General features: G+C 40.2%; 2 protein-coding genes and 1 long non-coding RNA gene across 4 annotated transcripts; 2 read left to right on the top strand and 1 right to left on the bottom strand.

Annotated features, from left to right (window-relative positions):
* The first annotated feature begins 16578 nt into the window (after window positions 1–16578).
* Window positions 16579–45251, top strand: PCGF6 (polycomb group ring finger 6). Of its 2 annotated transcripts, XR_006886811.1 has the most exons (11): window positions 16579–16989; window positions 17747–17846; window positions 17933–18029; window positions 18816–18871; window positions 18966–19025; window positions 19950–20058; window positions 24628–24655; window positions 30679–30777; window positions 38377–38463; window positions 38828–38945; window positions 44044–45251. XR_006886811.1 is itself a non-coding variant. In XM_046649247.1 (10 exons), the coding sequence occupies exons 1-10, from the start codon at window positions 16630–16632 to the stop codon at window positions 44098–44100; spliced, it is 1053 nt and encodes a 350-aa protein (XP_046505203.1). In that variant the 5' UTR covers window positions 16579–16629; the 3' UTR covers window positions 44101–45251. The 2 variants fall into 2 exon arrangements, 1 of the variants encoding a protein (XP_046505203.1); XM_046649247.1 differs by lacking the exon at window positions 38828–38945.
* Window positions 45252–51397: 6146 nt separating this feature from the next.
* LOC124235869 (uncharacterized) lies at window positions 51398–54809 on the top strand. The gene is made up of 3 exons (XR_006887590.1): window positions 51398–52566; window positions 53307–53475; window positions 54093–54809. It is a non-coding gene; the product is annotated as an uncharacterized LOC124235869 (long non-coding RNA).
* A 6-nt stretch (window positions 54810–54815) lies between these two features.
* On the bottom strand, window positions 54816–65521 carry INA (internexin neuronal intermediate filament protein alpha). Its single transcript, XM_046654388.1, has 3 exons — window positions 64457–65521; window positions 56313–56437; window positions 54816–55125 (listed from the first exon to the last, which is right to left on the bottom strand). Exons 1-3 carry the CDS (start codon window positions 65519–65521, stop codon window positions 54816–54818), a joined length of 1500 nt encoding a protein of 499 aa, XP_046510344.1.
* Window positions 65522–71672: the final 6151 nt, after the last annotated feature.

Genomic DNA, 71672 nt, shown 5'->3' with positions numbered 1-71672 from the left:
CTGCGGAGTCTGTTGTTATTTCTCCTCTTTCATTTCTGATTTTGTTTATTTGAGCTTTCTCTCATTTTTTCTTTGTAAGTCTGTCGATTTTATTTATCTTCTCAAAGAACCAGCTCTTTGTTTCATTGATCCTTTCTACTGCCTTTTTTGTTTCAATAGCATTTATTTCTGCTCTGATTTTTATTATTTCTCTCCTTATGCTGACTTTGGGCTTTGTTTGTTCTTCTTTCTCCAGTCCAGTTAGGTGTAGTTTAAGATTGCTGATTTGGGATTTTTCTTGTTTGTTAAGATGTGCCTGAATTGCAATGAATTTTCCTCTTAATACAGCTTTTGCTGCATCCCGTATGAGTTGGTATGGCATGTGATCATTTTCATTTGCCTCCAGGTATTTTTTGATTTCTTCCTTAATTTCTTCAATGATCCATTGCTTGTTCAATAGCGTATTGTTTAGTCTCCACATCCTTGTGCCTTTCTCAGCTTTTTTCTTGTAATTAATTTCTAGCTTTACAGCATTATGATCGGAGAAGATGCTTATTATTATTTCAATTTTTTAAAATTTTTAGAGGCTTGCCTTGTTTCCCAACATATGGTCTATCCTTGAGAATGTTCCATGTGCTCAAGAGAAGAATGTGTATTCTGCTGTTTTTGGATGAAGTGTTCTATATATGTCTATTAAGTCCAACTGTTTTAGCTTTTCGTTTAGCTCCACTGTTTCTTTGTTGATTTTCTGTCTGGATGATCTGTCCATTGATGTGAGTGGGGTGTTGAGGTCCCCTACTATTATTATGTTATTTTTGATATCTTCTTTTAGGTTTGTTAATAGTTGCTTTATGAACTTTGGTGCTCCTGTGTTGGGTGCATAGATATTTATAAGCATTATTTCTTCTTGATGAAGTGTCCCTTTGATCATTATATATTGGCCCTCTATGTCTCTCTTTACCTGCCTTATCTTGAAGTCTCTTTTGTCTGATATAAGTATTGCGACACCTGCTTTCTTTTGTTTGCTATTAGCTTGGAGTGTCGTCTTCCACCCCTTCACTCTGAGCCTGTGTTTGTCCTTGGAGGTGAGGTGTGTTTCCTGGAGGCAACAAATTGTTGAATCTTGTTCTTTAATCCATTTTGCCACTCTGTGTCTTTTTATTGGAGAGTTCAATCCGTTTCCAATGAGGGTGAGTATTGATGCATGAGGGCTTAATGCTGTCATTCTGTTGCTCGTTTTCCTGTGTTTCCTTTGTTTCTCGTCCTGTGTGTTTTAGCCTACCCCTTGACTTTTGCAATTTCTTATGCTGGGTCTTAGACTTTTCCTTATTTATGTTTTGTGTCTCTGTTCTGTTTTTTAGTTTAGTGGCTACCCTGAAGTTTGTATTCAGAATCTCATGCATAAATAGTCCATTTTCTGGTGGTGTCTTACTTCCTTAGCCTAGATTGTTTCAGTCCCTTTCTTCCTCCCCTCCTAAATTATTATTTTCATCTCTTATTCCAACTTGTGTTGTGAGTTTGTGGTTAGAGTGATAAGATTGTCTCTGCTTTTGTGATTTCCTTCCCTTTATCCTAATGCTATAGTTGAATATCTGCTGTCCTATTCAGATTCTATCTATTTGTCTCCCTACTCTGTGTTTTGTGACCCCTTACTCCCTTTTTTTCGTTTTTCAGGTATGAGAGCCTTCTTGAGGATATCTTGTAGTGGAGGTTGTGTGACTACGAAGTCTCTCAGCTTTTGTTTGTCTGGAAAAGATTTAATTTTTCCCTCATATCAAAGGATATTTTTGCTGGATAGAGTATTCTTGGCTGAAGATTTTTATCTTTAAAGTTTTGAATATGTCACTCCAAACTCTCCTAGCTTGTAAGGTTTCTGTAGAGAAATCCACTGAAAGTCTGATGGGGGTTCCTTTGTAGGTTATTTTCTTCTGCCTTGCTGCCCTGAGTATTCTTTCTTTGTCCTTCATTTTTGCTATTTTTACTACTATGTGCCTTGCAGTAGGTCTTTTTACATTGACAAATCTAGGAGATCAGAAAGTTTCCTCCACACACATTTCTCTCTCAATCCCTAGATTTGGGAAGTTCTCTTCTATTATTTCGTTGATCACACTTTCTGCTCCATTTTCCTTTTCCATGCCCTCAGGAATTCCGATGATTCTTAAGTTGCATTTTCTCATTGAGTCAGCTATTTCTCTGAGATTTTCTTCAGTTTTTTTAACTCAGTTCTCTTTCTTCCTCTGTCTGGAGCCATTCAGCCTGTCTGTCTTCAATTATGCTAATTTTCTCCTCTATGGTGTCTACACGGGCAGTCAGGGAATCCGTATTCTGTTTTATCTGATCCATTGTATTTTTCATCTCTAGTATTTCTAATTGATTCTTCTTTATAATTTCAATCTCTTTTGTGAAGTAACTCCAGAACTCGTTGACTTGTTTCTCTATATTTCCCTTTACCTCATTGAATATTTTGAAAATAGCTATTTTGAATTCCTCTTCACTTAGTTTACCCATTTCCAAGTCCTCAGGACCTACTTCTGTATTTTTATTGTTTTCCTTTTGGATTGGAACTTTTATAAATTGCTGGATGGTAAAGGAGCGGTTTTTGTGCATGATGCTATTATTCGGCTGCACTTACAGCCTGTCACCACTAGATGGGGATCGAGAGGCTTGTTTTCTGAGCCCTGCGCCTTCAGCCAAGATGGTGTCACCCAGCGTGAGTTGGAGGAGGGGCACTTTCAGTCACGCCCACCTGTATTGGATCAGCTCTCACTCTCTTGTCTCCCAGGGCCCTGGCTTGCTGGGGCTCCCCCATGTGAAAGCTTTCCCCCGTTAGAGGGTTTCCACTGCAGGGGTGGTGGGAGTCCTGGACGATCCCTGGAGGCACGTCCCCCCCCCCCCCCCCGGGGGGGGGGGGGGGGGGGCCCCGCGGGGCCCCCGCCGCCCCCCCCCCCCCCCCCCGCCCCAGCGATCCCAGTCTCTTGGGGAGGGACTGAAGTTCTCTCCTACCCCATTCCAGCTCCTCCAAGGCCGGCTGCAGCCTCTCCGCCTTCCGTCGTTTTGCTGCTGTGGGTCTCTGATGATTTCTGTTATTAGGATTGTTTTTATTGGTTGGAAAGCTCTTTTTGGTTGTACTTTAGAGGCGAGAGAGTCCAGGGTGAGCTCCCGTGGGCATGTTGCTGACGTCACCTCTGGCTCCATTGTCTTTTGATATTGTTTATATTTTGGGGCCATACAGAATTTTTTATGAAGTCAAACTTATCAGTATTTGTTTTATTGCATATGGATTTTGAATCGTAGGTAGAAAGACCTTCCTTTCACTCTAGTTAAAGAAGAATTCACCCATGTTTTCCTCTAGAACCTGTGTAGTTTCCAATTAGCTCTCTCATCAGTTTAGGACTGAATCTTCTATATGGTATGAGGTATGAGGTTATGAATCTAACCTTATCCTTTTGAAGATTGGCCCTGAGCTAACATCTGTTGCCAATCTTCCTCTTTTTGCTTGAGGAAGATTGTCACTGAGCTAACATTTGTGCCAATAGTCCTCTATTTTATGTGGGATGCTGTCACAACGTTGCTTGATGAGTGGTGCTAGGTCCGCACCTGGGATCTGAGCCTGCAGACCTGGGCACCGAAGCAGAGTGGGTAAACTCAACTACTATGCCACTGAGCCAGCCCCTAACCTTATCTTTTTCAGAAGTGTTTCAGAAGTTCCATAACCTCCTCAAGTTTGGAAATTTACTAAAAGTATTCACAAGACTCAATTGCAGTTTGTACTCAAGGCTAGCTTTTTTACAGCAAAGGATACAGAGCAAAAGCAGCAGGAAAGGGGGCCGGCCCCGTGGCCGAGTGGTTAAGTTTGCGCGCTCCACTGTGGCAGCCCAGGGTTTGGATCCTGGGCGCGGACATGGCACTGCTTGTCAGGTCACGTTGAGGCAGCATCCCATATGCCACAACTAGAAGGACCCACAACTAAGATATACAACTATGTACAGGGGGTTTGGGGAGATAAAGCAGAAAAAAAAGATTGGTAACAGTTGTTAGCTCAGGTGCCAATCTTTAAAAAAAAAAAAAAAAGCAGCAGGAAAAAGACGTACATTGGCAGAGTCCAGAGAGGCCAAACATAGGCTTTTCATTTTTCCCATTCGGGACGACACAGGATATGCTTTCTCTCTAGCATCAAACTCCAGAGATATAAGTGGTATGTCTTTGCCCAAGGAATCTTGTTTGAGTTTTAGGATCTGAGTCTTTTATGGGGGGGCGGGGCGGGGCTGGTCATAAAGGAGGCATATCCTGCTACACAGTTAGCCATGGCAACCCAAACTCAGGACCCCAACAATGAAATGAGGTGCACGCAGATCATCAGTCTCAATGTTTGCACAAAGCAATCTGACAAACTGGGACAGCATGGTCCATTGCTCCAGGTGTACACAGCAAAATCATTAATCATTGACATTAAAAAGTGTTCTAAGGGCCATATTCCCAGGGGTTAACCAAGGGTCAATCATGGCTCTAGGTTCCCTTGAAGACAGAAAGGAATAAGCAACTCAACCTGCTATTTTAACTCTTTCCTCACAAAATGACTAACCAGTTTTCCTAAGCACCTTTATGAAAAAGTCTATCTTTGCCCCAGTGATTTGAGATGCTACTTTTATCATATGCTGAAGTTCTATAAGCACTTACAACTATTTCTGGATTTTCTATTCTATTTCTGGTTTGTTTGTTTGTTTATTCACGAAGTTGTACACACAACATTTTTGCTGGAAAGTCTTTATAGTGTGTTTAATGCTTCTAGAGCTTGTCCATCCCTGTAGCTTTTCTTTTCTAGTGTTTTCCTGGCTAATCTTGCATGTTTCTGTTTCCATACAAAGTTCAGCATCAATTTCTCTATTTCCATGAAGAAGCTTATTTCTACCTGGGTTTTTTTCCTTTGATAATTTCTCCTTTCCTATCTTTAAACAAATATTATTTTTTTAATGGAAATATGTCACATTACAGAAAGGATGACAAAGAAAAATCACAATAATCCCAATACTCTAACATAACCATTGATATCATTTTGTTACTGTTTCTTTTTACACAATTGTAATTATATATATTTCCATCATCTTATTACAGTCTTCATAACCATCCTTTTTAATGACAATATAGTATTCCAACGGAGAGATGGTCATAATTTTTTTCATGACCTATTTAATCATTTCCTTATTAAAGAGTATTTGTTATACCCAAATTTTGGCTATTATAAGCAATGCTAAATATTGCTTTTTCATTTATTTATTTCCTTGGGAAAGAGACTCCCAAAGTGGAATTGCTGTAATGTAAAAGGTGTACATTTTTAACTCTCTCGGTATATCTTAATAACTTACCTTCTTTAAGGTTGTACTAATTACATTGTCACCAGCAATAAAAAGGCCTATTTTCACTGCACCCTTACTTTTATTATATACCATGGCTTAAAATAAAATAATAACATGTCCATTTCAACGGGTGACCAAAATGTAAATGTTTACACCTTTGACCCACCAATTCCTCTGGTAGAATTACGGAAGTAATCATCTGGTGTGCATGTGCAAGGATGTTCACTGAAGAATATGACAGTGTGATGCCAGGTATCTTATAAACATAAGTGTGTTAAAGTCCATGCAGAGGATAATTATGGGGAAGGACGTCTATATATTATTTTACGTACTTCTGTGTTGTTTTAATTCTTCACAGTGAGCACGTATTACTTTTTTTATTGTGGTAATATATATAATGTGAAATTTACCATTTTAACCATTTTTAAGTGTATAGTCTAGTGGCATTTAGGACATTCACATTGTTGTGCAACTATCCCCAGGACTTTTTTCATCATCCTAAAATGAAACTCCATACCAATTAAATGACAACTCTGCATTCTTCCGTCCTCCCCAGCCCCCGGAAACCACCATTCTACTTTCTGTCTCTGGAAATTTGACTTCTCTAGGTACCTCATATTTGTGGAATCATACAGTATTTGTCCTTTAGTGTCTGGCTTATTTTACTTAGCATAATCTCCTCAAGGTTCATCCATGTTGTAGCATGTAGCATCGTGAAGCAATGTTTGAAAAACATTCCTTCCTTTTTGAGGCTGAATAACATTCCATTGTATGTATATGCCACATTTTCTTTCTTCATCATCCATCACTGGACATTTGGGTTACATTCATCTTTTAACTATTGTGAATAATGCTGCTATGAATATGGGTGTATGAACATCTCTTTGAGATCCTACTTTCAATTATTTGGGGTATATACCCACAAGTGGGATTGCTGGATCTATCTAGCTTTTAAACATCGGATTGGTTCTTCAGGGCTGGATCCAGGACCCTCTTCTTTCTCTGCATTTCTCCCCCTAGATTATCTTATTGATTTCCATGAGATTTAAATACCAAGGACTATCCAGTTTTTATCTCTAATAGTTTGTTCTGCATTTCCTCTTGATGATTCTCCAGCTTCTTAAACACAATATCCAAAACTGAACTCTTCACCTTCTCCTTCTCTGTCTCAGTAATTGGCGTTGCCATCATCCAGGTTTCTCAATCCAGAAATCCAGTACTCGCTAACCTATATCCAATCTGCTCCCGGTTGTAGTTTGAAATAGATCTCTATTCTGACAGTCTCTCTCCCTCTCCACTGCTGTCATCCTAGACCAGACCATTGGCATCCATCATCTGGATTATTGCAGTAGGCTCCTAAAGTTCTCATTCTTTTCTTACCCTCTGTATTTTTTCCTGAGGCTCCTGTAACAAATTATCACAAACTCTGTGGCTTTAAACAACAGAAATTTATTCTCCAACAGTTCTGGAGGCCGGAAATCTGAAATCAAGATGTTGACAGGGCCACGTTTCCTCTAGAGGCTCTGGGGGGTGAATTCAATCATTGCTTCTTCCAGCTTCTGGTGGTTACTGGCATTCCCTGGTGTTCCTTGGCTTATGACCACACCCGTCCAATCTCTACCTCTGTCTTCACATCACCTTCTCTATGTGTTTGTGTCTTTTCCTCTTCGATCTGTCTCAAATCTCCCTCCGTCTTTCTCTTGTAAGAACATTGTCATTGGATTTAGGGCCCCCTGGATAATCCTGGATTATCTCCTCATCTCAAGATCTTTATGTTAATTGCATCTGCAAAGATCCTTTTTCCAAATAAGGTAACATTCACAGGTTCCAGGGATTTAATGTGGATATTCTTTGGGGGACCTTTTTTCAGCCTTACCACATCCCTTCTGTTTCACCCAGTAGCCAGAATGAGCTTTTGAAATGTAAATTTATTTAAAATTTTACATGCCTATAATCCCTCAGTGCCTTCCCACCCCAGTTGTAGTAATACACAATTTTTTTCCCTTGGTCCGCAAGCTCCTGCCTCATCTGAAGCCAATCTCTCCAACCTCATTTCTCATTCATCTGCTACCCACTTTGCCTGGGCAGCTCTTCCCCTCCACCTCTATTTTCCTACAGTTAACTCCTATCAACCTTCTCTCTCCACAAGTTTGCCTATCAACTGGTGTGGGAGTCCACATCTAATGTTAGGATATTAGTTGTTCTACAGCAGGGGTCAGCAAACCATATTTGGCTCACTGCCTTTCTTTATAAATAAAGTTTTATTGGCACTCAGTCAGAGTTATTTGTTTATGTATTATCTATGGCTGCTTCTGTGCTATAGCAACCAAGTTGAGTGGCTGCAACAGACTATATGGCCCACAAAGCCAAACATATTTACTATATGGGCCTTTACAGAAAAAAATTTGCCAATCTCTGTTTAGGGTATTGGCTTCCTATTTAGTACTTTTAGATCTACTATTTGGTTTCCTCTTTTCTCCAAATATTTAACATCTTTCCAGGTGTTATTGCTGCCTCCTCTAGTAAATTCTCTAAATTTTCAATACTTTGTGGTTATTATTGCATTGCTTGGTCTATTAAATGCAATAGGATATGGTGTGACTTATGGAACAGACATCAGGCAGACACTGGCAGCCCCTGGTCTTCATCCATGCCAACTGAGCACATCCTAATGAAGAGAAGGGGTGATCTCACCCATTTTGAGGGAGTTTAAATGACTATCACATTTTTATTGTATGAATGAGTGACCATTTCCCCACTCCTCTAGCTCCTGTGCCTGGATCTGTGACAGGACGTGACATACAAACATGAATCTTCTTGTTTACTATACCAAGCAGGTGCCTATGCCCAGTGCCAATGCTATTGCCCTGCAGACAGGGTACTTGCATCAGACTTTCTCTCTCTTTGCATCCAAGTATGCTGTTCTTCATGGAGCAAGATGAGTGTGATCTACTTCTCCCATAATGCTAGAGACCTGACCTGGCTCTCCTGTGGGAGCCTGTGCTCACTGGAGTGTGAAGTTGACTGATGCTTTATCCCCTCTCGCCTGAATATCCTGCAGGACATGGACCACTACATTCCAAACTGGAAGTTCTTCTGCCACCTACAAGCATTGGTAGGACTTGGCAAAAGCTATGTCTGAAAGGAGGGTATCAGCTTTTCAAGTCTTTTCTGACTCCAACCTGGTATAAGTTTTGCTTCAAAATTCCAATATTTCCGGTGGAATACTATTATGTCTTCTTATAGGGGGAAATGAAGAAAATAACAAATTCCCAAACCTGAGATATTGCTGTTTGGATGACTTACAGAGGATATGCAAAAGTATTCATTTTTCAACTATTGGTTATAGAGTTCTCCAACTATCTGGACCCAAAGTGATCTTAAGGAGATTGTTGCTCTGTTTAAATATCTTCTAGTGGTTTGCCATAGGCTGGCTCCTTTTCTTTCCTCAGTGAGCCCTTCTGATAGTAGTCCCAACCAAGAAGCCATGGGTTGCCTTATTTTGCAGAATATCTGGTCTGACTTCAGCTAAACCAACATTTACTGATATAGCCATACCCCCACCCCAAATGACAAAACTTTGCCTTATATTCTTTAAAAGATTTGGATCTCAGAACTATCAATTGGAAACATGTCATTAGCACAAAAACACTCTCTAATTATTTTATTTATTTTTTAAGGACAGGAAGGGGCTATCTAATATTCCTAACACATAATAATGATGATGTGCACTAGACTTGTATCCGTGGGTTCATGAAAGCATATCAGAAAAACTGTGTTTAATCTTATTTAGTCTCTGTTTCTTTGGTCCAGTGTCATTTTACATGAAGGCTTTTTAAAAATTATTATTCAGGAATTATTCTATGACATAATTTTTGTGACCTCTTTTTTGTCTTCAAAGTCCTTGAAAATAATTTTGAAGAGTAAAATTAATCATTTTCCATAACCGTAACATACCATTTTTATACTTGCCAATGTACGCTCACTTTTTTATAACACCTTTATTGAGTGTATTTCACATACCATACAAGTCACCCATTTAAAATGTACAATCCAATGTTTTTTAGTATATTTACAGAATTTTGCAACCATCATCACATTAAATTTTAGTACATTTTATCACTCTCAAAAGAAATCTTGTACCCATTAAACATTCACTCCCCGTTTACACCCACCACCTCAGCCATGTGATCCTTTATGTCTGACTTCTTTCACTTAGCATAATGTTTTCAAAGTTCGTCCATGTTGTCGCATTTAACAGTTCTTCATTCCTTTTTTATGGCTAAATAATATCCCATTGAATGGATATAAGTTTTATTTATCCTTTTATCACTTGATGGATATCGGAGTTCTTCCTTGACATTACGAATTATGCTGTCCTAAACAGTCATGTAAGAAGTTTTGTGTAGACATATGTTTTCATTTCTCTTGAATATATACCTACGAGTGGAATCACTGGGTCATATGGTAACTCTTTGTTTAATCTTTTGAGAACTGTCAGACTGTTTCCCAAAGCTGATGCACCATTTGACATTCCTGTCAGCAATGTATATGGGTTCCAGTTCCTCCACATCCTCACCAATACTGGTACAGTTGTATACCATCCCAGTAGATTTGAAGTGGGTGAAGTGATGTTCCAATCTGGTTTTGATTTGCATTTCCTTGATGACTAATGATGGTGCCCATTTGCATATTTTCTTTAGAGAATTGTCTATTCTGATCCTTTGCCCATTTTTTAATTGGGTTATTTGTCTTTTTATTATTGAGTTGTAACAGTTCCGTTCTTATATAGGCTGTCTTTTCTCTTTCTTGATAGTGTCCTTTGAAGCATAAAAATTTTAAATTTTGACAATGTCCAGTTTATCTATTTTTTTTTCTTTTGTTTCTTGTTCTTTTGGTGTCGTATCTAAGAAACCATTGCTTAATCCAAGGTCATAAAGATTTACACCTATATTTTCTTCTAAGAGTGTTATACTTTGAGCTCTTACATGTAAGTCTATGACCCATTTTAAGTTAATTCTTGTATATGGTGAGAGGTAGGAGTTCAACTTCATTCTTTTGCATGTGGATATCCAGTTATCTCAGCACTGTTTGTTGAAAGACTATTCTTTCCTCTTTGAATGTCTTGGCACCTTTGTCAAAAACCAACTGAATGTGAATATGAGGGTTTATTTCTGGCATCTCCATTCTCTTCCATTTGATCTATATGTCTATCATTATGATAGCACCATACTATTATAAATACTGTAGTTTTGTAGTAAGTTTTGAAATTGGGATGTGTGTGTCCTTCAACTTTGTTCTCCTCTTTCAAGATTGTTTCACTTATCTTGGGTCACTTTTTTTTTGAGGTCATAATAGTTTATAACATTGTGAAATTTCAGTTGTACATTATTATTTGTCAGTCACCATATAAATGTGCCCCTTTACCCCTTATGCCCACCCCCTCAACCTTCTTCTCCTCTGGTAACCACTAATCTGTTCTCTTTGTCCATATATTTGTTTATCTTCCACATGGGAGTGAAATTATACGGTGTTTGTCTTTTTCTGTCTGGCTTCTTTCACTTAAAATAATACCCTCAAGGTCCATCTGTGTTGTTACAAATCGGACAATTTTGTCATTTTTTTATGGCTGAGTAGTATTCCACATGCACACCACATCTTCTTTATCCATTCATCCGTCAGAGGGCACTTGGGTTGCTTCCATGTCTTGGCTATTGTGAATAATACTGCAATGAACATAAGGGTGCATTAAGTCTCTTTGAATTGCTGATTTCAAATTCTTTGGATAAATACCCAGTAGTGGGATAGCTGGATCATACGGTATTTCGATCTTTAATTTTTTGAGAAATCTCCAGACTGTTTCCCATAGTGACTGCACCAGTTTGCATTCCCACCAGCAGTGTATGAGGGTTCCCTTTTCTCCATATCCTCTCCAGCATTTGTTTTTTTTTTTTGTCTTGGTAATTATAGCCATTCCAACAGGTATAAGGTGATATCTCATTGTAGTTTTGATTTGCATTTCCCGGATGATTAGTGATGTTGAACATCTTTTCATGTGCCTGTTGGCCATCTGTATATCTTCTTTGGAAAAATGTCTGTTCATAGCCTCTGCCCATTTTTTGACTGGGTTGTTTTGTTGTTGTTGTTGAGTTGTATGAGTTCTTTAGATATTTTGGAGATTAACCCCTTCTCGGATATATGATTTGCAAATGTTTTCTTCCAGTTGGTGGGTTGTCTTTTTGTTTTGTTCCTGGTTTCCTTTGCCTTGCATAAGATCTTTAATCTGATGAAGTCCCACCTGTTTATTTTTTCTTTTGTTTCCCTTCCCTGAGTAGACATGGTATTCAAAAAGATCCTTCTAAGACCAATGTCGAAGAGTGTACTGCCTATATTTTCTTCTAGGAGTTTTATGTTTTCACATCTTATCTTCAAGTTTTTAATCAATTTTGAGTTAATTTTTGTATATGGTGAAAGATAATGGTCTACTTTCATTCTTTTGCATGTGGCTGTCCAGTTTTCCCAATACCATTTATTGAAGAGATTTTCCTTTCTCCATTGTGTGTTCTTAGCTCCTTTGTCAAAGATTAGCTGTCCACGGATGTGTGGTTTTATTCCTGGGCTTTCCATTCTGTTCCGTTGATCTGTGCATCGGTTTTTGTACCAGTACCATGATGTTTTGATTAGTAGAGCTTTGTAGTATATTTTGAAGTCAGGGATTGTGATGCCTCCAGCTTTGTTCTTTTTTCTCAGGATTGCTTTAGCTATTTGGGGTCTTTTGTTGCCCCATATGAATTTTAGGATTCTTTGTTCTATGTCCTTGAACAATGTCATTGGGATTCTGATTGGGATGGCGTTAAATCTGTAGACTGATTTAGGTAGTATGGACATTTTAACTACGTTTATTCTTCCAATCCATGTGCATGAAATATCTTTCCATTTCTTTATGTCATCATTGATTTGTTTCAATAATGTCTTATAGTTTTCATTGTATAGGTCTTTAATTAAATTTATTCCTAGATATTTTATTCTTTTTGTTGCAATTATAAATGGGATTGTATTCTTGACTTCTCTATCTGTTAGTTCATTATTAGAGTATAGAAAAGCAACTGATTTTTGTAAGTTGATTTTGCACTCTACAACTTTGCTGTAGTTGTTGATTATTTCTAATAGTTTTCTGATGGATTCTTTAGAGTTTTCTATATATAAAATCATGTAATCTGAAAACAGCGAGAGTTTCACTTCTTCCTTGCCAATTCGGATAGCTTTTATTTCTTTTTCTTGCCTAATTTTTCTGGCCAAAACCTCCAGTTCTATGTTGGATAAGAGTGGTGAGAGTGGGCACCCTTGTCTTGCTCCTGTTCTCAGGGGGATGGCTTTCAGTTTTTCCCCATTGAGTATGATGTTGGCTGTGGGTTTGTCATATATGGCCTTTATTATGTTGAAGTTCTTTCCTTCTATACCCGTTTTATTCAGTTTTTATCATAAATGGATGTTGGATCTTGCAAATGCTTTCTCTTTGTCTATTGAAATGATCATGTGGTTTTTATTCCTCATTTTGTTAATATGGTGTATTGATTGATTTGTGGATGTTGAACCATCCCTGAGTCCCTGGTATAAATCCCACTTGATCATGGTATATGATCTTTTTAACGTATTGCTGTATTCTGTTTGCCAATATTTTGTTGAGGATTTTTGCATCTATGTTCATCAGCTATATTGGCCTGTAATTTTCCTTCTTTGTGTTGTCCTTGTCTGGCTTTGGGATCAGGGTGATGTTGGCCTCATAAAATGTGTTAGGAAGTGTTCCATCTTCTTCAATTTTTTGGAATAGTTTGAGAAGGACAGGTATTAAATCTTTGAATGTTCAGTAGAATTCCCCAGAGAAGCCATCTGGTCTTGGATTTTTATTTTTGGGGAGGTTTTGGTGACTGTTTCAATCTCTTTACCTGCGATGGGGCAATTCAGATTCTCTATTTCTTCTTGATTCACTTTTGGGAGGTTGTATGAGTCCAAGAATTTATCCATTTCTTCTAGATTATCCAGTTTGTTGGCATATAGTTTTCCCTAGTATTGTTATAATACTTTGTATTTCTGTGATATCTACTGTAATTTCTCCTCTTTCGTTTCTAATTTTATTTATTTAAACCTTCTCTCTTTTTTTCATAGTGAGTCTGGCTAAGAGTTTGTCAATTTTGTTAATCTTCTCAAAGAACCAGGTCTTAGTTTCATTGATCCTTTCTACTGACTTTTTTTTTTAACAAAAAAGAAATTAGTATATTTATCCACTGCCTTTAATCAGATTTAGTATGGTTTTTTTTTTTTTTGAGGAAGATTAGCCCTGAGCTAACATCTGCTGCCAATCCTCCTCTTTTTGCTGAGGAAGACTTGCCCTGAGCTAACATCTGTGCCCATCTTCCTCTACTTTATATGTGGGACGCCTACCACAACATGGCTTGCCAAGTGGTGCCATGTCCGCACCCAGGATCCGAACCAGAGAACCCCATGCTGCCGAAGCAGAACATGCACACTTAACCACGGTGCCACCTGGCCGGCCTAGTATGCTTCTTACAAACCTCTATAATGGAATTCTCAAAGGAAGCCATTCTTGGATGGGCTACTTGGGAAGACAAAGGAAAACACGTTTTAATTTGGGAAGGGTACCATGATGCTTAAATCCTTTGGAATCTCACTTGTTTCAGAGGAATCTAAAGTTTTATTTTCTTTCATAAATACAATTTGTTGTATAATGTCAGAAGACATGATGTGTAGGACTCAAGCAAGTAATACAGAATTTTAGATCAGCAGCCATGGTATCTTTGAAATCAAGACAAAGCTGTGAGTTTCAGGAGCCCTAATTATGTTAGCAAATCAGCACAGTGAATAGATGTAAATAATAGTATCTAGAAATCAAGCCTAAACCTTGATTGAAATCTGTATTTGAGGTCAGAGTTGTATTAGTAATTATTTACATAGCATATTCATTTGATGACAAAATTTTTCTCATAATATTTTTCGAAGTGAATATTGATACCATTAAGCCCTTTGGTTTTTATCTCCTTTTAAAAATTAAAGTCTTTGGTGAATTATTTATTCACAATCAAGAAGTACTGGGAAATCACTCCAAGTCCCAAGGAGCACTTACGGATTTCTTGATTCCCTAACCAGTCCCCCCGTATTGGTCATGGATCTGCTTTGAAAAATTGATGCCCAAAGACCCACTACTCTTCACAGTCAACCAGCCTTTACTATCTCCTTAAGGAGATAGTGAATTAGTGTGTGGACTGTACGGAACTCTGGTACTAGTGTTTTACCTTTCCTACAGCATCTCTCTCAGTCTAAATCCCAATATGTGGAGGACAATTACTGGTTGTACTAGATCCACTTGTGTTCTTTTATATTTACACCATTCTAACAAGTTAGCACCCAGAGTGAGAGTGAAGTTCTGACTCAGTCTAGGGTGTGACTCAATTCTGGTGCCTTATCGAACTGTAAAGATTTGGATAAGTGCCCAAGATATAACTTGGATGTGGTAACACACAAGAGTCACAGCGGAGATACAAGAAATTCTCATTTTATGAAAGAGATACATTCTGGAAGGTCTCACAAATTTTAAAAATCACATAATTAAGCCATTTACTATATGTATCCGTCAGGGTTCTACCAGAGAGACATAACCAGTAGGATATATATATAGTATTTCACATTTTCCACATAAAACAAAGCTTTCTTTTCTTTTCTTTTCTTTTTTTTTTTTTGAGGAAGATTAGCCCTGAGCTAACATCTGCTGCCAATCCTCCTCTTTTTGCTGAGTAGGACTGGCCCTGAGCTAACATCTGTGCCCATCTTCCTCTACTTTATATGTGGGACGCCTGCCACAGCATGGCTTGCTGAGCAGTGCCATGTCCACACTCAGGATCCAAACCGGTGAACCCCCGGCCCCCAAAGCAGAATGTGCGAACTTACCCACTGCGCCACCGGGCTGGCTCCAAAGCTTTCTTGATACTATTATTATTAATAAAATTTTCATAAACTACTTCAAAATTATATAATTAAAATGCATGGTACAAGAATTCTTTTGTCAGGTAACTCTTAAAATGCTGAGAGGATAGAAGCTATTACTTATATGACATAATCATGTGGAGGTTCTTCCACTTGGAGGCCTTTGTAAGGAGAGTATCTCAGGTGTATAGGTCTGTCTACTTCAATTTCTCTCTCTCTTCAACCATCCTCTTTCAAGATCCTCGTCGAGTTCCCATCCTCCTCCCTCCATTTGGAGGAGACATTTCCTTCCTTCCATTTCCTCTTGGATCCTGCAACCTTCAGTATCTCAGACTTGACCAGACTTTGGGGACTGCAGAGGGAGAAGTGGGGTCTAGTCCAGGAACAATGGGTGCACACCAAATCGGGTTCAGTATTCCCCAAAAGAGCTTAGTGACTTGACTGCCAGTTCCCTAAGAAGTATGTACACCACTCTCAAATTAGCATTAATTTTACTCAATGACAACACATTCTTTCTCAAATGTGATTTTCTCCCCAGCATTATTTCATTAAGGAGCATTTGGCTCCCTCCTGAATCTGGCTTGCAAGCATCATGACATTAGCGGGCACTATCTTAGCCAGCGAGCGCCAAGTATGCCAACTCCAAATCTCTCTCCTAATATAATTGGGGGTGGGTGCGCGCGGGTAGGTCTCAGTGCCTGCTATGGTAGACCCTTGGTAAGTATTTGTTGAATTAAATATAATCGACTTTCCTTTATGTGATGGGGAATCATGGATGGTCTTCGAATGGCAATTAAATTTCCATCTTGCGGCAATACAAGGTTTAATTCCTCCAAATAAATAAACTTATATATTTCAAAATAGGGACTTAATACTTCCTAAAGGAAAAAATCTTGGATGGAAGAAACTCATTATTGATACTTAAATGAAATCATTGTTATTCGTAATGCAACATCATTATACCACCTATTTCAGTGGTCTGCGCATCAATCTATGCAGACAGAATATTGTTGTCTGAAACGGTACCAATTTCGTGGTTTTTAAAAGGCAGCGAAGAGAGCATCAGCCTTTCAAAGGGAAAATTGGGCGAGCTTCCTCCAAGATGTGGCCCGCAAGCCCAGCCCTATGTACCTGAGCGGCTCAGCTCACGCCAGGCTTAGGTGAGGGGCAGTGAACCACGTTTCCCAGCGGGCCGTGCAGGTCTTCCGCGCCTGCGCACTGGCAGCGTCGGCAGGCGGGCGGAACTCCCGCGCTATCTAGCCGCCGGGTCTCACCTCGCCTGGTCTCTTCGGCCGGCATGGAGGGGGTCCCGGTCGTGATAACCTGTAACGCGGGCCCTGCCAAGGCCGAGGGAGCCGCAGCCATGCCGCCCCCGCCTCCCGCCTCCCCGCCTGCCCTCACTCCTGTGCCCGCAGCGGGTGAGGGGGGGCCCCCGCCTTTGCCCGAGGCGGGGGCTCCGGGCTGTTCGGGTTCTCGGCCCCCTGAGCTGGAGCCGGAGCGCAGCCTGGGCCGCTTGAGGGGCCCCTTCGAGGACGAGGACGAGGAGCTGGAGGAGGATGAGGAGCTGGAAGAGGACGAGGAGGAGGAGGAGGAGGAGATGAGCCACTTCTCGCTGAGGCTGGAGGGGGGCCGGCCGGACTCTGAGGACGAGGAGGAGGTATTTGTAGCCCCCCTGCCTGACCACGCAGGGCTGAGGGGCCTCCGGGGCGGAGCCGGCTCCTTAGCCCAGCTCGCCGCTGCAGCCCTGGCGCTGGCGTCGACCTCCACCCCTCCCTACCCTGCCTGCCTCGGCATGTGGCGCGGACCGGACTTCTGTCCCGGTTCCCTGCCGACTCATCTTGGGAGGTTCCTGCAGATCGCTTATGCTCTCCGGTCCGACCCACTCCTTCTGTAAATGATTGTTGAAGCTACTGCGTGCCCGGCGGGTACCGTGCTCTTGCCTTCCAGGAGCTTACAGTTGGACGGGGGAAACAGCCCATTTCTGCAGGGTGTTGAAAGGATAGTGGACCCTTCCCACCTAATCAATCTCTAATTTGGAAGAAAAAAAATTTTTTTAATGTGATAGCGCATACTTCATCAAGTTAGGAATACACTTAGCCAATCAGAATTAGTATAGTAAACTTAAACACCAATATCAGGAAAGTTTGCCCACCTTGTAAGTCAGTCATAAAGTAAGATGCCCCTCAGCAGGCAGTATACAGTATATCCAAAAGAATGAAATATTTTTGCAACATCCGTTTATATTGTGTTATTGTAACTTTGAGCAGTATTTTGACGCTTTGGAGGTACTGTAACATGCTTTCATTGTTGCAAAGTAAGTTACACATTGTTTATAATGAAATTTGGGGGTTATGGTTTAAGAATTTGAGAAGGCAAGGACTTGTATTTTAACACTATTTCTATTGCGTTTGCAGCGCCTGATTAATCTCTCTGAGCTGACCCCGTACATCTTGTGTTCCATTTGCAAAGGTTACTTAATAGATGCAACTACCATTACAGAATGTCTTCATACGTGTAAGCATGTAGTTCACATCTCCAAATAATATATTCAGTTTTTGAAATGTCTCGAAAGCATCCTAATTTAATTTTCTTTTCAACAGTTTGTAAAAGCTGCATTGTAAGACATTTTTACTATAGCAACAGATGTCCAAAATGCAACATAGTAGTACATCAGACACAACCTCTCTATAACATAAGGTAAGAAGAATATAAGTAAAATTTTTATTTTAAGTATCCTTTTTCTGAAAGCTTGAAGTTTTGTATTTGGGAATAAATTCTCGACCTATCTCAGAATTAAAGGGAACTACATATTCTTTAAAGGAATACGTATGGAGCACTTACTGTGTACCAGGCACTGTGATATCTCCTGGGGACTTAAAAAAAAAAAAAAGAGGCACAAGCCTCTTTTCTTGTTAATTCCATCATTCAAGTTAATGAGGCTAGTGTAGGTTTGTCATTTTCTGTATATTTAGAATTCTATTTTTTAAAAGTAATACCTGAAACAGCTGGCCTTTTTAGAAAAGCCTATCTGTCGTAGGTTGTTGTGGCTTATTAATCAAATTTTCAGTTCATGCTTAGTTTCCTAGGGGAAGAAAAATACTAAAAGTGGATTGCTTTCATTCGTTCAGCAAATACTATTACATTTTTACTACCTTCATAGAAGAGTTCCTTGCATATGATACACAGAAGTTCAAAATACAGTCTCTGCTCTCAAACTCACATTCTTATCAAGGGACTAAGACCAGTACACGTGGAACGATTTAGCAAACTGTTCAAGAGTCTACAATTACTTATAATTGTGATTACATATAATGACTTGAGGTTCTCTCAGTTGAGAACCATGAGTACTACCTAAAAGTAAACACCTCTGAGAAAGGAGATGTCCACTCCCAAGAGAAAACGGTTACTTACAAAGAGCATCACTCTGTACCAAAATGCGTTTTGCTGAATTCTGAGGTATTCTCCATCCTTTCCTTTTATTAGGTTGGACCGACAATTACAAGACATAGTGTACAAATTAGTGATCAATCTAGAGGAAAGTAAGTTTATTTTATTACATAGTTGTCAATCCCAGAATCTCTGCTGACTCTACTAGTTAAAGTGTAATTTAGTCTGTGTTTTATCATTTTTTAGGAGAAAAAAAGCAAATGCATGATTTCTATAAAGAAAGAGGTCTAGAAGTACCTAAACCTGGTAAGTTTGGGTGTATACCATGATGTATTTATAGATTGAAGAATACTAACTTAATGAACTTTACTCCCTTTGGGGTTCTTTTTGGTGATAGCTTTGACTACTTTATGATCAAAGAGAAGGATTTTGGAGGTAATGATGTATTGTAATTCAATTTAATTATTTATGAGAATTAAAGAGTACAGACTCTGGAGCTAGACTGTCTGAGTTTGGTCCTAGCTCTGCTGCTTTAGTAGCTGTATGACTTTGGCAAAGTATTTCACTGTCTCAGTTTCCTCATCTAGAAAGTAGGGGTAATGATAGCACTTCATAAAATTGTTGTAAGGATACTTTGTATACATTGATTAATACAAAGCACTTAAAACAGTGCCTGGAACATAGTAACTGCTCAAACAATCGTTTTTATGATGATGGTAATGTCATAGTATGGAAGTTAGAAAGATTTTGGTTTAAATCCTGGATCTTCCACTTACTACGTGGGTGACTTTAGGCAAATTGTCTACTCTCAGTAAACTGTAATTTCAGTCTCTTTATGGTTAAAAAAAAAAAAAGCAATAGTACCTGTGTCATGGGATTATAATAAGGATTAAATGAGATGGTGCATGTAAAGTGCTAAGCATAAACCCTGGCACGTAGGAGTGCTTGTTAAGGGTTATCTACAACTGTTGTTGCTGTTCTCATGAGCCCTCTCTGTGGGCCTGATAAACCAGCCACACATGTCTGCCTTTCCTTGTGGCGTGGTCCCCAAGCTTGCCTCTACTTTCACTGGCTTTGATAGATTTGCTGATGTTGTTAAAGGAAGGGAGATTGAGTGCTTTATGATCTTTTAAATAGTTGACATAGTTATAGCTGTGTAATTATTTTTCAAAGATCTCAATTTATGAAATCTTTATTCTAACTCAACTTTTTTGTTTGGCTGTCAAATAGCTGTTCCACAGCCAGTCTCTTCGAACAAAGGAAGATCTAAGAAAGCCTTAGAATCAGTGTTTCGTATTCCACCTGAGCTTGATACATCTTTATTACTAGAGTTCATTGGGTGAGTGCCCCCTTAACCTTAAAGTAAGTAACTTTTTAAGTCCCAACAGTTATGAAGTCATCCTGAGCTCAGGTAAAACCAAGTTTTTCTGATATCCTTTTAAAAGTTAATTATGAAATATTTAAGATTAGGAAAAGGTTAAAGGATAATAATCACTTGTATCTCCCTCATCTGGCTTAAATAAACAATACTAATATGGCAGAAGCCCCTTGGCTGCCTCTTCCTGTTCACTCCACCTTCTCTTAGAGATTAATAACCACTCTCCTGAAAACAATGATTGTCGTTCCCATGCATTTTTTATATGTTTACCACCTGTGTATCTATTACTAAGTAATATGTAGAATTGTTTTTGCCCATTTAAAAACTTTAAATGGCATCACACCAGTAGTGTTTTCCAGCTTGCTTTTGTCGCTCAGCGTTGTGTGATTCATCCATGTTGAAATGTGTAGCTCTAGTTCATTCATTTTCACCATTGCTTGGTATTCCCTTAAAATAAATATACCATAATTTATCTTTTCTTGTACTGTTGAAGGTCTAACTTATTTCCAGCTTTTTTACTATTATAAACAATGTTGCTTTAAATGTTTAGTATCCCTGATGACTATTTTTCTTCTCAGTCACTTCCTCCTTATAACTCTAGGTTGCATGTATCATTTTAGTATCTAGCTTTTTCTATGTTGTATGTAGCTCTTTGTGTATTTATCCTGTGTTCTCAACTGATATTAAGGACCCCTAAGAGGCAAGAAACCTTTCTTATGTCTCCACAAAGCCCACAGAGTAATGGTTGATGATAATGAAATAAAGATCTCTTTGGAGGAATGAGAAGAAACCATGTAATACCAAACTTTAAACCAGCAATTTCTGTTCCTAAAGAATGTATTCCAACCTAAATGTCCAAAAGAGAACTGGTTAAATAATGGTATATAGCACACAAATATGTGCCATTATGGAACAATCTCCAAAATGTCTTAAGTGAAAAAAGCAAGATGCAGAAGACAATATATAGCATGTGTCCATTTATGTTTTTTTAAAGACGGTGGTGGAAAATATGTGCATATACGTATGATTTTTACATGCACAGGCCATCACTGAAACGACATATAAGAAAAAGTTCATGGCAGTTGTCTCTAGAAAAGGGCCCTGGAGTCTATGAGTCTGGGATGGGTAGGCTTTTCATTGTATTTGAATTTTTACCATGTAACTTGATTTTTAATAAGTCTAGCTAATTAAAATTTGAAAATTGAAAGGAATTTCTATTTCTAAATTATTTTGAGGAAATGTAATCTTTTCCACTAATGCACAGTAGGAACTGACAATCAAATTTTTTTTATACCCTCTTTGAAAAGTAGCAGGGATGCACTTTTGAAAAGTGGCAATACTGCAAAGATGGCAAAGATGTGATGGGTGTGCCACCATTACCTCTTTCTTTGCCCACAGCAGAAATCAATAATTAATCATGGCGAGCTTTCCCAATGCTTGAGACTTGACTAGAGTGCTCAAGGCGGCCATTACCACTTACCAAAGTTGTTACATTGTTAACACATTTCCTGCTGTAGAAAAAAGAGCCTCACTTGGAATAAGAAGATCCAGATTTAAGTCCTAGCTTCTCTATCGAGCTTTGTAAACTTGAACGAATTATGTTTTGTTTATTCATAAGATGTTTATTAGGGTCTTGCTATATGCCAGCGCAGCACGCTGGCAGCTGCTGGGAATGTAGCTTGAATAAGTTAGCCATACGCCTTGCCCTAGTGGAAGTTTTAGTTTTAGCTTCTCACAGCATCAGCTTCTCTGTCTGTAAAATGAGAGAATTGAACCTCACATGTTGATGATTACGATGGGTAGTCTGTCTACCTTATAATATATTCCTTTATCTGTTTTCAAATGGTTAACGAGAAGAAAGCTTCCAGTGGCAAAGAATCCTTTTCAAGTCCCCAGTCCCCAGAGGTAAAGCCCCACATTTTCACTGCATGGAGAGGCTTTTGTGTTACCACAAAAGTCAAGCTACTGAGGGTAACTCCTAGGAAGTTCCTTCATGGTGGGACAAGTGGCAGATGAGTTTTAACCTGGTGCAAGTACGAGGACAAATTTGGTCCACTGGTGACCTTGCTTGAATTGGAGGAACAAAAAAAAACTGAGGTAGATTCAGCCTGTGGGCAGTGATTTTTCAACCACTGGAATATGAAATTAGATTTCCTCTCTAGATTGGGCATGCATCTTTTGTGATCTTAAGATAGTCTTGTACTTCATTTTGTTCTTTGGTTTCTATGTGTAAGGTAGAAGATTATGAAAAGAAAGAACCTCACACCGGCAGTATAGTGTGTATAGAAAGCATAGGCTTTGAAGAATCTAACTTAAAAGATATGTAACCATTGGGACGTAGCTTAGCTTCTCTGATTTTCACTTTCCATATTTCTAAATTGGGGGTTATAATAGCAACTCACAGGATTCTTGTAAGAATCAACATATGATATTCCTAGCATATCTAAACTATTATCAATATGTGAATATTGAAATAATGCAGGGTCGTTCAAAATTAAAGGTTAAAGTAGTTCGTGGTGTTGTAATATGTACAACGTCTGCCTAGTAAAGAAAATGGACTCGTGTGATGTATGATATGACAAAAGTTTAATTCAGTCTTAAGCTCAGCGACGTTTATAGTAAACCAGGGAGGCACTGTCCCACTGTATGCTGTTAGTCCAACTAGAGTATTATGTTCAGCTTTGAGTACTAGATTTTAAGGGAGATGTTGGTAAACTGAGGTGTAACCAGATAAGTAGGTTTGGAAACCATGTCATATATGGCAGCAGAAGGAACAAAAATATTTAGCCCAAAGAAGAGAAAGCAATCATAAACCCCTCAAGTTAATTTTAAATCTTTAGAGGGTTATCAGATAAAAGAAAGATTGGATCTGATTCACAAAAGTCCCAAAAGGCAAAACCAGGACCAGTCGGTATAAGTTACAGGGAGAAACATATTTGATTCAGTGCGAGCAGGCAATGTGTAACAAAATTGCCCACAAATAGAATGAACTAACTTGTCAGTTAAGAAGCTCTCTATCGCTTTAGGTATTCAGGTAGAATCCATACATCATGGATTCTGTAGAGATAATTCTTGTAATGCGTAGGATATTTTATTTTATAATGCTAAGATTATGTATAATCTTAGATTTATATTTTATATAAAATGTATATATAAATTTGTGTTTTGTGTTTATATAGTTTATATTTAATATAAGATTATATTTCTCTGTTATACTTGTATCTAAGAATACTCTGTAGGTGATGCAGTTGTGATCTTGTCTGTTCTTCAGCATGATAGGGAAGAATGAATGTGGGCTTTGGTGCTAGGCACGCCTGAGTTTGAATCCCAGCTTTATCACTTACTAGCTCTGTGACCTTAGGCAAGTTATTAAACCTCTCTGAGCTTAATTTTCCTCATCTGTAGAATGGGGATACTAATACTTGATTTGCAGTGCTTTGTGAAAGCTAAATGAAAAACATGCATAATATATGAAGACCTAGTATGCTTGGTACCTAGTAGATGCTCAACAAAGGAAGTGCTCCTTGCCTCCTCGTGATGTAAAAAGTAGTTGATTTAATCAAGAAAGCTACGCTTCTAGGTGAAAGGCAAACTGAGTAAATCATGCCCAGGTGATTATGCTACAAGTAAAACAACAGGAAATACAGCAACCTTCTTGTAAGAAATCTGTCTTGTAAAGGTTACTATAGAGAAAAAGAGACATTAATTATGATAGAGAAAGAAAGAAGTTTTACTTTAAGCTGTAAAATGTTAGAATCCTACATATGGGGGAAATCTAAATATTAAGAAAATAATTTTAGGGGTCGGCCCCGTGACTGAGTGGTTAAGTTCGCGCGCCCCCCTTCGGTGGCCCAGGGTTTTGCCAGTTCCAATCCTGGGTGTGGACATGGCACCGCTCATCAGGCCGTGCTGAGGTGGTGTCCCACATAGCACAACCAGAAGGACCTACAACTAGAGTATACAACAATGTACTGGGGGCTTTGGGGAAAGGAGAAGCGGGGTGGGGGAGATTTGCAACAGATGTTAACTCAGGTGCCAAGCTTTAAAAAAAAAAGAATATAGGGGCTGGCCCCGTGGTCGAGTGATTGGGTTCGCGTGCTCTGCTGCAGGTGGCCCAGTGTTTCATTGGTTCGAATCCTGGACGCAGACATGGCACTGCTCATCAGGCCATGCTGAGGCAGCGTCCCACATGCCACAGCTGGAAGGACCCACAACAAAGAATATACAATTATGTACCAGGGGGCTTCGGGGATAAAAAGGAAAAAAATAAAATCTTAAAAAAAAAAAAAAAAACGAATATAATTTTAACTCCTGGAAGTAAGTATACAAAGTAGTGTGAAATACTGGATAAAACTACCTTTGTCATACCACTAGGTGGCAGAGGTGACAATCAACTGCATTCGTTTAAACACAGGTGACGGTGTTTTAAAATTGATGTTCCTTAGATACTTAGAGTCATCTTATTTTTCTGTGTTATATGATTATATAGTTTAAAATATTTTATTAATTAAATTTGTTTTCGTTTTTCAGTGCTAATGAAGGCACGGGACATTTTAAGGTATTTTACTTTTGTTTTTCATTTACTTCACAAGAGGACCCTGTAGCATAGCAATCACATGGAGATTGTCTTCAATTACAACAAAGAGTGTTTTATAAATAAAAGTTGTTGAAATATGAAGTACATTTAATAATGCTCTCTTATAATAGGTTTATGAGAAAAGAGTTATTAAGTAGAGATTTGTTATTAATTCAGAAGTCTAAGGAAAAATAAGTGAGTAATTTTTAAAACTCTAAAACCAATTGCTATGTTAATTTGGTGATTAAAAAATGTTTCAAAGCATTTTTTGCATAGTTGGCGTTTAGAGTTAAAAATGAGCTTAAAATTTTATTTGCATGTAACTTTTTTGGCTCACGTTAACCTGCCCTGACTTGTTACTGCAAGTAACAAGTAAGAATTTCAGAGGTGAGACTGAACTTCTTTGTAACATAGTTTAGTTCAGAGTTGTCTTAAAGGCTCCGATATCACAGGTGTCATTGTACACAGTGTTGCTCCTATAATGTGAGTCCTTCAGGAAAAGGTGACTTTTTTAAAAAGGTGTAAATCAGGCCTTACATTTTCTTGGGATTGTAAATATATAAGGAAATAGGTGACTTTAATCTGTTTAGATTTTCAGTGACTTTGTCAAAGTCTGTACTAAAATTTGGGTGAATTATATGTGGTTGGATGTATTGTGAATACAGTGGCTTGGAGATGGGAATTAAAACAAGAATAAATGTGTACTTCTCTGGATAAAGTATGTTATAGATGTTTCCCTGAGACCAGTGTGATGGAGGGAATGTAGTTTAGAATTTGGTAACTTTGAAACTCTTCTAAGTAGTAAAATATGAAATTTATTGTGATTAACTCTAAGAAGTTCTTTCATAGTAGTGTGGTGGGTGAGAAAGTGGCGTATAAGTTTCTGTATGGGACAAGTACAGTGTCATATGCTCCTAGAGTTCACTGAAGACATCTGTCCTATGACCTGTAGTAGCCAGACAAGCCAGCTGCATATAAAAACCTCGTGCAGAAAGAACTAGAAATTAAATTGAAATATTAGCCTATTGCTTCCACAAAAGCACATATGTACCTAGAATATTTATGTAGTTCTGATCCTCACACATCAAGAAAATTTGATGACAGTACCACATATGAAGTGTTCTTGCCAAAACAAAGAAATGTGAGATTAATCACACCCCTAGATTTAATTACTAATGTATAGGAAATCCTGGGAACAAAGGAACATGTTAAGTGACACTGTAAGAATGTAATAAGCCAAATCTAGACAGTGGAAAACTACAGGACAAACAATTCTGATTCTTTAATAAATGGAAAGAGGTGAAGAGGGAACATATAAATAGAACAAATTGATTAAAAAAGATTCAAGGGACATCAACTAATTGCAATGTGTGGAGTTTATTTGGATTTGATTTGAAAAATAAACTAAGAAATTTGTGAGATAATAGCCCCAAATTGGAAACAACCTAAATATCCATCAACTGATGAATAGATAAACAAAATGTGGTATATCCATACAATGGAATATTATTTGGCAATAAAAAGGAAGGAAGTACTGATACATGCTCCAGCATGGGTGAACCTTGAAAATATGTGAAGTGAAAGAAGCCAGGCACAGAAGACCACACATTGTGTGATTCCATTTATATGAAATGGCCAGAACAGAGAAGTTCATAGATACAGAGAGTAGATTGGTCGTTGCCAGAGACTCAGGGAAGGGGAACTTGGAAGTGACTGCTAGTTGGTGTGAGGTTTCTTTTTAGATGATGAAAATGTTCTGAAATTACTGGTGATAGTTGCACAACTCTGTAAATATACTAAAAACCATTGAATTGTACACTTTAAAATGGTGAATTTAATGATACGTGAGTTATATCTCAATAAAGCTGTTAAATTTTTAAAACATAACTAAGCCAATATCTGATAGAAACTTTGAATAGAAGCATTGTTTGTAATATATTTAGTGTATACATTTTGAGAGTACAAAAATATGTCTGGTAAAAATAATATATGCATAAATTAGAATTTTGGTTTGAGTCCATCATTGGTTATTAGCTTTTTTTCATAAAATCTTTGTTTTATTTTTATTCTCTCTGTAATGACAGCCCTAAAAACAATAAAATCATTTTCTACTAGGTAAGAAAATTGAGACAGTTGGTGAAATTTGAACATTTACTAGATATTTTCTGATATCAAGGAATTTCAAAGTATGATAATGGTATGTTTTTTAAAAGAATTCTTATCATTTAGAGATAGATACTGAAGTATTTACAAATGATGATATGATTAAATGATACGGCTGGGTTTTGCTTCAAAACAAATGGGGAAATGTGGACCAGACAGTAGTTGGGGTGGGACATGGGTGGAGTCTACTTAAAATAAGATTGGCCTTGAGTTGATAAAGCTTGGTGATAGGTACATAGGCGTTTGTCATACTGTTCTCTCATAGTTTTGAGATGTTAAGCTTTCGGTTTTAACTGATGTAAATTTTCAGGCTTTATGTCTGTGAGAGGTGATGAATGTATTGTTTCAGAAACAAGTAGTTCTATTGATGCTGCATTTTGTGAGTATTTTTAGTTTGCTAAAACAGTCTTTTTATACTTTCTAAACCATTTGGCAATGTTATTGTTTTTCTTTTAATTCTGTATTTATAATGGAGTTCTAGTTAGAGCTTTTGATATTATAGCTCAGTATTCTCTACTAATTAGAAAGCTGTTTTTGTACCTTATATTTGAGTTCAAATAATAGGTGGTGGTGTTTTTGTCTATCTGGATGCACATGCGTGGTTGTCTGTGTCCCTTTGCAATGTTAGCAACCATTGGTGCTCAATGTCTAAGCCCATTAACAGGGTTTGGAAAATGATGCTATCCTTCCTTTGTCTTTTATTACTTGAAATACTTCTATAAAGAGAAACTTCCCTTCATCTTTTTGGTTAGCCAGTGGTACAGTTTATATAGGAAAGGAAGGATAAATACTTGATTCTTCCCTTTACTTACCAAGTTCAAAATAATGAGTTGGTTTGTTAGCATCCTCCAGTCATGACCAATTAGGTATTGTTTTTGTTATTCATTTAACAACAAAATTCATGGATTTGGACGTATTTGTGGTTTAAACCCACTTCAGTTATTACCCTTATTGATGTTCAAATTGTCCCATCACAGATATCACAGTCTGTGATAGCTTCCTTGCTATCTGATATGACGATATAGTCCATGCTCAACTTGTACATCTCTTGCCTTAGACACTGAATCAGTCATTTCTCCAAGGTATCCTAGTTCCTTTGGTGGTACCTTTTCAGAGTCAAAGTCTGGTTGCTAGGGGTTCACCCTGCTACTGGGTTGGTAGCTGTTTCTAAGCCTTTCAGTTGACAGAGGTAGGAATTTTTTTCACGGTAAAATATAATTATGAGTTGATACCATCTTTTTAAAAGACATTTTTAGTGGTATGCCTTATCTAAAGCCAGAAACTAACTGAATGTCTTGTAAATCTCCCTATAGGTCTTAAACTAGCTTATTTCAACTTTCTTATCAAGTTGACCTTTGTGTAATAGATGGCAGGGAAGATTGCTGTGCTTAATTTCAAAGAACATTAGTTCTTCTGTGGATTTTTTTTCCTTGTTTATTTGCAGATGGTAGGAGGCTATTGAGTGTAGCAGAAAAAAATGCAATGACCATTTAGGTGAGAACTGGTTTTGTGACCTTAAGCCAAAAAAAAAAGAAGAACAAATTGTCTTCTAAAAAAGCTGAATCTGAATTATATGGGGAAAAACTCCTGTTAACCCTGTGAGGATCCTAGCTTTGAAAGCCATGACTAGATTTTTCTTTCAGGTATTGACAGATCTCATAATCCACTTCTGGGGATCTAAAAAGTACAGTATTGATAACTGTAGCTAAGTTGGATTGATTTTTAACAAACACTAGGGGTGAGTGCTCACCAAGAAATTAAAAATGAGGGAAATCGGACTGTCTTCTTCTGGTGTACCTGAAGGCTGCTATTGAGATGGTAAGCCCAGGAGGCTGACCTTCAGAAATGCACTGGTTGCCAGGCAGCCACCCAGCTAGATGATCCGGAATATCAGCTTCTCAGTGCACCTGACGGGGCTCTCATGCTAGTCAGGTAGTGCTCCCTACAATGAGGTACCTTCCTGGGGTCTCCGCCTGGGGCTCTGCTGCATCTCCTCCTTAGTGAGACTGCCACCTTAGCTTTGTGAAATGATTCCTGTACCTGCATTAAAAGAACGTGAAAGTTTGCGATTTTGCCTAGATGATACCACTATCCCATGGTGACAACTGGGTCCTCTATAAGAGTTAAATTTCTTGGGGTCGGCCTTGTGGTGTAGTGGTTAGGTTCAGCATACTCCACTTCCGTGGCCTGGGTTCGCAGGTTCAGATCCTGGGCACAGACCTACACCGCTTGTCGGCCACACTGGGGCAGCATCCCACATACAAAGAAGAGGAAGATTGGCACAGATATTAGCTCAGGGATAATCTTCCTTGAGCGAAAAAAGAGGAAGATTGGCAACAGATGTTAGCTCCGGGCGAGTCTTCCTCACCAAAAAAGAAAAGAGTTAAATTTCTTCACATAAAGAGCAAAATGAGCACAAAACACCAATAACTCTAAGTGCTTTATTATGTGCCAGGATTTGTTAACCATTATTTACATATATTAACTCACTTTCCTCATGATGATTCTATGAGGGTGCTGTTATTATCTCTGTTTTACAAATGGGGACATGGAGACACAGAAAGGTTCAGCAACTTGCCCAAAGACATGCAGCGAGAAAATGGCAGAACCAGGATAAACCCAGGCAGCCTGTCTCTGGAATACCTGCCCTTAACACCTGTGTGATCTGCTACACTGTGGTAATGAGGGATGAGCTACTGTCAGGAGAGGTCGGAAGAAACCAAAACTGCAGATGAGAAAGCTGAGCATTGTTGCCTGGAACAAACATGTGCCTAATCCGCCTAACCCTCTTGGTAGCTGTTCTGGGCTCCTGCTCTGCTAGTGCTGGAAAAACACTGCTCAGGTTTTCCTAAAAGGCACCCTTTTAGTTCTGATTACCTCAGCTTTTCATTTGCATTAGATAGTAGTAGCCTTAACATTGCCTCAGAGAGAGACTGGCTGAGTAAGCAGTAGTTTCTACTTTAAAACCCTGTGGTCTCTCCACCTGTCGCCTCAGACCATCGGATCAGATTTCAGCTACTTCTGTCTAGATGTTAATCATTTTATTTTCCACTTAAAAAAGAAAACCCTTTATTGTGGGAAATTTCAAACTCATACAAAAGTAGACAGATGGTAAAATGAATTCCCATGTGCACATCACTCAACTTGAATAATTATAGACTCACGGCCACTCCTCATTTCACCTATACCATCACCACTTTTCCTTCGCATATAATTTTGAAGCAAATCCCAGACTGCATATCATTTTATCATTAAATAATCCAATTTGTTTCTAAAAGATAAGGACTTTTTACAAACATAATAATGGTACTACAGTTTTAAAAATTAACAGTAATTCCATCATCAAATAGCCGTCTACTATTTACATTTCCTAGATTGTCTCATGAAGATTGTTTTATAGGTTTGTGTAAATCGGGATCCAGATAAGATCCGTACATTGTAGTTGGTGTTTGTAACCCTTACGTCTTTTTTACTCTAGCCATCCCTCCTCCGTCTTGTTTTCTTTTTCTTGCAGTTTCTTTCTTGAAGAAACTAGGTTGTTTTAGATGCTTAATCTTGGATGTCCTCTCTCTGTCAATAAATTTTACTCTGTTTTGCTTTTGATAAGGTATTAAAATAAACCAGTAAACCCTTCTATTAAGAAAAATTGTTGACATACTTTTCAGAGAGGAACCTAGGCAGAAATTCTTTTTTCCTTCTTTCATAGGTAAATTAACTCAAATTTCATAGTAGTTTTTCTTTCATAAGTTTATCAAATCATATTTGCCATAAAATTTGCTTTAAGGTTTATGCATTTTGTGTGTATTTAATCTGAAGATAGTTTATTCATTTATTTTTTGTAGCCATTGGAAAAGAAGTTTGTCCGAGTGTCAGGAGAAGCAACTATTGGGCATGTAGAAAAATTCCTCAGAAGAAAGATGGATCTTGATCCCGCTTGTCAGGTAGAGTACATATGTGTAAAGGGACAGGTGAAGTTATCAGATTACCTTTAGCATATTGAAGAAAGAACTGTCTCTAGGATTTTATCAGTGGCTTTTGTCATGTGATATTGTGTATATTTTAAATACTAATTGAATATTGGTACACAGTGATACCCACCCCCAACTTTAATCACATTTGACTTACTGTCTGGTTTTTGCTGCCATTGATGACCGTCTATTGGTGTCAGAAAACAGCTGAGGATTTGAGAACTACTAAAGAGCTTCTAGAGCCTCAGTTCCAGCTCTTTCCTTTTTGGTAGGAGAACAAAACATTACTTATCATCCATCCACTTCTCTTCGGAGGACTTTCTTGCATTTCTCAGTTACTCAAGTATAACACCCTAGCTCAAGACACCTAGAACAGTGAAATATCTATCTAATAGAGACCTTTCAGTTTTTAGGGATTGAAAAAGATCTCCCGGGGCCGGCCCGGTGGCACAGCGGTTAAGTGCACACATTCCGCTTTGGCAGCCTGGGGTTTGCTGGTTCAGATCTCGGGTGCAGACATGGCACAGCGTGGCAAGCCACGCTGTGGCAGGTGTCCCACATATAAAGTAGAGGAAGATGGGCATGGATGTTAGCTCAGGGCCAGCCTTCCTCAGCAAAAAGAGGATTGGCAGCAGATGTTAGCTCAGGGCTAATCTTCCTCAAAAAAACAAAAAAGGAAAGGATCTCCCATTCTGCTATATAATATCTTTTTATGGTGAAATGGAAACTTCAAACCTCTTGTATTGTTGAACCTAAAGTATAAATATACTCATAGTTCTAGTGATGTGAGCCAGTGAAAATGTACATTTACATAGTTTTGCATTTTCATTAGACAAATTTAAAATGGCTTTTTGTTATCCTCCATCACGTGTAAAATTTCATAGACTAAGTCGTATATATATATTTTTTTCCATAGGAAGATTGGTCCTGAGAGAACATCTGTTGCCAATCTTCCTCTTTTTGCTTGAGGAAAATTAACCCTGAGCTAACATCTGTGCCAGTCTTTCTCCGCTTTGTATGTGGGTTGCTGCCACAGCATGACTGACAAGTGGTGGTGGTCTGTGCCCAAGATGCAAACCCACAAACCCAAGCTACTGAAGCAGAGTGACATAACCACTATTCCACAGGGCTGGCCCCTCATACACTAATTTTTATCTAAAATACCTGTTTGCTGTTAAGTTAAGTTAGTAGATATTTTAAATCTGGCTGAAATTTTGCTAGTGTTTCAGTACCAATATCTACTCGTACTAAATATATATTAAATCCAATGAAATGTGACTTCTCTTACTGAGATTGACATAATGCTGGCTGTATCTCACGGCAACTGAAAACTGGAAGTGACTTATCTGTTACCTTTTAGCCGTAGCATACTTGAGGCTATTCTCCGTCTTTTGGTTAGAAATAGAAAGCTGTTTAGAGACTCCTGGACAAAGAATTGTGAGTGATCCCGTATGTCTATTATTTTTAAAAGCAGAAGTCAGAAAACTTGCACCTGATTGTATGGAATAACTAAGAAGTGGAAGCCAAGAGAGCTTTCTCTAGGATATGGATTACTTCCTCTGTGGCTAGATATTGATTAGAGCACAATTACCATTTGTAAGTTTCACGGTTGGTGTTTTAAGAAACTCGGTTGCCAAAACTCTAAATTGGTTTTATGGTGTGAAAATGTGGGTTTATATTTTCCTCATATCATAGAATTTCAAGGCTTTTAGCATTTTGAAGTAAAATGATATAAAATTTGTTTCAACCTTTAATTGTCTCTGTCAGCTCTTGGCTCTTTAGGTAAATATTCCTTTCCTATTCAGATACTATATAGCTGATAACATTCATAAATTACTATTTCACCAAAATGTTAAAATAACGGAACAGAGAATTATCAAATATGGAGACCCATTAATTGCTGACTAAAATTGTTTAAGCCTTCTAAACCCAAGAGAGAGTAAACAAGAATTACTTCTAATATGAACAAAACATTGAGTTAGTTAACCGTTAATCAAAATAAAATTCTTTGTGAACCAAGTCACTTGAGCCTGCTGTGCCGAGCGTCTTTAAACCAGTTAGTCCCAGGTCAGAAATGTCTGCTTTGTTTACAGATATGTGACCTTCATGTATGGCTATTTGCTAACAGGAATGAATGATTACTAGGGGACTGTTAAGTGATAAACTACCTTTAAAGTTATTTGTGGCAGATCAAAATAAAAAAAGACAACAGTTCTAAAAGATAAAAAAATACAGATCATGTGTTCTTAAAAGAGATTTAAGTTAATTCAAAATCAGAAATCAATAGTTATTTGAATAGATTTCTTTCACATAGAGACCCCAGTGCCTCTGGATAACTGTGGTTGATTTAGCGGTATTTTGAACTCATTGATGTCTTACTATATTTTGTTTTGTAGTTACTTTTATGTTGTGTTCCTTTTTACATTGTTTGATGTTTAGACCTTATTTTGCTTTAATGAAACAAGGCTTAGAAAATACATCGCATTGACCACTAAAAATTCTTTATATAAAAGACGTGGTATTAGGTTTTGTTGTTAATCCTACCATAATTCCATCTTAAAAGATAGATTCTTTTCTTTTCTTATTGAAGTTAAGATAGTTTACAACATTGTGAAATTTCATTTGTACATTATCATTTGTCACTCATCTTATAGGTGCGCCCCTTCACCCTTTGTGCCCACCCCCCCACCCTCTTTCCCCCAGTAACCACTAAATAGTTCTTTCTGTCCATGTATTTGTTTATCTTCCACATATGAGTGAAATCACACAGTGTTTGTCTTTCTCTATCTGGCTCATTTCACTTAACATAATACCCTCAAGGTCCATCCATGTTGTTGTGAATGAGGCAATTTTTTCATTTTTTATGGCTGAGTAGTATTCCATTGTATATATATTCCATATATTCTTTATCCAATCATCAGTTGATGGGCACTTAGGTTGCTTCCATGTCTTGGCTATTGTGAATAATGCTCCAATGAACATAGGGGTGCACAAGTCTCTTTGAATTGCTGATGTCAAGTTCTTTGGATAGATAGCCAGTAGTGGGATGGCTGATGTTTCTATTTTTTTTTTTCCTACTTTTTCTCCCCAAATCCCCCAAGTACATAGTTGTATATTTTAGTTGTGGGTCCTTCTAGTTGTGATATGTGGGACGCTGCCTCAACGTAGCCTAATGAGCAATGCCATGTCCGCGCCCAGGATCTGAACCAGCAAAACCCTAGGCCGCTGAAGCAGAGCATGTGAACTTAACCACTTGGCCACCGGGCTGGCCCTGGTGTTTCTATTTTTAGCTTTTAGTTTTTTAAGAAATCTCCATACTGTTTTCCATAGTGGCTGAACCAGTTTGCATTCCTACCAGCAGTATATGAGGGTTCCCTTATCCCCACAACCTCTCCAACATTTGTTATTTTTTGTCTCAGTTATTATAGCCATTCTAACGGATGTAAGGTGATATCTTAATGTAGTTTTTTTTTAAAGATACTTTATTTTTTATTATCGTTATTTTTGTGTGTGTGAGGAAGATTGGCCCTGAGCTAACATCTGTTGCAAATCTTCCTCTATTTTGTGTAGGATGCCACCACAGCATGTCTTGATGAGCAGCGCTAGGTCTGTTCCCAGGATCCGAACCTGTGAACCCTGTGATTCAGAATATGTGAACTGAACCACTTAGTTAAGTGTAGTTTTAATTTGCATTTCCCTGGTGATCAATGATGTTGAGCATCTTTTTATGTGCCTATTGGCCATCTGTATATCTTCTTTGGAGAAATGTCTGTTCATAGCCTCTGCCCATTTTTTGATCGGGTTGTTTGATTTTTTTGTTGTTAAGTTGTGTGAGTTCTTTATATATTATGGAGATTAACCCTTTGTCGGATATATGATTTGCAAATATTTTTTCCCAGTTGGTGGGTTGTCTTTTTGTTTCAGTCCTGGTTTCCCTTGCCTTGTAGAAGCTCTTTAGTCTAATGAAGTCCCACTTGTTTATTTTTTCTTTTGTTTCCCTTGTCCACGAAGACATGGTATCTGAAAAGATCCTTTTAAGGCTGATGTCAAAGAGTGTACTGCCTATATTTTCTTCTAGATGTTTTATGGTTTCAGGTCAGACCTTCACGTCTTTGATCCATTTTGAGTTTATTTTTGTAAATGACATAAGAAAATGGTCTACTTTCTTTTACACCTGGCTGTCCAGTTTTCTCAACACCATTTATTGAGGAGACTTTCCTTTGTCCATTGTATGTTCTTAGCTCCTTTGTCAAAGATTAGCTTTCCATAGATGTGTGGTTTTTGTTTCTGGGCTTTCAATTTTGTTCCATTGATCTGTGTGCCTATTTTTGTACGAGTACCATGCTGTTCTGATTACTATAGCTTTGTAGTATATTTTGAAGTCAGGGATTGTGATGCCTCCAGCTTTGTTCTTTTTTCTCAGGATTTCTTTAGCAGATAGGTTCTTTTAAAATTATTATTTATTTAGTAAATGACCTTAACCCTACTATTAAATTGTTTCCAAATCATTTTTCAAAGAGACTCTAATGTAGCATATGGTGTGTCCCTACCATTCATTTATTATCTATTGATACTAAATTGAACATCTATGTACTTGGCTTTAGGAGTACAGGGATGAGACAGAAAATTCATGCTGTATGACGAGTGCAACAAGAGCGCAAGACTGAGCAGTTTAACTCTGGAGGGGTCAAAGGATGGATTTGAAGAATGGATAGGAATTTGTCAGAAAGACAAGGAAGATAGAACTTTCTATCAAAGAAAAGAGTATGGATGAACAAAGAGAAATGAGGCAGTGTAGCGCTGGCTCATTCAGTGAAAAATCCTGTCTTGGAAACTCTAGTGTGATCTTGCTTTTAAAAAGATAAGAGTTTTTCCTCTGTTCTTAAGACTACCTTCACATTCTGATTTCTCCTCTGAAATTCAGAAATATTACAGTTTTCCTTTCTAAGACTTGATGCTCCAGAGGGTAGAAAGATGATACAGAAGAGAGTTAGCAAAGCAGACCTGAGGCTGCTGTCTTTAGAAGGGCCTGCTTATAAGGTTGGCCCTTGCCTAGCCTCTAGGAACTTGGCTTGCAAAAAGTTCCCTACACTAATATGAACAGTGCCCTAACTGCTGAGGGTGTTTCACTCTGCCTAGACTGTATAAACAATAGATCTATGATGACTACCTGCTTTCCCTAAACTCTGCCTCAAATGGACTTCCCTGGGCAGGAGCAGTGCACAAGTTGGCAGTATTTCCACTGCTAGAGAAAGGAGGACCCTAGGTGTATCTCCTCCTGGACAGGGAGGGGGGAACATAAGAAGCCTGTGCGTGGATTTTTCCAGACTCCACCTACATCTTTTTCCCTTACTGATCCTGGCTGTGTGTCCTTGCTGTGTTTCTGTAAAAGTGATAAGTGATCATGCTGAGTCCTGTGAGTCCTCCTAGCGAATTACCAAATATGTCGGTCATGTTTGTGGAACCCTCAGAAATGTGACTCTGTTTGCATGAGGTAATTTATGAAATATTTACAGTAAAGTAACTTTTAAAACTCAGCAAGTAAAATTAGAAGCAATTTAAATGTTTTTCAGGGTAATGGATCTATAAAGTATGATGTATTCATACAATGGAACAGTGTACAGCTATGAAAGAGAGAGAGCTATGGTCCAGATGTCCATGGTATACTAAAGCTTTGTTTTTTTAAAAAAGAATTTGTAGAACAATATATGTAGCATAATCCCATTTTTATGAAAAGAAAAACAAAAAACCCACATGTATACATAGCATCTAGGACCATACACATCAAACTATTAGTAACTGGCCAACCTCTGGGTGTTAAGATTAAGTTGAAAAGAATAGTAACCAAACTAAAAATGTATACCATGTGGTGAAGCCCATTAAGAGTAATATCCCTGGGTTGCTGAATGATTAATGAAAACATAATGATAGTCTCCAAATTTTTTAGTTTTTCAATGAATCTAAGTTCTGTGTTCAAGATCTGCTATCACTGCTTTCAAGTCATTTTGCAAACAAGTATTGCTCTGCCAATTTTAGAAATGATAAGCATAAAACACAAAAGTTGTTACTAATCAGAGATTATGCATTACGAGATAGCACAGGGATTGACAAACTATGAGCCCTGGGCCGAATCTAGCCTGCCATCTGTTTTTATAAATAAATTTTTATTGGAACACAGCCATCCTATGGCTGCTGTCATGCTACCAATGGCAGAATTGAGTAGATGTGACAGAGATCCTGTGGCCCACAAAGGCTGAAATATTTACTATCTAGCCCTTTACAGAAAACGTTTGCCGACCCCTGACATGAATTTAGGCTTTGGAAAAAGATAGACCTGGGTTCCGATCTGGACTTTGCTACTTACTAGCTTTGTGACCTTAGGAAAGTTTAATGTCTTCACTTCCTAGTGTCCCTGTCTTTAAAATGGGAATTATAATGCCTAGCTCATAGGAACTTGAAGATTAGATGAGATAACGTATGTCACATACATAGTACAATGTATGGTATACGTAGCGGCTCCTCAGTTAGATGTAACTGCTTTTACTGTTCTTCCACAGACATGCTGAAGGTTTTAGGGAGATTGTGTTGGCAGTGTACAGGATCTTTAGAGTAAAAAGAATTTGAAGGTAGGAAGTCTGGTTAGGAGGTGCCTTCAGTGGTTTAAGCCTAGGGGCAGCAGCTGAAAGGACGATATGAACTGAAGAGGTGTTATGAAGAAAGAAGCAACAGGACTTGGTAACTGATTGCTTGTGAGAAGAAAGGAAAAGGAGAAATGAGAGTCAAAGTTGATATTGGGGTTTGGAGGACACGGAGAAATTTTGTGCCATAAACTAAATAGGGACATTAGGAGATGGAGCCATGTAAGTGATTAGATTACTAAGACGTTAAGGACTCGATCCCATTTTAAGCCAATGGGAAAGGAGTACTCAGTGAAAGACAGATTAAAGATCTGCGTTTCTATATTAGTAAGTATACTGGAATCTTATTACAGTATAGTGCGTAACCATACAATATTCTTTCTAGAGCAATCTACATAAAAGTAGGTTTGTCTTAGAGTTTTGACGTTACTAAAGGGCTGAAAAGACCTTATTAATTAAGATTGTTTCACCCATAAAACAGTTTCCTTTGTATATACTTTGTTAGTGTTAGACTTTCCATTGTTGGAAAATAAGATATTCCTTGCAAGAGAATTATTCAAATAACTAAAGATTGCTTTTTTAAGCATTGCCTACCCTTTTAGTAATTTTATCATAAAACTTTTTTTAAAATGTACTTTCTTGTGCCTTCTTATCCAGAATATATCAAATGTGATTTAACTTGTTCTCAGAGATTTAAGGAAATAATTTTTAATATCTGCTGTACTGTGCTGTTGTCCTCCTGTGTCCTCTAATGCTCTTGCCATTTTACTTTATTTACTTTTGTGAAAAGTTTCTAAAACCTTTCATGAGAGTGTTTTTATCAGTCTGCAATAAAATAACAAATTCTAGTCTGGAAATAATTACGTTGATTTTCTAAATTTTTTATACGGTTTTTGAAGCAGGAAAGCAGTCTCATGCTCTCATTTGCCCACAGGTAGATATCATCTGTGGCGACCACTTGTTGGAACGATATCAAACTCTGAGGGAAATTCGGCGTGCAATAGGTGATGCAGCGATGCAGGTGGGTCTTAGACTTTACCATGCTTGTGCCTAACAGGCACGTTATTTAATGAAAGAAAAAAGTTTCATATTATCAATAAAATTTTAATAAGTATTACATAATTTTCTTAAAATTACATATATAATAAAGCTTAATATTTGTTGAACACTTACTGTATGTCAGGTACCTTTCTAAATGGCTTATATGGATTAGCTCTCTTGTTGTTCATAATCATATGAGGCAGGTTTTTATCCCCCATTTTAAAGATAAGGAAACCAAGGTACAGAAAGGACACGTCACGTGCCCACAGTGCATTGGTGGGGAGCCAGGGCTCAAACTCCAGGCAGTTTGATTCTAGAGGTCTTGCTCTTTTTTCTCTCTCCAGTACTGCAGTAGAGCTTGAAGACTGCTGGGCAAGTATATCCGCAAGGACATTTCTTTAAGAAAAATTTGCAGATACTCATTAGGCTTTAGAGACTTACATACCATTTCTTGCTCAATAGGTAAGAAGCTATAGTAACTATTTTGATGTTTTAATTAGCCTGTAAAGGGAATAGGAATATAATGTGAAATCTTCTAGTTAGTATAAATGAAAAGCAAGATAGGATCTATAATTTTAAAGAAGAGACAGCAAGATCCACATATTCTAATGTATCACCGAACCTAGAGTGGTAAATTGTTTCAGGAGCTATATGGCTCTGAGAAGCTTGTAAAGTACTAATAAAGATTTGATGAGCAGCTCTCAGCTTAAACAAATTTTTGTCTGATTCGTTAGACATATACTTTGTTTTGGTATAATGGCCTATGTTCAGTGAACAACTACTTAAATAAGATGCAATGTGTTGTAAGAATCATCTTCTTAGTGTGGCTTATACAGTTCCTTGGAAGAAGCAGAATGAATACACACACACAAACCCTTATGTGTGTCCATACGTATATGTTCTAATTGACATTTAATTGAAATGCATGAGTTTTGACAAATGCATATAGCTGTTTAAGTCAAGCCCCTTCTTAAGATCTGGAGCGCTCCCCTAACCCCCAGAGACTACTCTCATGCCCCTTCCCAGTCAATCCGTCTCCCTAGCGCTGAGCCAACCACTGTTCTGATTTTTTCCTCATCATAGGTTAGTTTTTCTGGTTTTTTAAAATAACAGTTGTATTGAAATATAATTAATATACCATACAACTCACTAATTTAAAGTGTACAGTTCAGTGGTTTTTAGTATATTTACAGAGTTTTGAAACTCACCACAATCAATTTTAGAACGTTTTTATCACACCAAAGAGAAACTCCATCCCCATTAGTACTCACTTCCCATATACCCACCCGCCACTACTCTTTGTCAGTCACTGCTCTACTTGCTGTCACTGTGGATTGATTTATCTATTCAGGACATTTCATATAAGTGAAATCATACACTGTGTGGCCTTTTGTGACTGACTTCTTTTACTTAGCATAATGTTTTCAGGGTTCATCCATGTTGTAGTGTCTATCAGTACTTTGTTCCTTTCCATGGCTGAATAATATGCCATTATATGGATACACTACATGTTATTTAACCATTCATCAATTGATGGATATTTGAGTTGTTTCCATCTTTTGGCTAATATGAATGGTGCTGCCGTGAACATTGATCTACAAGTTTTTGTGTGGACGTGTTTTTATTTCTTTTTGGTATATACGTAGGGGTAGAATTGCTGGGTCAAACATAACTCGATGTTTAACCTTTCAAGAAACTGCTAGACTGTTTCCAAAGCAACTTTACCATTTTATATTCCCACCAGCAGTCTGTAAGGGTTCCAGTTTCTCTAATCCTTGCCAACACTTACTATCTTTTTTTTTTTTAAAGATTTTATTTTTCCTTTTTCTCCCAAAGTCCCCCCAGTACATAGTTGTATATTTTTAGTTGTGAGTCTTTCTAGTTGTGGTATGTGGGACGCCGCCTCAGCATGGCTTGATGAGCAGTGCCATGTCTGCGCCCAGGATTCAAACCGGCGAAACCCTGGGCTAGCAAAGCAGAGCGTGCGAACTTAACCACACATCCACGGGGCCGGCCCCACTGTCTATCTTTTTGATTATAGCCATCCTCTTGGATGTGCAGTAATATCTCATTGTGGTTTTGATTTCATTTCCCTGATGACTAATCATTTTGAGCATCTTTTTATGTGTTTATTCATTCTTTGGAGAAATTTCTATTCAGATCCTTTGCCCATTTTTAAAAATTGGGTTTTTTGTCTTTTTATTAACTGAGTTGTAAGAAGTCTTCATATATTCTAAATACTGGTCCTGTATCAGATATATGATTTGTAAAAATTTTCTCATCCAATGGGTTGTCTTTTCACTTTCTTCATGGTGGCCTTTGAAGCATGAAAGTTTTTAATTTAATGAAGTCTGATTTATCTATTTTTCCTTTTGTTTCTTGTGCTTTTTGTGTCACATCTAAAAGACCATTGCCTAATCCAAGGTCATAAATATTTACACCTATGTTTACCATAGATTAGTTTTGCTTATTCTAGAACATCATATAAATAGAATCATAGATCGTGTACTATTTTGTGCCTGGCATCTTTCCCTCAGCATGCATTTTGAAATTCATCCATGTGGTTGCATGTAGCAGTGGTTTGTTCCTTTTTATTTCTGCGTAGTATTTCATTGTATAATATGCCATATGTTTTCAATTCTCCTGTTCATGGACACTTGGGCTATTTCCAGTTTTTTGCTAATACAATAAAAGCAGCTATGAACATTTTTATACAAGTATTTTTTTCTCTCCTTGTCTTCTTTCTTAACCAGTTTTTTTGAGAACATATTTTTCAATTATTTTGAATAAATATCTAGGGATGGAATTGCTGAATCATAGGGAAGGTGTATGTTTAGTTTGATAGGAAACAAATAATTGCTGTATTTTGCTGTGATTTTTGTATCTGTCCTTTACTGCCAACTTGTAAAGAACTATGGCTGAAATTTGTGCAGCCTTAATGACTATGGTTTATTGTGGAGAATTTTATTTAGTTTTTTTGCTTGGTTTTCTTTTTGCTAATTTGCTACAGGTATCCTTGTCCCCACCACTCAGATTTAATGAGTGTCAACACTTTGCTCTTTTAGATAAGAAGATTGAAAATTTTCATCGTTTTAAAAAGAGATTTGAAACAAACAAGGCAAAGTGTTGACACTCATTGAATCTGAGTGCTGGTTACAAAGGTAATTGTTACATTAATCTGTATACTTTGAAAATTTTTAAACCTTCAGAAAAGTCATAGGAATAGTATAATGACCATCCATCTGCTGTTTCCCTGGATTCACCAATTTTAACAGGATTCTATCTGGGAAATAGAACCAATATGAATGTTATAGAATAAGGGATTACACCTTAAATATTGTACAAGCTGGTGAAGAAATGTATGGAAAGATATTGGCTGCCTTTCTGGTAGTGGACCAGTAGTCATTATAAATCAACAGGGCAGCAATTCAGAGAAAAGTTGGATATGAAGTAGGGAAGAGCAAGAATAAACTGGAACTTGTGAGGAGAAACTGAAATCTATGTCTCATCACCTCCATCCTCAATGATATGAGTGATCTGTAAACAAAACTGAGAGTCTTTGCCATGGAGATGGCCCAGAACTCAGAGAAGCTGAAGTTGGAGTTCTGATGGGTCAGGAGTTCAGGCATGGCTGCTGCTGTCTGCCAACATTGTGAGGCAGCGTATCAGCAACAATGTGCATAAGATGGAGGGGTACTTGGTGCCCTATACTGACCTTCTGAGCCCAATAGCTTCTGCTTCCTTCCACCTTCCAAATCTTGTGCAGCTCTCTATTGGCTAAGTAATTAACTAACCCAAAAAGGGAAGGGAATTCTGAGAAATGTAGTTCCAGTTTGGCTAAGTTGACCCAGCAAAATGCAAAAGAACTGGCTAAAATGAAAAAGGCTCGTGGGGCCGGCCCCGTGGACCTGTGGTTAAGTTCGCGCACTCTGCTTTGGTAGCCCAGGGTTTCACGGGTTCAGATCCTGGGTGCAGACATGGCACTGCTCATCAGGCCACGCTGAGGTGGTGTCCCACATGCCACAACTAGAAGGACCGACAACTAAAATATACAACTATGTACCGTGGGGGCTTTGGGGAGAAAAACAAAAAATAAAATCTTTAAAAAAAAAAAGTTGTTTTGAGATTTTTAAACAGCTTGTAAGCTATACTTTGTTTTATATATCAGCATATCATATATTGTTTTGTAAATGTTTTCAATTCTGAAACATAACTATATGCAAAATATTAACATTATGTAAAATGTAATGTCTTGTAAAAATGTTAATAGAATCTTTCTATTTGTGTTGTAATACAAATTAATTTCCTTTGATTAGGCTAATTAGGCTAGAACAGATCTGATGGTCCATGGGCCAAACATGGTATGGGATTATGCTTTATTTGGCTTATTCTGTTTTAAATATCTTGAGTTTAAATTCCTTTAGCTAGGCATCTGCTCTCTGGTTTACCACTGGTCCCAATATTCGCTATTGACTCGCATACCTGACTCACATATTCATTTATGTTACTTTCCTGGCCCTTGTGGGCATTTGAATTTGGAAACCCTTTTCTAGAATTCTGGTGAGTTTTCGCTAGAGTTGCCGGGAACAGGAGCCAGATCGCAATGAGTTGAGTAGTGAATGAGAAATGAGGAAGCACAGCCATGGAGAAGCTTAGAATGAAAAAAGAGAGAGAGCAATGGCTACATTCGGATTAGAAATGCAAGGCATGCATGCACTCCTTCTGTGTTGTTCAAAGTGGGTCCATTTCTCATTGCAGCTTCCCCAGTGAGTCTTCCTTTTTAGCTAGTTTTCCAGGTCACAGTGTATTAGAAATAGCACCTTAAAAAGGTGGATTGCTTGCTGGTTGCAGCCTTGGTGAGAGCACAAAGAATTAAGACATGATAGCAAGAGAGGAGACAGAAACCCCAAAAAGCAGATAAAAAGACTCGGAAACACAGTATCTGGAGTCATTTAGTATAGGGGTAAGTTGTCCAACAACCCCTGAGGACATCGCTGTGTTATAACACAGTTGTTACTATTCCTAATGATGCCTCTGGATATCAAAGAAAGGTGAAATTGTATTGAACAGTCTTTAAGGAGGAAGTAAAATGTATGATGTGTTAAATGGGTAAGAGTTCCAGTTTTCTCACTTATAATAGCAGCTGCATTTATGTGGAAATCAATGTTTCATTTCTTTGCAGATCCGTGATGCTTTGTAACTGAGTGTGTTTTTAGGGAAGCCCAGGGCTTGGGTGACGTATTAAGTAGTCTGTGCAAAAGGAAAGGTCTGTCTCTTTTGCTCCTTTTCGGAGAAGTATTTAGCCATGAACAATCCTGGATAACTATGGGTACCTGGTAGCTTCAGAATTATCTTCTGCGAGTCATTAAAAAGGCACATTGACAGGGAGTGTTTAGTGATGAGATGAGTGAGTTGGGTCCTTTATTTTCTTTAAATCAAAGAATTTCACATTATACTGCATTATGAAAAATAAATGGTCTTTGACTTGATCATTTACATAACTGATTTTTAACTACAAAACATTCCTTTTTTTTTTTTTTTTTTTTTTTTTCCTTTTTAGGATGGTCTTCTGGTCCTTCATTATGGTCTTGTGGTTTCTCCTCTGAAAATTACTTGAGGATTCCAGGAGTGTTAGGAGGGGGGAAACAAAATAAGGAGGCTTCTTCAGGATCGCGTCTCACCAAAGGTTTTCACCAAACATGTGATTGCTACCACTTTGTGCTGTTTGAGACATAGTTTATCTGTTTTCAGCACCAAGAATCATAGCATTTATAAGTACCACTTGGAATGATGGAATGCATTGTGTTTTCCTAGAGACTATATATAAAGCATCCATAGCTCAGGGGAAAATTTCAAAGCAGCGAATTGTTAAATTCCTTTGATTTCAAATACTTTGACATTGATTTTGCTTCCTAATCTTTGAGGTCAGCCGGTTACTCCTTTCTTTGTTGAGCCATAATCCTTTCGTGTTGGTGATTGGGATTTTGCTCTTTGGAATGGTGTCAGCTGGGCAGTCACCTTCTTGGGAAAGAAGTGTGCTTTTGAACTGAAGATTCAGAGCCAGTTTTTGTTAAATTAGAGTGTACCTCTCAGACAAAGACCAAAACTATTGGCCACTTTTATATGTTGCCATCATATTTTGAACTTGTATCCTTTTTTTTTTTTTTTTTACCAGCAGACACTACTAAAAAGATGTTATTCACTTCTAAAAGGGTTGAATTGTCATTGTTGTGTTTGAAGAGACTGTCTTCTGTAGCGTTTATGGCCCGTACCATAAGCCTTTAATAAAGACTCCTTTAACATATCTTACCACAAGGGGTGCCTCTTTGCAACAATATTTTTGTCCTTTGAATGTTAATTTGATTGACAGTCATTTTATTTGAGTATATAACATGATTGTCAATACCTTATAATGGCACTGCTTCTGAAAGTAATAAAAAAATTTGAATGTGAGACATTTACAGAATACTTATTCATTATTTCATAAGTGAGTTTAATTTTCATTTTCCCATTACTTTGTCACTGGGATAAAGAATATGGGTATTTGAGAGTTCATTCATTTGCATGCAAAGATTTTGGTTTTAAACTATTTTACCTAAAATTAGCATTGTGAGCTTTCCAAAAGAAATATTTTGTAGACCCTATTTCACTGCAAAATCTCCAAGTCTTCATAGGAACAATTACAGTTGGATAAGGATAGGCAGTTGTTTTATAAAGAATTTGTGAACTGTGTATAAATTTCTTCTAACATTTAATAAAAATTTTTAATAAAAGTTTATTTTAACCTATTTTGAAATGTTTTTGTTTATTGTGGATTTTTAAAAAATAACCAAAACTTTAAGAGACAAGGTATCTGAATCAAAGTTAAACTTTGCCATCAAATAGATATTTTATAAACATCTTTGCTTTCACTGATTATACTAAATGCTGTTATATGACAGTAGACAGAATAGCAGCTATGGAATTCATTGCCTCTTAAATGTTTCTTCCACAAATTACTTAATGTTTTTATTCTTGTCCCATGTTAACATATCTGTGTCAGGGATCCCCAACACCACCCTCAGTTTCAATGGTTACTGGAAGGACTCATGGAACCCATAAAAGCTGTTATACTCGTGATTATAGTATTACAGTGAAAGGATACAGATGAAAATCAGCAAAGGGAAAAGATGTACAGGACAGAGTCCAGGAGAAACCAGGCCCAAGCTTTTAGTTGTCCTCTCCCAGTGGAGACAAAGGGACAATGTTTAATTCTCCCAGCAATGATTTGTGACATGAGTAAAATGTTGCCAACCAGGGAAGCTCACCCGAACCTTAGTGTCCAGGGTTTTTACTGAGAGTCAGTCATGTAGGCATGTGGTGCCCAAGTGATTAACTCAGCCGCTGAGACCTCAGCACCCATCCAGTAGTCAAACTGATACAGCATGTCCCAGGGCCCCAGGTATACAAAAATAGGCATTTGCCGTAAGTCACATTGCTGGCATAAACTGGTGTGGGCCAAGGTCTTAGGCATACAAAGACAGGATATTCCAAGGGCTCGGAAGTTATCATGTATAGTAACATGGGAAAATACTTAAGTAGAATATTAAATATAGTGGATAAACACTTCTGCAATGAACAAGCCTAGAGAATTTATCACTTGTTAGACATTGTGCGGACAAGATTAAAATCAAAGAGGCATGGTCTACCTTCAAGGAACTCACAGCATATGGGTTACACAGATCTCTCAGAATCTTAATAAAAGGCAGATACTGGTAAATACTATAAGAATCACAAAGAGCTCTATGCTTTTTTCGCTCCCTCCTGGACTTAACCTCCAAGAATCCCAAAGAACTAAATTATATCTGATTATATCTATTCAGCCTATTGTTACTACCAGGCAGTAAACTAAATAACTAAGAATGCTGATTGATGGGTTCACAAATCTGTATCCCAAAAACCAGTGTGATCTTTCAACAGAAAAAACAGTTTCAGATCAAAGGAGTTAATGCTTTTAAACTCCAGTGCATCTTTTTTTTTTTTTTTTTTTGCTGAAGGAAGATTCCCCCTGAACTAACATCTATTGGCAATCTTCCTCTTTTTTTTTTTGCCTGAGGAAGATTAGCCCTGAGCGAACATCTGTGCCAATCTTCCTCTATTTTGTATGTGGGATGCTGCCACAGCATGGCTGACTAGTGGTGTAGGTCTGTGCCCAGGATCCAAACCTGGGCCACTGAAGCAGAGCGCATGGAACTTTACCCACTATGCCACAGGGTCGGCCCCTCCAATGCATCTTGTGTCCGGTTCTAGGTAGCATACCTCAAAGATACTTACAGATGGGAAGGCAATGGAATAGGGAACAGTCAGAGGGAGAGACCCAGAAACCAAAAAGAACTGAGCAAGTGTTGAGCAATTGCTTCTGGTTAACTTGGAGACGCGAAAAGTCAGGGATGAGGAGGCAATACGTGGTAGCTGTCTTCCCGTAACCAGAGGGTCGAACAGATGAGAGAAAAGCACAAGCAAGAACAAAAAAAATGTCCTGTCTCGCGGCCTTGGGTTAGCCTTGCTACCACCACCAGCAGCGTGCATTTAGTTTAGTTGAGATAAAATCAAAGTTTTTTAAAAGGAATTTTTACTAGGAACATAGGCGGAAACAACGCTACCCAAATCTGCACAAAGAAGAGTATATGAAGTGTGGGTTCCAGAGCCTAACTTCAAAGGCTAAAAAAAGATTTGTTTGACTTGCACTGTTCATAGTCCCTTTGTTTTTGCCTAAGCCCCCTTTGAGGGGATACTAGGCGAAGATGCCCAGAGGGATGGTTTGCGGTAGTCGTGGTTTGGCAGAATGTGTGCTTGGCAGGTTCCTCAGTTCCTTCCTTAAATGCCATCCCATTCTGTTCTCTCCAGTGTAGGCCCAAGTCATTTCCTCTGACCTTGGGCTTGGCTGAGCTTCCCCCGTCTCCACTGCATTGTCCTTCCCTCCTGACTGAGTCAGACACGTTCTTCTCTAGTCTCTGATGATTCCTCCTCTGGACTCCAAGCTAACATGGATCTTGCACACACTCACAACTCGGCTGCAGTGACTCTGGCTTTGAAATCTTGGAAAGTAATGCGTATGACCCATTCATTTCTCCTATTCATCTTGGCCGAAGTGTATCCTCGGTGATTCAATCCTAGATGAATATTTGTATAGGATCACCAGGTCATAATTGCTTACCAGATGTATGTGTGACGAATTTTTTAAATTTTTATTTTTTTTCCCTTTAAAGTTCTAACAGTTGCAACCTCCGTGGTGTATGTATTTTGTCATCTTGGAAACCCGTGGTAACAGAGAAGTTTCAAGCGTATGCTAACTCCGAATGTTCTTTGTTTTCTTTAGTAGACCATGACCAAAGAGTAGGTCCTCATTTTTATTCTTTTTCAGTATGTTGTGTACATGAGTTTGATTATTGGTCTCTCTTTAAAACTGGGCTGATGAAATTAAATTTTATTATCTATTGAGATTAATAGTCTACTCACAAATGAAATGCCATATTGATCTCCTGAAAGTTGGCCAAGTGTTTACTTACATGGAATGGATATTATGGTTTGATCTTTACTGCATTTGGATTTTGTTCTGATGGTGTCTGTGGTTTTACAGAGCTTCTTATTGTGATGCTGTTTTCATTTAAAGGAGAAGATATTTTTTTCTTCTAATGTTTCTAAGAAAGTGTTTTCCCAAGAGAAAAACTGATTGAATATTTATTTATTTATTTTTTTAAAGATTTTATTTTTTCCTTTTTCTCCCAAAGCCCCCTGGTACATAGTTGTGTATTTTTAGTTGTTGGTCCTTCTAGTTGTGGCATGTGGGATGCCGCCTCCGCATGGCTTGATGAGCAGTGCCATGTCTGCACCCAGGATTCGAACTGGTAAAACCCTGGGCTGCCCAAGCAGAGCGCACAAACCTAACCACTCGGCCACGGGGCCAGCCCCTGAATAATATTTTAAATTAGAAGATGGAGTAGATAAAGGTTACCAGGAACAGATCTTTTCCCCAGAAAAGACATAGAGGCAGTATTGCATAGTGTTTAAGAACATGAACTGTGAAGCCAAACTGCATAGCTTTGACTTCCAGCTTTGCTACTTGCAAGCTATGTGATCTTGGATATAATGTATAACTTCTCTGAGCTTCAGTCCTTCTTATCTGTAATAGGGACAATGGTACCAAATTCAGTTATGAGAATTAATGAATATGTAAAGCACTGAGAACAGTGGCTGACATATAGTTTTTTTATCAAGTTCCAATATAGTCCCTATGCAGTCACTTCTCAGATTCCTTGGCTGAGTTAGTTCCTTTCGAATGTATAAGGGGGTCCGTTAACATTAAAAGATTGATGGTGAACCATCTGTTTCTTCCCTTTCTCCTTTCTCACATATTTTCTCCCTTCACCTCCTTCTATTAATAACTGGGAGGAGGGTGGGGATACAGGCTCTGAAGTTGGACCTGGATTCTGCTTTCACCCTAATTCTGCTGCTTCTACCTTGCGGGCTAGGTTATTCCATGGACAAATAGTTTCAGGTGCCAGAAAGCAGTTCCTTTTATTGAGCTCAAGTCTGTTTTAAGATAAAGATAAAAAATTGTGGGGCCGGCCTGTTGGCGCAGCGGTTAAGTGTGCGTGTTCCGCTTCGGTGGCCCGGGGTTCGCCGGTTCAGATCCCGGGTGTGGACATGGCACTGCTTGTCAAGCTATGCTGTGGCAGGTGTCCCACATATAAAGTAGAGGAAGATGGGCACAGATGTTAGCTCCAGGGCCAGTCTTCCTCAGCAAAAAAGAGGAGGATTGGCAGCAGATGTTAGCTCAGGGCTAATCGTCCTCAAAAAAAAAAAAAATTGTCTAACCCTAAAGGACATCAGGAATTTGATGTGTTGTGTATAAATCCTTATGCCTGGAAATTATGGGAGATAGAAGTTACCCTTCTCATTTATTCATACTTATGGCATAGCAGATGAACCTAAGAGAGTCAAATTTGTTTTAATAAGCACTTCTAAGGAAAAATGTTCTGCCCTGTGCAATAATCAGCATTTAAGTAGAACTGCTACTGATGGTATTTCAAAACACCAGCCCTTATACTAATGGTTTTGGTTACACTCTGCTGTGTTCTATAACTCCTAAGAGCATGTGATAGAGCTAGAATGAAATGTCTCAGGCTTACACTGAACAGAGACCACCTGCCTCATCGCAGGAGGGAGTAGCCATGTGGTAACCTGAAGTAATTAATCAATGAGGCAGCGAGCCGGAGACCCCTCCAAAATCAATCTTCATTTTTCTTTGTAGCTTTTATCAAATAGAGCTTTCCAATAGAGCTTTCTCTATTTTGTTTTATTCAGAATCGCTGACGCACTGTAGAAACATAAATCTTCAGATATCTGCAGTGTGACTCACTCTCTGTTTTATTACAGTCCTGGTGTGTGTGTGTTTCAAGGGACTGTCAGGAAGAATTTATAAATTGTAGTGAGTTCCCCTCCCACCTAGTGAGCTTGTGAAAATCAGCATAAAACACGAGGGCAATCACATCATCTTCTAGGAGATCGATAAAGGAAGAGAGAAGCCTTTTGATGTACATAGTAACCATCTTTTTTCATCCTTTAAGGGTATGCAGCAGAGGATGGTAATGTAATAAAAACAGTCCTTTGTTTGGCTGGATTCAGGAGCACTTACCCCATTTGCAAATGGCGTATCCATGTGAGATATGTATTTGAAAATAGCAAAAGGCATGATGACATCAATCTAACCTATGTTAAATTTGAACCTGAAGCAAAGCCAGTAATATATATTATATAAAGAAAAATCAAATTTCACATATAAGCTCTATTTTAAGACCCTACAAAGCCCCCCTCAATTATTCCCATTTTAAATTACTGTGCTTTCAGGTACACCAATTTATTTGGTTCTAAGAAAAAAAAAGTATATTCTTACGATTTAGACGTTTTTCAGGATCTTAGAGATTTCTAATGATAGAACAATAAAAATAATGTGAGTTGGAAATCAGTGACGAGTGCTCATAAACAAGCAGCATTTCTAGCTAGTCTTTCTTTTGTTTACAAGCAGAGAGATTTCTGGGTTTTTCTCCAGGCTCTGTTTTGAAATCAATACTCTTATTAGATCTGGTTTATGTTATCCTAATGGAATTCTTTCTAACTGGGATTGACTCAGAGTGGCTGTACATAATGGTCTCAGCTGGAGCAGAAGGTATGGTAGACTTCGTAATTATGTTTTTCTGATACTTCCATAAATTCTCTATCAAAGGATTTGTTAAGTTGAAGTGAAATTTACATGACATAAAATTAATCATTTTAAAGTGAACAATTCAGTGTCATTTAGTAGATTCACAATGGTGTGCAGCCACCACCTCTATCTATTTCCAAAACATTTCTATCATTCCAAAATAAACCCCCATACTCATTGAATACTTAGTCCTCATTGCCTCCTCTGTCCCCTCTGGCAACTACCGATCTACTTTCTGTTCCAATGGATTTTTAAATACATTTTAAAAACTGGTCCATGTTTGCCTTCAGAGCCATGAATGGTGCTTCTGGGCTCCCTGCTTATGTTCACAGGTAAATTCCAGAAGCTTATCCCCGGGACTATGTGACTTGCATTATCTCTGGAGCTAAAATTTGGACTCAGGTTTCCAGACAATTGCTGAAATCTTGCCACCCTCTTTAGTCAGTGCAGTAAAGTGAATTCTAGGCCCTTTGATACTGAACTACCGAATTCCTTTGCAAAATTATTTTTCAAAACACGTTTTTAAAAAATAGGTAAATAACACCCAATTCTATTTAATTTTTATCAGGAGCAGAGGTGACTCATGGTTGGATGCACCCAGAGCTCAGCTTTGCGCTGCCACCACCTCACTGCAATGCAGGACAGCAGTAGGCTCAGGAAGTCAGCGAGGTGTAGCGGTGTGTCTGTGGGACGTGGGATTGACAAGGGTTTCTGGGACAGAGAAACTTTAAGTGAAATCTGGTAAGGAAGGGGTGAAAAAAAGGAAAGATTTCTACTCCATCAAGGGAGGGGACATTCTTTCATGAAAGAAAAGCCAGCACTGCAGAGTCAGAGAACCAGGTTCAAATCTCAGCTCTGTCACTTAATGGTGCAACATCAGACAAGGGTTTTAACTTGTCATTCCAAGGCTCTATTCCCTCATTTGTAAAACGGGTATACAAATAGTACACCTACAGAGTGGTACTGAGGTTTAAATGAGGTAATTCTATGTTTACTGCCTAGTGCAGGGTCTGACACATAGCAAGGAGTTACTGAATAAATTATAGCTGTTGTCAGTCTCAGGGTGCAGGGGATCTCATTGTCTAAGGAATCTGAAAGTCATATCGGATATCATTAACATGGTTTACGGACAGCCTTTCCACAATCTCACAGACTCACTTTGTTGTCTTGGTCTGTCATGACAGGTGGTGGTGTTTGCTTCCCTTCCCTTCTCCTCTCTGCCTTACAATTCTGAACACCATGTTTCCCTGTCACTGTAATTGTTCTGATTTAATCATTAACCAACTCTATGCTTTTAATGTCTTTCTTCTATAAATAAGCTCATGGCAATTAATGGCGACTCATTGAAAATAGGACGTATAAATTTGTCAGAGCCAGACATTATATAAATGTAATAAGAGGACTCTGGTTTTGCATAGTGAAGGACCCATTAACCAAATAGTATTCTTAGAAGCAGGAACCAAAGTCTATATTGCAAACCCACGTATTAATGCCACTATTGTTCCTTAATAGGCCCTAAAAGATGTTTTGATTGCTATAAAACTCTCAGTGTTATTGTGCAACTAACAAATCTCTTTTCACCAGCAGTGCCATTAATGTATCTTTGAGTGGTGTCTTAGTGCTCTTAGCCAGATGGACTGAGAATGACAGTACTGCTCAGGACCCAGCAAGCTCCAGCTTCAACCACCAGCATCCGCTGTGAGTTGCATCCACATATCCCCTCATTTGTAGTCTCCATCCTGGAAACTGGCATGGCCTTAGGGAATCTCAACTTGGCAACTGTGGATTTCCGGACACCAGAAGTGGAGCATCCTAGAGGAGTCACAAGTCCCTTGATCTGTACGAGGTTTTGTGTGTGTATTTTTCTGGGGAAAGGGTCCATAGCTTTTGCCAAGGGATCTGTAATCCAAAAAAGGTTATGAATCATTTCAGTAGAGGGAAATTCTATTACTGCTGCCCATGTGCCACTTAAACACCTGGGTTCTGCAGAAGTATAAGCCCATTTTCAAAGAAAGAAAATATTGTTTTGAAGAACTTTTTATCATGTGCTCTCTGCCAGTTCACTCTCAGAAATGTTCACCAGCTCATTAAATGATTATCCAGGCACAGAAGGCATTGTCTTTCAGCGTTTGATTGATTGATTCCCCCCCACCCCCAATCCCCCCCCCGCCCCGCCATGAACTGTCCACTTAGTGCATGACGTGTTTCAGACCAGACAGTCTGAACAAATGCAGACTACAGCCTCAAGGCTTTGGCAGGGGGGGACCCCTAAATGTGGATGCACAGAATAGAGAACATACCATTTCTGAATTATTTGGGGTAGAGCTGCCTCACTGAACCTCAACAGCACTTCTCTCTGCTGAGGCAGCAAAAACCACAGAACACGAGTTATGTTGGTGGGATTCATGTGACTTTTAATTTTTATTTTACTAATGTTTTACAGTAAGTGTGGGGAGTAAAGACAGGGATGGAGTAAGGGGAAGGGAGAAGAGAAAAGTATCTTTCAAGTGCCTTGAATTATTGAAGCAGGTGTTAGGATAAGAAAGGTCAGTAAAAGCATGACATTCTTATCACCGCAGAGCTCACAACGGACATCTGTGACAGAGACATGGCAACTCTTCAGCTCTGGTGGAAGTGACTGCTGACAGACAATCCTACATCAAACTTGGCACACGCAGAAGACTGGCCAATGCGGCTGCTGCATAGCTGGGCAGACAAGTGGACTCTCCAGAATCTACCTCCTAGCATGTAGGCAGGAGCATGTGTGCCCCTTCTCTGTCCTGAGCATCTCGTCCTCTCCAGCAGGGAAGGGAGACCCCACCAACCGTGCAGCAATGGGAAAACTATTGGGCAAGACTCTTTTAGAAAAGAGAAAGATTTTCTTTTTTTAATACATATTTGTTGGTGGTGTGGATTGACCAGAAATGACGACTTATTTTGGGGCAGTAGCCTTGTGTCCTGGTGATAACATAACCTACACTTAGTGAAAGACTTAGGAGAGTGAAAATAAGGCCTCTTTGGGACCTAGACTAGTGGGAAGGGAAATCTGTGTATTGTCTGAAACAGCTAATTCTATATCAATCACTACAAATGAACTGACACAGATCAATGAGACCTCGGCTTTTCCCATTCATACAAATACTCACCTCTTCTAGCTTATACTAAATCTAAGGTCAGCTTAATCACAGTTTGGGATAACTAATACTGCGCTTCTAAAGTTAAGGGGAAAAGCTACAATCTTAATAATTTTTTCCTAATTAAATGGATTCAAATAAGCTGAAAGTCTAAAATCTAGGAACTTTTTCATTATTTTGGGGGCAACCCTTAAAACTCATCACTGCCATTTTCTTTTTTTTAACTTACAGAATTGGAAGGATATGAAATGGACAGGCAGAAGTCCTTACACGAATCATAGAAATGGTCAACATGCATCTAATTTTACCCATTGAGCAAAGAGAGCTAAAGGGGGTAAGTTCTTTTGAGAAGAACCTAAATGTGTTTAAAGGGAAGAATACTACATTAGACTTTTGGGGTTTTTTCCCTGAATGGAATAAAAGGATATATGGAACTGAGGGGAGTGGGAGGGCAAGTGTCCATTCAGCAAACACCCATCACTTGTGAACAGTTCTATCAGGGTGGTGTCGGTGTGGACCACTGGTTTATCTTTGGCAGTGATCTGATGTTTTAGGCATCTAGAGTGAGATTACATAGCTGGCTAGTGGCTGGGAATAGTGAGCGAATATAGGTTTTACTTTCACTTCACAGCAAATGGCGAGGATCACAGATGTAGCACCTTAGTTTGTACTGCCTCTGTACCTGAACCACCTACGGCTGTGAAGCCCCAGCTTTCGGAGGGCAAGCTGGATTCTTAGATAGCTCCTCTGTGATTGCTCTAGGACTGCAGTTGCTCCAATCTAAGGGTGGTTTTCTTATTAGAGAAAGTAAGTACTCGATGCTAAATATGAGACTGAAGCTTTGAAGACATTTTATAGTGGTGACAGGTGTTTTGGTTGAGGAATAGGTTCTTTAACAAGTCAAATGCTTATTATCCCCCTCTTAAGCATTAACTTTTTTTTTAAGCAACAGAATTATATTTTTTGGCTTGAAGTGGTGCTTTCTTCTATATTTGATTTCTCGGTTTTCTTAGTAGATATCACTGTCTCCTCCAAAATTTCTTCAAAACTTTCCCCTATCTGGGAGGTTTTCTTAGAGGCTACCTTAGTAGCCTCCTCTTCCTCCTCCTCCTTCTTAAGAGACAGCCCAGTGGAGGAGGCTTTGGAGGCGGTAGAGCTGAGGATTCTGGGTGGGAGCAGGTAACTTGGATTGGGAAGTGGATTCAGCCCTGAAATGCTTAACCCACTGGTGCTAAAACGTGTCTCTTCACCTTCCAGCAGTTTCCTGCAAATCCAACAGAGAAAAACTCTCAGGAAGTCAACTTGCAACTTTTTTTTAAAAGAACTTAATCCTCTAGCCCCTATTCATTTTAGAAAGATTCCATAAGATGCTGCAGTTTCTTCATGAGATTGAGACTGATAAATACTGAATTCCGAGGCTCAAAGACTTAGAGTATCCAGCATGCGTGCATGCATGCACATACACCACACACACTCACACATCTCTCGCACCAGCTGTGTTTAAAGGACTGTCAAAGGGAAAGCTATCCTAGTCACAAATACATTCGAAAAGGAAAAACCTACAACTTCCCTTGGCCTCACGGCACCCATTTTTGGCACTTAAGAGTCTATAAAGCTCTAGAGAGAAGTAATTTTACTAATTAACACCTTAAGTGCAACAGGGAGAAGGCAGTGGGAAGTCCGCAAAGGAAGAAGGAACCACCTAATCCAGCCTGAACTCGAGATTTGTGCTTTTTCAATGTATAGGGCTCCAAAGGGAATGGAACCAGCAGTAACAAAAACCAGTGAATGAAACTGTTTCAGATACCAGAATTTTTCTCAGCCTGGCTTAAACAGCATCATCAAAGAGTGGCCCCAATACCTTGCCTCTCATAACTCTAATAATTTTTATCATCCTTTCTTTAAAATCAGAAACTCAAGACACTATCAAATACTCTTGGAGCTTTGTTTTGAAGCAGTATACATGGTGTAAAGAAAAAAAGAAAAAATTTTCAGACAGATCTGGGGTTGAATTTGGGCTCTTCCACCTACCAGCACTGTGACTTTAGGCAAGTTACACAGTTAGTCTGTGGTTCAAGTTTCCTCATCTGCAAAATGGGAAGAATATGACCTGACACCTAGATAATTTATATGCAGAAAGTCATAGGACTTTCTATGTTGTATAAACCCTATTTTTAAAGTTAGAGTCTGATGGGTTTTATTTCAACGTCTATGTCCTCACATATCTCCTTAAATCTAGCAGAGGTAGGCAGAATACTCCAGGACAAGTAAGGTGGAGCTGGGATATAACCAAGTTGAGGGACAGAGGGATTGGCTCACCTGGAAGAGGCCAGTGATGTCTTTCCTCATCCCCCCTCACTCAACAGAAATTGGACAGACTAGAACCACTTATTTGGGTAGCATTGCCCCAGCTTTCTCGATCTGCTTGGGTGAGCATGCCCTTTGAAGTACCTGTAAGCTGCTATCTCAATGTCAAGAGCCATTTTGACATTGAGCAAGTCCTGGTATTCACGAAGGTGGCGTGCCATCTCACTCTTGGTGTTCCTCAGATCATTCTCCAGCTGCCCGATGCTATCCTGAAAAGCAACACATCCAACATATTTAGGGCAAATTAGCTGAAATTCACTGAGGTTGCCACAAGGCAAGGACGTCTCAACCATGACTACAAATTAAAACATCCAGGCCTGACCCCTAGCCCAGATTCTGAGTCATTTGTTCTGGGTGGGGTCCCAGCATCTGCATTTCTTCATTAAAGTCCCCAGGAGACTGGATGCATGGTGAGGAACCTCAGCCATGGTGCACATGGTTCTCCAGTGAACACCAGGGAGCTACCCCTTTTTTTCACTTACCATCCCTCCCTTGCTTTTTGTATTGCTGCTTCCAAAAAGCAGTGTTATTGTTGCATGTCCTTCCAAAACCCAAAGCCTCAGGCTAGTTTAGATTCAGAAAATTCCTACTGTGGAAACCACAGAGAGGGTGGCAAGTCTTCTCTGCCTCCATTCCTTTTGATGGTTTCCTGGAAGTCTGCTACTCACTCACTTTACTGAAAGCATTTTACACAACAGATAAGGAAGAAGCAGAAACACTCCATGGAATTATTTTGCTGAGGACTATTTGCCCTGAGTTAACATCTGTTGCCAGTTTTCCTCTTTTTCTTGAGGAAGATTTGCCCTGAGCCAACATCTGTGCCAATCTTCCTCTATTTTGTGTGTGGGCTGACATCACAGCATGGCCACTGAGTGGTGTAGGTCCGTGCCCAGGAACTGAACCTGGGCTGCTGAAGTGGAGCGTGCCACCAGGCCATGGGACCAGCCCCATCCATGGAATTTTTTTTAATTCAATGTCAGATTGAAATTAGAATATTTTTTAGAAAGGAACTAAATTCATATAATGGTTTTGCTCCAAATTCTTCCAGGTACAAACCCAGGCATAGAAGAAAAAGAGCTATTGGGGCTGGCTCAGTGGCATAGCAGCTAAGTCTGTATGCTCCGCTTCAGTGGCCTGGGGTTTGTGGGTTTGGATCCTGGGCACGGACCTACATCGCTCATCAAGCCATGTTGTGGTGGTGTCCCACATACAAAATAGAGGAAGATGGGCATAGATGTTAGCTCAGCGACAATCTTCCTCAAGAAAAAAGAGGAAGATTGGCCACAGATGTTAGCTCAGGGCCAATCTTCCTCACTGACCTCCCTCAAAAAAAGAAGAAAAAGAGCTTTAAATTTGTGATTCTTGAGCAGCCAAAAGGATCTTTTACAAACACAGCAGGCCTGTTGTTCACTTGCTTAAAACCCTCCAATGACTCTGGAATAAAGTCCAAACTCCTCAGTGTGGCCTATACTCTTCTCCTTGCTCGATGTGTTTCAGCTTCCCTGGCCTTCTCTTGTGCTCCTTAAACTTACCAAGTTCATCGCTGTCCCAGGCCCTTTAGGCTGGCTAGTTCCTCTCTTTAAGATGTTCTGTAGTGGGTCTTTACATGGCCAACCCCACGTCATACAAGATTCAGGTCAAATGTCCTCTACTCAGACAGGTCTTCCTAGGCATCCAATTTAAGCACCCTCTCCACATTGATCTCACACATTATTTTACCTCAAGCCAGGGCAGCTGCCAGCCCACGAAAGAACTTTGTACAAATTAGACAAAGGTACCCACTGGAGAGTGGCCACTCTGCTTTTAGCTCTTATCATTATCTAAAATTATCTTGTCCATTTATTAGTCTACTAGTTTATTTTCTGTCACCTTCATCTATAACAGAGATTTTCAACCTTGGCACTATTGACATTTTGGGCATTTAATTCTTTGTTGTGGGGGCTGTTCTATGAATTGTAGGAGATTTAGCAGCATCTCTGACCTCTACCCACTGGAAGCCAGTAGCATACACACCCTCCTTCCCAGTTGTGACAACCAAAAATGTCTTCTCCAGACACTGTTAAATGTTCCGTAGGGGCAAACTGGTCCTGTTCAAGAGTATCGCTCTAGAATGTAATTTACATGGAAACAGGGACTCTGTCTTGTTCACCCTTGGAAGCCCAGAGCCGAGCACAATGCACACTGAAGATGCTCAATGAATAACTGTTGAATGAATGCTACACAAACACTTCTTTTCTTATGACCCAAAAAGGTGTGAGCAAATAACCCATATAATTCAGCTGCAACTTTGTTGACATGAAGAGCACAGAGACAGAGTAATTTTTATGAAATAGTAATGCAGATAGACATATCAGAAACCTCAGGAAAGTAAGTGCTGAGGTGCCCTTGTAACTTCCCTTGTGTGGGGCTGATGAAGTGATGGTGAAAGACAGGGCTGACACATCAAGGGGTGCAAAGTTCCAAATCAAGAGAATCTGCAGAAAGAATTAAAATTCCTACCACCCACCTGTTCTATAAATATTGACAGGAATACCGCAAAGAGAAGACTCAATTAACTGATGGGTACAGAGCAAGGAATGACAAGCAGTGGGGAAAATACATATTACACTGGACAGCGATGGAAATATTCCAAAGTGTGTTAAGAGATCACGAAGGCTTAAAAGGATTTTTACCAAGAAATTTTACTTGACGGTTGCTGTTTGAGGTTAAACTAATCTACAGGCAAGTCTGCTAGTGATGCATTAGGAGTAAGAGAATCGATATTAGCCTGGTAAGGGAGAAAAGAGTCTGGGGTTGGGGGAAAACGGAGAAAGGAGGAAGTATTCTCATTATGCAAAGGAGCCACGGAAATGTAATACAAGGAAGAGAGGATGATTGCATCAGGATCTTTGGGTTGCCTTTCTTGCCCTGCCACAAACTTCCAACATCCCTCAGACAGTTTTCTGTATTTCAGTTTCTTCAAAACTTCCATTTCTGGGGCCGGCCCGTGGCTGAGTGGTTAAGTTCCCACGCTCCACTTTGGCGGCATGAGTTTCGCCAGTTCGGATCCCGGGTGTGGACATGGCACCGCTCATCAGGCCACGTTGAGACGGCATCCCACATGCCACAACTGGAGGGACCCACAACTAAAATATACAACTACGTGCTAGGGGGATCTGGGGGGAAAAAGCAGAAAAGAACAAAAAACCTTCCATTTTTGTGTATGGAAAATTATAATGTTTATTCTCTTCTGAGGTTCTCAAGTTAGGATTTCAATTTAATGCCCTTCATTTGATTATGTGAGTCCATTGTCTGTTAAATTAGATAATAGACATTAGAACAGCACTTGTCGCATAGGAACTGCTCAACAAATGTTAGTGATTTTTATTATTGTTAATATCATACCATGGGATTCTATACTCCTTGTATCATATGGATGAATTAATCATGAGCTCTCCCTACTGCCCCTTGGATAACTAAGGAAAGCAATGGATAATAAAACTTTTTTTTTTTTTGAGGAAGATTAGCCCTGAGCTAACATCTGCTGCCAATCCTCCTCTTTTTGCTGAGGAAGACTGGTCCTGAGCTAACATCTTCCCGTGCCCATCTTCCTCTACTTTATGTGTGGGATGCCTACCACAGCATGGCTTGCCAAGTGGTGCCATGTCCACACCCGGGATCCGAACTGGTGAACCCCAGGCCGCCAAAGTGGAACGTGCGCACTTAACTGCTGCACCACCGGGCTGGCCGGAATAAAACTTTAATATTAGATAGCTGGAGGCATATCCCTTAAAGCACCAGATTTTTAAAAGATAACAATTTTGAATAAAACCCTTTTTAAAGTGGCTGGTACCGCTCTCAATGAGGACATGAAATATAATGCAGCATTTCTCAGCAACTAAGGATTATGATAAGGATCAATTATTTTTCTATAATTCTGTGAGGTCTTTTATCTTTTAGGTTAACTGAGGTATATTGGGCTGTTTATTTCTACCCTAAATGGCCCCAAAGAGCTGTGTTTGAATTAGCGTTTGCTACTTACTGGTTTCCTTTGTCCTGAAATGGAACTGATCTGCTGCTACTCATTCTTGACCATGCCTGAGTGTGGTGGTCCCTCCTCTTCTGTCTTGTTGCAGACTTGAAATCCAAATAACCAAGCGATTTAGAATCATGTAAAGCAACAATGAACAGGCTCGGGGCATCAGAGGGGCCAACTTCCTAATATGTGATTTAAAGACACATGTTTTGTCTCATCAGCAGGTTAATTAGATCCTTTCGAAACAACGATTTTTCTTTCATGGCTATGTTTTCTGAATAAGAGGTTGTTGGGGAGCTGAGTTCTAGACAGATATTTCCTTAAACTTTGATATTACACATTTCACATGTCTATTTTATGGATCAGAGTAGACAAAAAGCATGACTTTGTGCCTTTTAGAAGGAATTGGGCTGACTGCTGACCATGGCTCTTCAACGTCTAATCTCTTTGTTTGCGCTCTCTTCCCCACGCCAGGCTGTGTCTCGCATTGCCCTTCAAAAGCCCTGCCAAAGATGGCCTCCAGCTCGGAATCTGAGCAGCACTGCAGTCCACCCCCTCCCCCAACCACGCAGCTGCTCCTGGCTTAGCCTGAGGGGATGGGAGAGAGGCACTCCCAGCACCAGCTGGGGTCTCTCCCGGAGTAGCTGAGACAAGTGATGAGCTTCTTAGGGCTGGAAGGATGCGGGCTGGTCGTAACAGAAAGAACTGGCTGCACAAGGAATGAAGTGGAGAAGAGCAACAACAAACAGTGCTGTGGATTTCATCGTTTTTAGGGGCCCTCACCCAGGCAAGCAGTAGTGAGAGCAGCACAATCCCATTGAAAGAGGCCATCCAGAATTACTGCTCTGTACAAAAACTTAGTGGGGAGAGAGGATTTTTATATGTGGTCTACCCATGTGCCTTATTCTCTCTCTCTTCTTTGCTTCGTCCCCATCTTTGTTCTCCTTTTTTCCTACCATGCTTTAAAATCTTGCATTATATGAGCTAATTTACACTGAGAAATGTGGTTTAGGTCAGTGCCCCCCAACATCAATGCAAGGAACAACAAGATGCAGAGCTTTCATTGAAAATGCATGTTCCTGGACCACACCTGCGAACTACTGAATCCATACCTTTGGGCGTGGGCCTCAGAATCCTTTTGTTAAGCCCCCAAGTGACCTTGGTGGGTCAATGGGTTTAGGAACCACTAGTTAAGTTTATTTCCATAAAAGAGTTGTTATGGTGGCCCAGATGACAGTAATACAGTGAGGTACAGAGGGGCAAAAACAAAAAACACAGGGAAGAGTACAAAAAAAAAAAAAAGACCAAATGTAGCTTTTTTTCTCGAATTCTAATTTCAGAAATGGATCTAGCAAGCTATAGATTTATATGCAGCCACTGCCACCCCCAATCTCCAAGGGGCCAGCCCCTTCTTGCTATTTAATTAGGTTGAACTCCAATCTCATACTGAAAAGAAGAGGGCAGACTTGGCTCATCTCCCTGGAGAACATTAACTAATGGTGATCTTGATTGTTCAGCAAGGTCTTTCAAGGAAAGCTTCAGCTTTCCAAGACTGACCGCGGTACAGGGCCAGGGACCCCAGTACCCTTCAAAAAGATCCTTAGACATCTTTGGGAGAACTGGGACGCTAATGGCGGTGAAGCAGCTATGCAGGAACCAGAATCGCCCTGTGTCAGAAATGCAAAAGCCTTCAGCTAAGAGGGTGGCTGCATGTGGCTTTTGAAGACAATAGCCCCAGCTCTTCATAACTTCTGTTGCCTTTCTCTGCCTCTCTTCTACACCATCATGTACTTACTATGTCACCATGAATCATTCTTTACCCTTTCAAAAGTGTAATAAGCTTCCTTTCCTCGAATTGGCTGTCAGCTCTCTAGGGCAGGGAAAACATGACTTAAATGGGGCTTTCTTCTGCCTCTTAGAGGGTGGCAAGCTTGCAAAGAAAAATGGGCCTACCAACAATCTCTGAAACAGAAGAAAGAGAACAGCCTCCCACCACTGCAGTGAAAGGGGAGGGGGGATGGCGTGAGAGGGCAAGAAAACAATGGCTGCATCTCAGGAGTCATTGGAGGAGGCAGCTTTTCATCTTGGTCAGCCCTGCTAAGATTGTTAGAGACAACAGACAGAGGACACCCTTGTGGCGTCAGGCCTTCAGATCTGCAGGTGAGGATGTGAGCCCCTCCTCAGCCTTAGGTTCCAAGAGGAAGGAAATAGCTCTCTGTTGTCTGGTCTCCTCTTCGTTTCCAGCAGCAGGTCCACTGAGGCTCTGAAGGCTAAAGCTGATGGGGGCAGCACTGCAGAGCTGCAGATGCCGCAGCCTCTGTTGTTTTTTTGTTTCCTGCAGACCATGTCTGGATGACCCTACTATTGTCTAACACTGAAAGCCTTTTAAAGCAAACAAAACAAGCCAGACAATACTGTCTCTACCTCTTAGAAAGTAGGGGCTCTAACAAGAAGACAGAGGACATGGTAAAGCCCAATACAGACAGTAGTTGTGGGTAAGTTATCCTTTTTGGAGAAATATTGGGCTAGCCATTCAGAAGACTACCTAGTTCACTCTTTGAGGCTTCTAGAAGAAAACATGAAGTCTCAATTAGCTAAATGTGATTAATTCAGGCAATCCAGGGGCTAGGCCACATAGTGAAAAGTTCAAGGTACAGATTTTGGAGCAGAATAGAAGTATTTATTTGAATAGTACTGTAATTCTAGACTAACCAAAACAAATGGTCCAAGCGAGCTTTCTTCCTTTATCAAAGGGAGTCATTTATAGTGAACAGCAAATACCTGCACCTAATAATTCTTTAGCTCCAGACTAAAATAGTACTTTTGAGGTTTCATTCATTTCTTGGTTGTATTTTACTAATATTCCCAAATCCTATTAATTTCATCGAGAGTAAACTTCAATCTTGGCTAGAATGAATTATTGCAAGTTTCTGAATAATTAGCATTCTATCTAATGGAGCTCTTATTGTACCTTGAAGCGGGATCACACTATTTAAATTCTTTCCTACACTCTTCTCCTGCCTCTGTGCCCTTTCTGGTCATAAATCCAGAATGTCCTACAGAGTAAAACTGAAGATATAGTGGCCTTTGTTTGGAGAGAAAAGGAGGAAAGAGCCAATCAGTATCTTCACGAAAGCTTAGAACGCAGGCAGAGGTGGAAAAAAATAAGTGGACTATAACAAAGATAGAACCCATCTCTGTGATTTATCACATGCACTTAGGATGGAAAAATGTTAAGGAAATGGGCATTTGCAAGTGGGATCTCACTGCCGTTGAGCAGATTAAGTGGTTTTTATTCAGTGCTAAGCCATCCATGAAAGTGAAAATTGATGCTGTCCACGAGGTGACCTTTGATTGCAGGTAGCCAAGACTGATGTGTTGGTGTTGCAGAAGGGGAAAAAAAAGCAGTTAATTGCTTAGAGACAGAGAGTCATAACTGGGACAGGAGACGAGATAGTTCTGAGATGGGAAGAACTCGACATCAGCACCGAGGACAGCGCCCCGACCATTCTCGTTTGCTAACCGGCGCAAAGCTTTCTTTGGGAAGAAACACCGTTAGTCGGTCGACAAGGGAACCGTGTGTGTGTTGGGGGAGGGGTGGAGGGCAGAGCGGTTATTACTAGCCCAATCACCCAGCTACTTGGCTCCCAATCTCTACTCCTTTGAGGGCAAAAGTCAAGAAAATGGGATAGAACCCTTCCCAGATCAATCCACATTCTCCACCTCCCCCAACCCTAGGGCAGACCGTACCCCATAAGCATCAATTCTAGGGGGCACAGAAAGCCTTTCAAAGTCAAACAAACAGGCCAGCACCGCCAACCATGGAGAGGCTAAAACCCACCCCCATTGGGCTCACTCCTATTTAGGGTTGGGGACTGACTGTTCTTCACGTCGCCAGTGTGTTTATTCCCACTTGCTGACAGGGAGGCATGAGTTAGATTTTCGGACACCGAAGAACAGGAACTTAAGGGGTTCTTTGTTAGAAGGTCTTGGACAGGAACGTAAGGGAGGAGTAGGAAAAGAGGGCGTCCAGGCCCCTAAAATGAGCGGTGGAGGCTCCAGGGCATTTTGTTTGCCAACTCCTCCAGTCGGGCGGGGCTCTTCCTTTCCCCTCCCTCACCCTCTCCTCGGTTCGTAGGGCCCCAACTGTCCAGGAAAAGGCAGGTATGCGCGGGAGAGGACAGGGCGTCGCTCCCTATGCAGCGCTCCTTACCTGGTAGCTAGCCACCTCAGCACTGTGCCTCTCCTCCAGCTCCAGGATCTGCCTCTCCAAGGACTCATTGGCCCCACGCAGGCCCTCAATCTCGATGGTGCGTGCCTGCAGCTGGCGCCGGTACTCGTGAATCTCCTCGCGGCTGGCCCGGATGGCCTCGGTGCTGCGCGCCGCCTGTTCGTTCAGGTTGGCAAACTTGGACTTGTACCACTCCTCGGCTGACTGCAGGTTCTTGGCGGCCAGGGACTCATACTGGGCGCGGATCTCCCTCAGCGCCGAACTCAGGTCTGGTTTAGCCACAGCCACGTCCACCTCGGCCGCGGCCTGCGACGATGCCTGCAGCGTGGCTAGCAGCTCGGCCACCTCCTCGTCGTGCACCTGGCGCACGAAGGCCAGCTCGTCCAGCAGCGACTCCACCTTCTTCTCTAGGTCCAGGCGGGCCAACGTGGCGCCGTCCACGTCGCGCTGCTGCGCCTTCAGGGCGCGCTCGGCGCCTTCGCGCCCGCGGCTCTCCTCCTCGCAGCGCGCCCGCAGCCGCTGCACCTCCTCGGCCAGCCCGTCGCGCTCCAGCAGGGCCTGCGCGCGCGCCGAGCTCGCCTCCTCCAGCTGCGCGCGCAAGTCGCGCAGCTCTCGCTGGAAGAGCTCGCCGACGCGCGACGGCTCGGCGTGGCGCTGGCGCAGGGCGGCCAGCTCGGCCTCGAGCGCGCGGTTCTGCGTCTCCAGCTGGTGCACCTTCTCGATGAACACGGCGAAGCGGTCGTTGAGGCCCTGCAGCTGCTCCTTCTCGTTGGTGCGGATGATCTTGTACTCGTTCGTGCGCGCCGCCGCCTGGCTCAGGTCCAGGCCTTCGGACGCCGGCGGCCGGCGGTAGGCCAGGCCCAGGCCGAGCGACGAGGCCGAGGAGCAGGCGGCCGAGGAGGCCACATTGCTGCGGGACAGCGACTGCGAGCGGAAGCTGCCCGCGCCGCCGGCTCCGGAGAGGCGCGAGGACAGGCGAGAGCCGTCTCCGAACACCTTGCGGTAGGAGGAGGCGGCGCACAGGTAGTGCTCCGAGCCGAAGCTCATGGTGCCGGACCAGGGCCGGGAGAGCGGCTGCGGCTGCAGACGAGAGGAGAGGCGAAGAGAGGTGCGCCAGGCGGGGCGCGGCGGCCGGTGTGCGCCGGGTTTTAAGGCGCCGGGGCTGGGGCGGCGCGTCGGGGGCGGAGCTCCTGCTCCTGGTCTGGAGGAGAGAGGGAAGGGGGGCATCCAGGAGCGGGGGCGGGGAAGCGCAGTGAATACCGCAGCTGCGCGAGCCGCGGACCTAGGGCCCCGGGACAGAGCCATTTGCTTACGAGCTGCCTCCTGGCCGCAGCGCCCCTCCCCAAGAATCGTCTCATTTGGAAGTGACTTGAGCGGAGGGGTGCCTAAAAGACTGGGGTTTCCCGTCCGGAAACACACGGCGCTGTCGCGTCCCTTGACCCTGTCCTCCTTGCCCTCTTTAACCCAACTGGGAGGATAGGGTTTTCTGGGAAGTGTCCCGCACCCGCATCCTCACCCCGGAGCTCCCGAGGGTGGGGCCCTGTTTTTCCAGTTAGAGTGGGGAACCGCAGGGCGAGGCTTTGACCCCCTCCTCAGCCCACTCCGGGTTCCCAGGGGAAAAGTGGGTCTACGTCAGAGAGCATCTCATCAGCTGTTCCTCTGCAGCTCTCAGGAGCGCCGGGGGCGGGTGAGTGCGCGGAAAGCCTGCGACGCCTTCGGAAGAGAAGGGAGGTAGGTAAAGAACGTGGGCCTGAGTTACAGAGTGCGAAAAAGCGGAGAAAAGAGCTAGGATGGCCGCAATGGGCAGAGCTGATGTGCCCCTGCCTTTTGTGTAAGTGTGCTCTCCCGGTCACCACAGTCCCCACCACTCTCCGCTGCATAACGCCCACCTTCTTAATTCGTTCACCTTCTGGCCCTGCAGGCGTTTGAGATTTCAGTCTGTAAATCCTCCTCTGATTTAGGAGGGACTAAGTCAGATCTTCTTGTGGAGATCTCTGTTTGGACAGAAGAGGTCCCTGCAAACAAATTAAACTCCAGGAGTGGGGAAGATGCTGCTGACTGAGCTGGCCTGCGTTACCCCACAGAGGGGAGGATCAAAGAATGGCGTCTGGAAAGGTGAAGGTTGGGAGGAGTCAGTGTGTGGTCTGTAGTATGCACTCACCTTCAAGCTTCTAATATCTCTCAGGATGTGGCTGTGGCTTTGGAGAGATAGTAGGAAGAACTTTTCAGTAGGTTCCAGAATTCTAGACTGAAGGCCTTCTTTGATCTTGGAATCTCAAGGATGTAGGTCTAGGATAAGCTTTAACTTCCTGAGGGGACACGTTCCAAGAGACAGGCCACTAAAGGAAGGGGGAAGGGCGTCCTGTGGGATTTGGGAGCATATCTCCTAGCTTTGTGCTTGATGTCATGCAAGATGGCCAGGCCCTGCCATAGCGTGTCCCCCTGGTTCCTTATCACAGACAAGATTGGAGCTGGAGGGACTCAGTTCTGAGTTCGCTGGGCTCAGAAATGCTTGGTGAGTGAAGGATGGAAGAGTGATAACGCCTGAATAATTCCTCTCTGCTAGCCATGGTGCCAGGACTTTTGCATAGGCTTACCTCCTTGCCACTCTTTAAGGTGGCCCTTAACCCCATCTTACAGATGAGAAACTGAGGCTCAGCTGCAGCACTCTACATAAGGTCACTAGAAAGCAAACCTACTTTCTTTCCTCACTACTTAATTCTTGGAGCAATGAGACTCTTGAAGTCTCATTAATTACCATGCAGCCAGAATAAGGCTAAGTGGGCTTCAGAAGAGTTTTGGCCAATAACAAAGTAGAGGCTGGTTTGCAATTCAGAGTCAGAGGTGGTGGGTTTGAATTATACCTTCTGCCACTTACTAAGCATGTAGGGATAACAAAACCTACCTCCCCAAGATCATGAAAGACTGAGCTGATGCATGTGAAGGCGCTTTGTAAGCTGTGCAGGTGTAAGGGGTTCTTGTCATTGTCCTCTTTCAAATAAGGGGGCGCTGCTTCACATCTACCATAACAGGCTATGAGTTGGGTTTGGTAATGGGATTGAAGGAAACTGTCCACCGTGGCCCTGCAGAGGCCTCCAGGCTCCCCCTCGGAAGAGAGAGTACAGCCAACCTTGATTCTTTGTGGTACCAGGGGCCATCATGCATGTGGAAACAACCACAGATCATTAGAAGGTCTTACTCCTGGGCTATACAGTTGTCCCCTCTTATCCACGATTTTGCTTTCTGGTTTCAGTTTAGCTGCAGTCAACCACAATCCCAAAACATTCAATGGAAATAAACGATTCACAAGTTTTAAACGGCAGGCTGTTCTGATTAGCGTGATGAAATCTGCCATTGTCCTGCTCTGTCTCGCCCGGACATGAATCATTTTTGTCCAGCATGTGCACGCTGGATACACTGCCCTCCTGTTAGTCACTTAGTAGCCATCTCAGTATCAAATCGACTCGCGGTATCATAGTGCTTGTGTTCGAGTAACTCTTACTTGACTTAATAATGGCCCCAAAGCACAAAATTAGTGATGCTGGCAATTCGGATATGACAAAGAGAAGCTGTAAAGTGCCTCCTTTAGGTGAAAAAGTGAAAGTTCTTGACTTAATAAGGAAAGAAAAAAAATCGTATGCTGAGGTTGCTAAGATCTATGGTTACTTTTATTACAGTGTATTGTTATAATTGTTCTTTGTTATTATTAGTTATTGCTGTTAATCTCTTACTGTGCCTAATTTATAAGTTAAACTTTACCATCCATGTGTAGGTATAGGAGAAACCATAGTATACATAGGATTTGGTGCTGTCTGGGGTTTCAGGCATCCACGGGGGTCTTGGAATGTATCCTGCCCCGGACAAGGGGGGCTACTTTAGTTCCAATCTCATTTCAACTATGTTATTCAGCACTACTAAAAATCAGCAAGATGTCCTATTTGGAGTTTCACCTTTCTTTGTCTTTCCGTCCTCCAATAGAAGTACTCCAAAATCAAAACACACAAAGGGCAGAAGACAGTGAGGCAAAAGGCCTGAATAACCCAACAAAGGAGTAGTGGCCCAGGGACATCTAGAGTGGGCTGCATTTTGCAAGTGCTGAAAGCTTACCTGAGATTCCCCCATGGGACTTATACCTTCTCTTCCTTGGAATACCACCCCACAGGCCCAGACATTTGGCTTTAATAATTTTAGCACATAGCTGTACTACCAAGGAATGATCTTGGCTGAGCCTCAAACCACAACTTCTTCCAGCTGGCCAGGTTTCCTGAGTGAGTGCCGTGCCCCATGCCAGGGCTGTATCTTCATCTTCCTGTGATGTTAGACTTGGGCGCTGCAGACACATTGGCAGGTCATCCCAAGGCTCTCCCTCATGCCACATCCTCTACGGCCTCTCTGCAGCATTTGGCAGTGGTCAGTGCCTTCCTTGGTTTCAAGGATTCAGTTTTTGGCCCTCTGCTCTTCCCTCATAAACTCTTTTCTAGGTATTTTGTCTCGCTGAGGCAGGGAAGCTTGTGGTAAAGTTCTCTCCCTAAAAGATCTCGGTTTGCATCATGGTTCTTCCTAGCCATGGGACTTTGAACAAATCACTATTATTTGCTGAACCTTAGTTTCTTCATCTGTAAAATTTTAGTAAAACCATCTGCCTGAGTGGTCTGCAAACCTGACTGCTCATTGCAAGTACCTGAGAACTTAAATTCAAATTCCCAGGCCTTACCTCAGACTCATTGAATCCAGGTTTGGGAACCCTTGACCTACCTCTCACGAGATTACTGTGAGGTTTAAATGGGATAATATATACAAAGTGGGTATCACAGTGCCTGCCATGTGCACACTCAATAAATGGTGGCTTTTTGAAGTATCAGCTTCTTTATTCATTCAGCAAATATTTGCTGAGTGGAGGCACTGAACTGGGTGCCAGCTAGGAATAAGGCAGGTGTGGACTCTGCCTCCATGGGGCTGGAATTCTTGCAAGAGAGACAGAGATTAAACAATTAATTACACAGTTAATTGTTAATTATAATTGTGACAAGTGCTCCAAAGGAGAGTACACGTTGCCGTGGGGCATGTAACAAAAGGCCTGACCTATGCTGATGATTCCCAAATCCTTATTTCCAATTTCCAAACTCACATATCCAATGGCCTGTTGGACATCTCTTCATGGATGCTTGCTGGTTTTCCAGTACTGTATATCTAAGAGTGAACTTATCATCTCCCTCTAGCCTCTCCACCGCAGCCCACTTCTTGATCTTGACTTTTCTTCCCACCCATGTTCCTCTGCTTGTGAAATTATCTCTTCCTGGAGTTTCCTCCTCTGCCCCGACTTCAACTGTTGAAATCCTTAAGGCTCAAATCCTTCTTCCTCCATGAAGCCTTCCCTGATATTTCCAGTGTAAAGTGATCCTTCCCTCCCATGAACTCTCCTCCTCCTTCCCATAGCCTTTGCAGTACTCACATGATTGGTAATTACCTACCATCTTCTTCTGTATTTATCTATGTGCTTGTCTAAACGGAACTGGAAGCTCCTTAAGCACAACTCCTTGAGCATAGAAGCTTCTATACCTCTGTATCTCTGTCAGCAGCTATCACAGTATTAAACACATGTGAGGTGAAAAATAATGATTGAAAATTCTTTCCACCACAACCATTTGGGAAAAGTCTTTGACATGACACCAAGAGTGTGATCCATAAAAGAAATCAATAAATTTGACCTCAGCAAAATTTAAAAACCCTTTGCACTGCAAAAGACCCTGTTAAAATGAAAAGACAAACCATAGACTGGGAGAAAATATTTGCAAATCACATGTCCAACAAAGGATTTGCATCCATAATATATGAAGAACTCTAAACAAAACAGTAAGAAAACAAACGTTCCAATTAGGAAATAGGCAAAAGACTTGAACAGACATTTCACCAAAGAGAATATACAGATGGCAAATAAGCATATGAAAATATTTTCAACATCACTGGCCATTAGGGAAATGCAAATTAAAACCACAGTGATATACACTATATACCTACTGGAGTGGCTGAAACAAGATACTGTAAATACCAAGTGCTTACAAGGATTCAGAATATCTGGATTTCTTATCTGTTGCTGGTGGGATTGTAAAATGGTACAGCCACTCTGGAAAACACTTTGACAGTTTCTTCTAAAGTTAAACGTACATTTACTGTACAACTCAGCAATCACACTCCTGAGTATTTAGCCTAGAAAAATGAAAACCTCTGTTCACCCAAAAATCTGTACATGAGTGTTCAAAGCAGCTTGCTTTATAATAGAAAGGAAAAACAGGAGACAACCCAAATGTCCTTCAATAGGTGAATGGATAAACAAGCCGTGATACATCCGTCCAATGGAATACTATTCAGTACTAAAAAGAATAAGCTATTAATGAATAATTCTCAACAACTTGGATGAATTGCAAGGGCATTATGCTGAGTGAAAAAAGCTAATCTCAATGTTGCATATTATGTGACTCCATTTGCGTAACATTCTTGAAGTGGCAAAATTATCGTGACGGAGAACACATCAATGGTTTATGGGTTAGTGTTGGGGGGAGGCTGTGACCATAAAGGGATAACATGAAGTTTTTTTTTATGGTGATGTAATGGTTCTGTTACTCAGATCTACACATGTGATAAAAATTTATAGAATTAGAGAGAAACCAAAAAACCTAGTGAAATCGAAATAAGGTCTATAGTTGAATTAATGTGTTGTTTCAACATCATTTTCCTGGTTGTGATAATGTGCTATGGTTATGTAAGATGTTATTGTGGAGAGCGAGCTGGGTGAATGGTACCTGGGAACTTTCTGTACTATAAAACATAGGCAAATGTTCTTTGAGTTACATGCTGAAGTATTTAGGATTGCAGTGTCGTGATTTATATAACTTACTCTCAGATGGTTTGACAAAAACAATACACACACAGGGGAGAGATAAAGCAAATGTGGCAAAAAGTTAACAGTTGGTGAATGCAGATGTTTAAAGTATTTACAACTTTTCTGTAGGTTTGAAATTTTTCAAAATAAAAAGTCTGGAAAATTGATTAATATATAGATAGGTAAATAGATAAAGTAAGCAAAAAATAAAGTATCACCCAAATCTTGGATTGAACCAATGACCTTCAATTTAATGCTCTCCCAACTCCATCTAATCGTGAAGTCCTCTCCTCTCTCCCTCCTACCCAACAATAGGAA

The sequence above is a fragment of the Equus quagga genome, chromosome 2, assembly GCF_021613505.1.
Source record: "Equus quagga isolate Etosha38 chromosome 2, UCLA_HA_Equagga_1.0, whole genome shotgun sequence".
Taxonomy (NCBI): domain Eukaryota; kingdom Metazoa; phylum Chordata; class Mammalia; order Perissodactyla; family Equidae; genus Equus; species Equus quagga.
This window is presented reverse-complemented; position numbering and strand designations above follow the sequence as displayed.

Coding starts and splice junctions, on each gene's coding strand:
- PCGF6 (XM_046649247.1), top strand. CDS start 16,630: ATGGAGGGGGTCCCGGTCGTGATAACCTGTAACGCGGGCCCTGCCAAG. Junction 18,872..18,965: donor AGTGATCAATCTAGAGGAAA/GTAAGTTTATTT, acceptor ATCATTTTTTAG/GAGAAAAAAAGCAAATGCAT. Junction 19,026..19,949: donor TCTAGAAGTACCTAAACCTG/GTAAGTTTGGGT, acceptor GCTGTCAAATAG/CTGTTCCACAGCCAGTCTCT.
- INA (XM_046654388.1), bottom strand. CDS start 65,521: ATGAGCTTCGGCTCGGAGCACTACCTGTGCGCCGCCTCCTCCTACCGC. Junction 56,438..64,456: donor CTGAGGTGGCTAGCTACCAG/GTAAGGAGCGCT, acceptor GTTGCTTTTCAG/GATAGCATCGGGCAGCTGGA. Junction 55,126..56,312: donor ATTGAGATAGCAGCTTACAG/GTACTTCAAAGG, acceptor TTGGATTTGCAG/GAAACTGCTGGAAGGTGAAG.